The 72,089-nt window shown below is 41.7% G+C and overlaps 1 protein-coding gene across 4 annotated transcripts; it reads left to right on the forward strand.

Annotated features, from left to right (window-relative positions):
* The first annotated feature begins 12,655 nt into the window (after positions 1–12,655).
* On the forward strand, positions 12,656–50,937 carry Znf326 (zinc finger protein 326). Of its 4 annotated transcripts, XM_085836964.1 has the most exons (13): positions 12,656–12,797; positions 14,828–14,872; positions 22,511–22,546; positions 22,641–22,752; positions 24,745–24,905; positions 25,034–25,150; positions 27,440–27,638; positions 31,771–31,882; positions 41,522–41,669; positions 42,659–42,758; positions 45,996–46,126; positions 47,245–47,340; positions 50,427–50,937. In XM_085836964.1, exons 4-13 carry the CDS (start codon positions 22,713–22,715, stop codon positions 50,772–50,774), a joined length of 1,452 nt encoding a protein of 483 aa, XP_085693090.1. In that variant the 5' UTR covers positions 12,656–12,797; positions 14,828–14,872; positions 22,511–22,546; positions 22,641–22,712; the 3' UTR covers positions 50,775–50,937. The 4 variants fall into 4 exon arrangements, with proteins under 4 accessions (XP_085693090.1, XP_029333443.1, XP_021017934.1 ...); XM_029477583.2 differs by lacking the exon at positions 22,641–22,752 and having other exon boundaries at positions 22,511–22,600; XM_021162275.3 differs by having other exon boundaries at positions 24,745–25,150.
* Positions 50,938–72,089: the final 21,152 nt, after the last annotated feature.

Genomic DNA, 72,089 nt, shown 5'->3' on the forward strand with positions numbered 1-72,089 from the left:
GTCGTGATGTCAGAGGCAGCAAGGAGCTGTACACGGGAAGGTTGAAGAGATGAAAAGAAATGGGGGAGATGATGCAATTGTATTTTAATTGCAGAGGCTTATTAAAAACTTCCTGGCATAAGACAGCTGCTCAATAGCGTACAGTAGGCACTTTACTAGTATGCCAGACACACAGGCTTGGGCTCTAGGGCCAGTCTGACAGTCTGACTCTTTATGCTTTGTTAGCTGGGCATCCTGTGCAAGTAGGGTTACCTCATGCACAAACTGAGGGTGATGGAAGGGCATATATCCCTTGTAGGTAACATATGCAAAGTGCTTTGAATACTCACTAGCATTTAGGTCATAACAAAAATTATTATTTTACTATTATTCCTTTCATCTTTTGGAGATGCCTTCATTCTTTTAAAGTCCTGAATTAAAATCAGGGAGAAACTTCAAGTGAGTCTTAGATATAAAGGGCATTCCAGTTTGGCTGGAGAGATGAATCAGCAGTTAAGAGTGCTTACTGCTCTTCCAAAGGACCCAGGTTTCATTCCAAACAGCAACTGTGTTGGGGATGCAATGCCCTCCATTCTTTGTAGGCAGCTAATGCTCCTGGTGAATGTTCCTTCCCCCTCAGCAGTCACAGTGACAGCTAGGCAATTGTCTTAGGGTTTTACTGCTGTGAACAGTCACCATGACCAATGCAAGTCTTATAAAGGACAACATTTAATTTGGGCTGGCTTACAGGTTCAGAGATTCAGTCCATTATCATGAAGGCCAGAGCATGGCAGCATCCAGGCAGACATGGTGCAGGAGGAGCTGAGAGTTCTACATCTTTATCTGAAGGCTGCTAGAAGACAGAATACTGGCTTCCAGGCAGCTATGATGAGGGTCTCAAAGCCCACACCCACAGTGACACACCTACTCCAACAAGGCCACACCTCCTAATAGTGCCACTCCCTGGACCAAGTATATGCAAACCATCAGTCACAGCAATCTAAGAAAAAAAAGTAGGAACAAGGTGTTAGGCAAAACTATAATAAACTCATTCATAAGTGGTGACAAAAATCCTGCCGTGAAACTGCGGATGTGTTTGCATACGATGGGGTTCAGATGAAGACCTGAGATGCTTAGGTGATATTCATAGCAAACTTGAAGAACAGAGACGGAAGAGAGGAAGCACAGAAAAGGCAATGGAAATTGTGGTCGTGTGTGTTTATGGGCGTGGCAGATATCCCATGCTGATGGTGTGGAGGCGGGTGGAGGGTTAGGGGCTGAGGAAGAAAGGACTCTGGGTCCTTAATGAGTTCAGACACCTAACTCTTCTTGGGTTCAAGGTCGTAGCTTCTCTGATGTAACTCCCTTAAGAACAGGTCCTCGGTATAACCTCCCTTTCCTTCTTGTCCCTGTAGCCTGTGCCTGACTTCAATCCTGCATCCTCTGACCTCCGCACATAAAGTGTCCAGCCTCCCGTCGCTCTTTAAACTTTTTTTTTTATTTAATATTTTTATTACATATTTTCCTCAATTACATTTCCAATACTATCCCAAAAGTCCCCCATAGCGCCCCCCACTTCCCTACCCACCCATTCCCATTCTTTTGGCCCTGGCATTCCCCTATATTGGGGCATATAAAGTTTGCAAGTCCAATGGGCCTCTCTTTCCATTGATGGCCGACTAGGCCATCTTTCGATACATATGCAGCTAGAGACAAGAGCTCCAGGGTTCTGGTTAGTACATCATGTTGTTCCAACAATAGGGTTGCAGATCCCTTTAGCTCCTTGGGTACTTTCTCTAGCTTCTCCATTGGGAGCCCTGTGATACATCCAATAGCTGACTGTGAACATTCACTCCTGTGTTTGCTAGGCCCCGGCATCGTCTCACAGGAGACAGCTATATTTGGGTACTTTCAGCAAAATCTTGCTAGTGTATGCAATGGTGTCAGCGTTTAGAAGCTGATTATGGGACGGATCCCTGGATACAGCAGTCTCTAAATGGTCCATCCTTTCATCACAGCTACGAACTTTGTCTCTGTAACTCCTTCCCTGGGTGTTTTGTTCCCAATTCTAAGAAGGTGCACAGTGTCCACACTTTGGTCTTCATTCTTCTTGAGTTTCATGCGTTTATCAAATTGTATCTTATATCTTGGGTATCCTAAGTTTTGGGCTAATATCCACTTATCAATGAATACATATTGTGTGAGTTCTTTTGTGATTGTGTTACTTCACTCAAGATGATGCCCTCCAGGTCCATCCATTTGGCTAGGAATTTCATAAATTCATTCTTTTTAATAGCTGAGTAGTACTCCATTGTGTAAATGTACCATAATTTCTGTATCCATTCCTCTGTTGAGGGACATCTGGGTTCTTTCCAGCTTCTGGCTATTATAAATAGGGCTGCTATGAACATAGTGGAGCATGTGTCCTTTTTACCGGTTGGGACATCTTCTGGATATATGCCCAGGAGAGGTATTGCTGGATCCTCCGGTAGTACTATGTCCAATTTTCTGAGGAACCGCCAGACTGATTTCCAGAGTGGTTGTACAAGCTTGCAATCCCACCAACAATGGAGGAGTGTTCCTCTTTCTCCACATCCTCGCCAGCATCTGCTGTCACCTGAATTTTTGATCTTAGCCATTCTGACTGGTGTGAGGTGGAATCTCAGGGTTGTTTTGATTTGCATTTCCCTGATGATTAAGGATGTTGAACATTTTTTCAGGTGCTTCTCTGCCATTCGGTATTCCTCAGGTGAGAATTCTTTGTTCAGTTCTGAGCCCCATTTTTTAATGGGGTTATTTGACTTTCTGGAGTCCACCTTCTTGAGTTCTTTATATATATTGGATATTAGTCCCTTATCTGATTTAGGATAGGTGAAGATCCTTTCCCAATCTGTTGGTGGTTTTTTTGTCTTATTGATGGTGTCTTTAGCCTTGCAGAAGCTTTGTAGTTTCATGAGGTCCCACTTGTCAATTCTCGATCTTACAGCACAAGCCATTACTGTTCTATTCAGGAATTTTTCCCCTGTGCCCATATCTTCAAGGCTTTTCCCCACTTTCTCCTCTATAAGTTTCAGTGTCTCTGGTTTTATGTGAAGTTCCTTGATCCACTTAGACTTGACCTTAGTACAAGGAGATAGGAATGGATCGATTCGCATTCTTCTACATGTTAACAACCAGTTGTGCCAGCACCATTTGTTGAAAATGCTGTCTTTCTTCCACTGGATGTTTTTAGCTCCCTTGTCGAAGATCAAGTGACCATAGGTGTGTGGGTTCATTTCTGGGTCTTCAATTCTATTCCATTGGTCTATTTGTCTGTCACTATACCAGTACCATGCAGTTTTTATCACAATTGCTCTGTAGTAGAGCTTTAGGTCCGGCATGGTGATTCCACCAGAGGTTCTTTTATCCTTGAGAAGAGTTTTTGCTATCCTAGGTTTTTTGTTATTCCAGATGAATTTGCAGATTGCACTTTCTAATTCGTTGAAGAATTGAGTTGGAATTTTGATGGGGATTGCATTGAATCTGTAGATTGCTTTTGGCAAGATAGCCATTTTTACAATGTTGATCCTGCCAATCCATGAGCATGGGAGATCTTTCCATCTTCTGAGATCTTCTATAATTTCTTTCTTCAGAGACTTGAAGTTTTTATTATACAGATCTTTCACTTCCTTAGTTAGAGTCACGCCAAGATATTTTATATTATTTGTGACTATTGAGAAGGGTGTTGTTTCCCTAATTTCTTTCTCAGCCTGTTTATTCTTTGTGTAGAGAAAGGCCATTGATTTGTTTGAGTTAATTTTATATCCAGCTACTTCACCGAAGCTGTTTATCAGGCTTAGGAGTTCTCTGGTGGAATTTTTAGGGTCACTTATATATACTATCATATCATCTGCAAAAAGTGATATTTTGACTTCATCTTTTCCAATTTGTATCCCTTTGATCTCCTTTTGTTGTCGAATTGCTCTGGCTAGGACTTCAAGTACAATGTTGAATAGGTATGGAGAAAGTGGACAGCCTTGTCTAGTCCCTGATTTTAGAGGGATTGCTTCAAGCTTCTCACCATTTACTTTGATGTTGGCTACTGGTTTGCTGTAGATTGCTTTTATCATGTTTAGGTATGGGCCTTGAATTCCTGATCTTCCAAGACTTTTATCATGAATGGGTGTTGGATCTTGTCAAATGCTTTTTCCGCATCTAACGAGATGACCATGTGGTTTTTGTCTTTGAGTTTGTTTATATACTGGATTACGTTGATGGATTTCCGTATATTGAACCATCCCTGCATCCCTGGGATGAAACCTACTTGGTCAGGATGGATGATTGTTTTGATGTGTTCTTGGATTCGGTTAGCAAGAACTTTATTGAGGATTTTTGCATCAATATTCATAAGGGATATTGGTCTGAAGTTTTCTATCTTTGTTGGGTCTTTTTGTGGTTTAGGTATCAGAGTAATTGTGGCTTCATAGAATGAGTTGGGTAGAGTACCTTCTGTTTCTATTTTGTGGAATAGTTTGTGAAGAACTGGGATTAGATCTTCTTTGAAGGTCTGATAGAACTCTGCACTAAACCCATCTGGTCCTGGGCTTTTTTTAGTTGGGAGACTATTAATGACTGCTTCTATTTCTTTGGGGGATATAGGGCTGTTTAGATCATTAACCTGATCTTGATTCAACTTTGGTACCTGGTATCTGTCTAGGAACTTCTCCATTTCATCCAGGTTCTCCAGTTTTGTTGAGTATAGCCTTTGGTAGAAGGATCTGATGGTGTTTTGGATGTCTTCAGGATCTGTTGTTATGTCTCCTTTTTCATTTCTGATTTTGTTAATTAGGATGCTTTCCCTGTGCCCTCTAGTGAGTCTGGCTAAGGGTTTATCTATCTTGTTGATTTTCTCAAAGAACCAGCTCCTTGATTGGTTGATTCTTTGAATAGTTTTTCTTGTTTCCACTTGGTTGATTTCACCCCTGAGTTTGATTATTTCCTGCCGTCTACTCCTCTTGGGTGAATTTGCTTCCTTTTGTTCTAGTGCTTTTAGGTGTGTTGTCAAGCTGCTAATGTGTGCTCTCTCTAGTTTCCTTTTGGAGGCACTCATAGCTATGAGTTTTCCTCTTAGAAATGCTTTCATTGCGTCCCATAAGTTTGGGTATGTTGTGGCTTCATTTTCATTGAACTCTAAAAAGTCCTTAATTTCTTTCTTTATTCCTTCCTTGACCAAGGTATCATTGAGAAGAGTGTTGTTCAGTTTCCACGTGAAGGTTGGCTTTCTATTATTTATTTTGTTATTGAAGATCAGCCTTAGTCCATGGTGATCTGATAGGATGCATGGGACAATTTCAATATTTTTATATCTGTTGAGGCCTGCTTTGTGACCAATTATGTGGTCAATTTTGGAGAAGGTACCATGAGGTGCTGAGAAGAAGGTATATCCTTTTGTTTTAGGATAGAATGTTCTGTAGATATCTGCCAGATCCATTTGATTCATAATTTCTCTTAGTTTCACTGTGTCCCTGTTTAGTTTCTGTTTCCATGATCTGTCCATTGGTGAAAGTGGTGTGTTGAAGTCTCCCACTATTATTGTATGAGTTGCAATGTGTGCTTTGAGCTTTACTAAAGTTTCTTTAATGAATGTGGCTGCCTTTGTATTTGGAGCATAGATATTCAGGATTGATAGTTCCTCTTGGAGGATTTTACCTTTGATGAGTATGAAGTGTCCCTCCCTGTCTTTTTTAATGACTTTGGGTTGGAAGTCAATCTTATCAGATATTAGAATGGCTACTCCAGCTTGTTTCTTCATGCCATTTGCTTGGAAAATTGTTTTCCAGCCTTTCATTCTGAGGTAGTGTCTATCCTTTTCTCTGAGATGAGTTTCCTGTAAGCAGCAAAATGTTGGGTCTTGTTTGTGTAACCAGTTTGTTAGTCTATGTCTTTTTATCGGGGAGTTGAGTCCATTGATATTAAGAGATATTAAGGAAAAGTAATTGTTGTTTCCTGTTATTTTTGTTGTTAAAGTTGGCATTTTGTTCTTGTGGCTGTCTTCTTTTAGGTTTGTTGAGGGATTACCTTCTTGTTGTTTCTAGGGCGTGGTTCCTGTCCTTGTATTGGTTTTTTTCTGTTATTATCCTTTGAAGGGCTGGATTCGTGGAGAGATAATGTGTGAATTTGGTTTTGTCGTGGAATACTTTGGTTTCTCCATCTATGTTAATTGAGAGTTTGGCTGGGTATAGTAGCCTGGGCTGGAATTTGTGTTCTTTTAGTGTCTGTATAACATCCGTCCAGGATCTTCTGGCTTTCATAGTCTCTGGTGAAAAATCTGGTGTAATTCTGATAGGCTTGCCTTTATATGTTACTTGGCCTTTTTCTCTTACTGCTTTTAGTATTCTATCTTTATTTAGAGCATTTGTTGCTCTGATTATTATGTGTCGGGAGGTATTTCTTTTCTGGTCCAGTCTATTTGGAGTTCTGTAGGCTTCTTGTATGTTCATGGGCATCTCTTTCTTTAGATTTGGGAAGTTTTCTTCTATAATTTTGTTGAAGATGTTTGCTGGTCCTTTGAGTTGAAAATCTTCATTCTCATCCACTCCTATTATCCGTAGGTTTGGTCTTCTCATTGTGTCCTGTATTTCTTGGATGTTTTGAGTTAGGATCTTTTTGCATTTTACATTTTCCTTGATTGTTGTGCCGATGTTCTCTATGGAATCTTCTGCACCTGAGCTTCTCTCTTCCATCTCTTGTATTCTGTTGCTGATGCTCGTATCTATGGTTCCAGATTTCTTTCCTAGGGTTTCTATCTCCAGTGTTGCCTCATTTTGGGTTTTCTTTATTGTGTCTACTTCCCTTTTTAGGTCTAGTATGGTTTTGTTCATTTCCATCATCTGTTTGGATGTGTTTTCCTGTTTTTCTGTAAGGACTTCTACCTGTTTGATTATGTTATCGTGTTTTTCTTTAAGGATTTGTAACTCTTTAGCAGTGTTCTCCTGCAATTCTTTAAGGGATTTTTGTGCTTCCTCTTTATTGTCTTCTGCCTGTTTAGCAGTGTTCTCCTGCATTTCTTTAAGTGTGTTATTAAAGTCCTTCTTGAAGTCCTCTATCATCATCAGGAGATATGCTTTTAAATCCGTGTCTAGCTTTTCCGGTGTGTTGGGGTGCCCTGGACTGGGCGAAGTGGGGGTGCTGGGTTCTGATGATGGTGAGTGGTCTTTGTTTCTGTTAGTAAGATTATTACGTTTACCTTTCGCCATCTGGTAATCTCTGGGGTTAGTTGTTATCGTTGTCACTGTTTAAAGATTGGAGCAGAAGCTGTGTTCCACTCACCAGCAGTCTCTAAATCCTGCGGTGGGGGTCGTGGGTAGCTGACGGTACCCCGGTGCTGGTCCAGCCGGAAGAGGCCTGTGGTCCTACTCAGGCCGTTTTTCTGCTTCCCTAACTAATGTAGTCTCTGGTCCCGCATGAAATTGGATTGGAGCAGAAGCTGTGTTCCACTCTCCAGAAGTCTTAAGATCCTGTGGCGGGTGTTGTGGGTAGCTGGCGAGTGTCAGCAGACCCTGCGCCCCAGCTGCCCCGGTGCTTTTCTGACCGGAAGAGGGTTGTGGCCCTATGTAGGCCGGATTTCTCTCTCCCCAACCAGAGCAGTCTCAGGTCCCGCGTGATTGGACTGGAGCAGAAGCTGTGTTCCACTCACCAGCAGTCCCAAAATCCTGCGGCGGGGGTCGTGGGTAGCTGGCGGGTGTCAGGCAACCCTGCGCTCCCGCTACCCCGGCGCTGATCTGGCTGGATGAGGCCTGTGGCCCTACTCAGGCCGGTTTCTGCTTCCCTAACTAATGCAGTCTCAGGTCCCGCGCAATTGGATTGGAGCAGAAGCTGTGTTCCACTCACCAGCAGTCCCAAAATCCTGCGGCGGGGGTCGTGGGTAGCTGGCGGGTGTCAGGCAACCCTGCGCTCCCGCTACCCCGGCGCTGATCTGGCTGGATGAGGCCTGTGGCCCTACTCAGGCCGGTTTCTGCTTCCCTAACTAATGCAGTCTCAGGTCCCGCGCGCAATTGGATTGGAGCAGAAGCTGTGCTCCACTCACCAGCAGTCCCCAAATCCTGCGGCGGGGTTCGAGGGTAGCTGGCGGGTGTCAGGCAACCCTGCGCTCCCGCTACCCCGGAGCTGATCCGGCCAGATGAGGCCTGTGGTCCTACTCAGGCCGGTTTCTGCTTCCCTAACTAATGCAGTCTCAGGTCCCGCGCAATTGGATTGGAGCAGAAGCTGTGCTCCACTCACCAGAAGTCTTAAGATCCTGTGGCGGGTGTTGTGGGTAGCTGGCGAGTGTCAGCAGACCCTGCGCCCCAGCTGCCCCGGTGCTTTTCTGACCGGAAGAGGGTTGTGGCCCTATGTAGGCCGGATTTCTCTCTCCCCAACCAGAGCAGTCTCAGGTCCCGCGTGATTGGACTGGAGCAGAAGCTGTGTTCCACTCACCAGCAGTCCCAAAATCCTGCGGCGGGGGTCGTGGGTAGCTGGCGGGTGTCAGGCAACCCTGCGCTCCCGCTACCCCGGCGCTGATCCAGCCGGATGAGGCCTGTGGTCCTACTCAGGCCGGTTTCTGCTTCCCTAACTAATGCAGTCTCAGGTCCCGCGCAATTGGATTGGAGCAGAAGCTGTGCTCCACTCACCAGAAGTCTTAAGATCCTGTGGCGGGTGTTGTGGGTAGCTGGCGAGTGTCAGCAGACCCTGCGCCCCAGCTGCCCCCTCTTTAAACTTTTAATAGACTTGTTTGTCTGTGATTCATTAACCCCTTGTCTGCTGTAAGAAATACAGAAGATGAAATAACACATGGCTTTATGTACAGAGGGTTGGGTCCTCGGGGTACCAAGCTGAGCCTGACAAAGATGAACCTAGCTAGAGTCTGAGAGGCCAGTGATAGCACGTCGATGCTTGGTACTCAGAGTGTGTTAAGTAAATTAATGTGGGGCGTGCTGATGACTTATTATGCAGCCCTATAGGCTCATGTTTGAGTGTATGGTTCCCAGTTGGGCTGTTTAGGAAGGATTATGAGATGTGGCCTTGTTAGAGGAGGCGTGGACCTGGGCTTTGAGGTTCCTCAAACTCAGGACAGGTGCAGTCTCTCTGCCTCCTGCTTACAGATCAGATGTTAAGTCCCCAGCTACTCCTCCAGTGTCTTACCTCCCTGCCTGCTGCCAGGCTCCCACCCTGATGGCTGTGGACTTACCTTCTGTGGTCAGCCCTCAATTAAATCCTTTCAAAAATAAGTTGCCATGGTCACGGTGTCTCTTCACGGCAATAGAAAAGTAACTGAGACACAGGGTGGCTCTGTATGCAGACGTCTAAGAATGCTTCCTGTTTGGGAAGAAGGAAGGCAGGGGGAAGAGGTGTGTGTGTGTGTGTGTCTGTGTGTGTGTGTGTGTGTGTGTGTGTGTGTCTGTGTGTTGGCTCTCAGTACATCTTTGAGACTAGGTTTCTTCTGAGTTAGCAGCAACTTGCTTGGCCATTTTTTCTTCCAGGGGAGGGAAGGCAAGGTGGAGGGGGGGATGTAGTCATACACACACACACACACGAGAGAGAGAGAGAGAGAGAGAGAGAGAGAGAGAGAGAGAGAGAGAGAGAGAGAGAGAGAGAATATAGTGGCAAAGAGAGAGGGTGGAGAGAGAGGGAGAGTGAGTGAGAGGGGAGGGGAGAAGGAGAGGGAGAGGGGAGAGGGACAGGGACAGGGAGAGAAAATATAGTGACTCTATAGTTCATTCCCTTTCAGTCATGGTAAGGTCTTAGGACCTCAGGTTACAAAATCATTCCATTGTCAGAAGGTAAATTGGGAGAAAAATGATAACAAGTGAAGCATTAAAACCCACTAGGAAGAGTTTGACTTGGTAAACAAATGCTCTTGACAGCAACGGGGACAAAGAAGACCTTATGATGGCAAAGAGCTTTAAATGAAGAGGTCTCAAAGCCAAGGTTGTGGGTGAGACAGTGCTCCCAGGTCTTGCTCTTTAGGGTGTGGTTTTAGCAGCTGCTGCTGCCCTCAGAGATTCGTAAGGACGGACATTCTTGGCCTCCAACTAGCGAGACTGTCTGTGAACCTGTTTTAAGTCTTTGAATCATGTTCAAAGGTATACATACCTGAGAAGTGCAAGTTTAGAACACGGGAATGTGACCTGAGAATGTTGTTGTTGTTTTTAAATCAAAGTAAATCTGGGTTATGTTTGGAGGGTGCATCAGGTTGCAGATGTTCAGGGGCTAATACAAAAGTCAAGAGTCACATTAAAGCACAGGGCTGTTTGGAGAACTAGGAGTCTGAAGCTGGTAACCCAAAGGGGGAGAGTGGGCTGGAGAAATGGCCCTGTGGTTAATAGTACTTGCTGCCCTTTCAGAGCTCAGGTTCTAACACCCATGTCCATGAAATTACAGTCTCCTGTAATTTCAGCTGCAGAGGATCTGATGCCCTCTTCTGACCTCCACAGGCACCCGCGATTGTGCACATACCCTCACACGGACAATGCATATTCATAATTGAAGTGGGAATGAAAGGGTTCTTCAGAAAGTCCGTTGGATGGTGTTTTGCTGGGGCAAACATGTGAAGGTGTGTTTAGCTGAAGTGGACACAGGTGAAAGGATCTTCTGTCAAAGCACGCTCGTGAAAGGACACCTAGCTGGTGTATCTGTGAGGTGTTCGCGAGTGGGTCGAGCTGCCGTTGCTGACCTGTGAATTGAACTGCCTATTTCCAGACAACACAGGCGAGAGTGGCTCCAAAGAACCTTTCTAAACAGGTCCACTTCCCCCTTATCCTTTCTTTCCCACTACCTCTGGTGGGATAGAAGGGGTGTGTGTGTTAAAGTGTTTAAGAAACATCAGTAAAAATAGGTTTTGAAAAAATTAAAGTTACACATAATTTTTAAAAAGTCTTTATAAGGGCTGGAGTGATGGCTCCGTGGTTAAGAGCACTGACTGCTCTACCTGAGGTTCTGAGTTCTATTCCCAGCAAACCACATAGTGGCTCACAACCATCTGTAAATGGGATCTGATGCTCTCTTCTGGTGTGTCTGAAGTCTGCTACAGTGTACTTACATATAATAAATAAATCTTTTAAAGTCTTTATAAAGAAGAAAGAGAGAGAGAGAGAGAGAGAGAGAGAGAGAGAGAGAGAGAGAAACAGACAGAGAGAGAGACAGACAGACAGAACAGGGTGAGAGGAAGGGGAATACAGGGAGAGGGCAAGGGTCAGGCAGTATCTCTACCTTTTGTTTGTGTTCTATGTTAGGCAGCTCTGGACAGATCTACTCAGAGCCTTCAATGTGGGAATGACATGACCAGTTGGCATCGGACCCCATTACAGATGGCTATGAACCTCTATGTGGTTGCTGGGAATTCAACTCAAGACCTCTGTAGACGAGCAGTCAGTGCTCTTAACCACTGAGGCATCTCTCCAGCCCTGTAAAGCAAGAGTTTTGCAGGGAGACAGTGAGTATCCTAACTCAGGTAGTGGCCACGCAAATGGAAAGGGTGGAGCGGACCTAAGATATCTTAGGTGGGGGCAAGCAGATACAAAAGTGTGTGGATTGGAAGTAGGAGGCTGAAGGAGCGGTGAGTGAGTCTCGAGTGGACCACGTCAGCCTTCTGGCTGGGATTAGTGGGCGGTTTGCTCACCGCCCCGTGAACAGCCAGGAGAATACAGGAGGATAAGCAGGTCTGAGAAGGGAAATTGTGAGTTCAGCTTTCAGCCCAGGTGAACAGAAAACATGTGTGGGAGGGGAGAAGAGAAGGAATGGGGAAAGGGTGGAGAACAGGATGAGTCAGGGAGGGTGGAGGAGGAAGTGATGAGCAGGAGGACACAAGGCCGTGCCCAGATTTGGGGCTACTGTGGTACACCTCCCTGTGCTTCCAGTTTTATTTCCGGCTTCCTCCGAACTGAGTTTAACAAATTGGTTGAACTCCGAAAGAGTGCAAAGAATTGATGTCTGGCTTCCTATCTAGGTAACCAATTTGTTGTTACTGCCATTTGCTCTGTGAGAACAGAGAGAAAATTATTTAAAACTGTGGTTCAAGTCCACAAGAGTCTTCCCTTAGTGTTCCTGCATCTGCTCCAACACAATTTTTAAAGTGGAATAATCTCACTCCCCCCCCCCCCCCCTTGAGCGGAGCTGTGGACTACTTCCTTCCTGCCAAATCTTTTCCATCTGTGAACTTTCACGGTTGCTTTACACCTTCAACCCCAGCAGTGGCTAGCAGCCTGTCTTGGGATAGTCTTATGATCCTGTCCTATTTGGCAATCAGGGTTCCTGTGCACGCCCCCCACACACTTCTGTGTGTCAGAGGAAGGAACTCCATAAGTAGTGAAAATCTCTTCTCCTCACTCCTCCAGCCAACAGTAGCCAAAGGTCGCCATGTCATTTAATGAGTTTCTGCAAGAGAAAGGCACTCCCTCCTGGACCCGGTTGCTCTTGCCAGGCTCCAACATGGCCGGCCAACCGGAGTCCTTCCAGAACATCCCTCTCCAGCCTTCCGCACTCCCGTTTCACCTTCCGTCCCCCGCGCTCCCCAGGGTCAGGACCCAGGAGCCTGACAACTGCCTCGCTTCCCGCCCCCCTCGCGAGACCCGCCCACCACCCCACGTCGGCCAATCGGAGGCGGTGCTGCGACGACTGGCAGGCGCGCCCGCCCCCGCCCCCAGCCTCGCTGTGGCCTGCGGCTTCCCGGCTAGTAGCGCCGCTGTCGGTCGCGCGGGCCGGTCGTGTGGACACTGGCGTGTCGCGGGCTCTTGCCGCGGGCCACAGCGAGCGCAGCGCCGAGACCGTCAGCCCCGCGGCGTCGAGCATGGACTTCGAGGACGGTGAGCGGCGCGCGGGGCGGGCCGCCGTGGCGTGCGGGCGGGCGGGAGGGCGGCGGGCGGCCTGCGCCGGGGGTCTGTTTACCGCCTCAAGATGGCCGTGTGGCTTTGTTCTGTGGGCCGCGCAGCGACCGCGGGCCCGGCCCGGAGCCCTGTGGTCCCGGAGCCGCACACGGGGGTGCGGCCGGCCCGGGGCCCTGCTGTCTAGGGGGTCGGCCTCGCTGCGAGCCTCGGGGCCTCGCCCGCGGCCGCCTGCAACTTCCTGGCCTCGCCGAGCGGTGACCGGGCCCACGGGGCCCACGGGGCCCTCGGGGCAGCGACCTGGTGGCGGGTGGAGCCGGCCCTCACCGCGTCGCCCGGGGCTCTGGAATCTTGCTCGACACAGGCTGCCTCGGGCTCGTGCGATGCTTCTCCGTGTGAGAGGAGTATAAAGGGCGTCTCTAGGCGTTCCATCGAGATGGGCTTCGGTTCTCCCAGAAGCAGAATCTGCAAGTTATTACCACGTAGCCGACCGAGCTGTTTAATATCTCACCCAGGTTACCTGCTAGTGAATAACGCTTCTGAAACAGTTCCGTGACCCAGTGCATTACTGTTATTATTTTTATTTTTTTAGGGGTGGTGGTGGTGGGGCTTGTGTATGAATGCTACCTAAGTTAGAATTCTGGCACAGCAAGCCCCAGATGCCCTTCACGTTCAGCTAGATCGGTGCACAGCAGCCCGTGTTAAATAAACCGAATTGTAACGTTGCTTTTCAGCTTTCCCTGGCCGTGAAGTACAGTTAATTTGGTATCTTCAAACCTTGCTCAACTTTTATAGGAATCAGTGTCAAGATAAAGTGATCAACAGTAGTGACAGTGTTAGGGAGCCGAGGGACAGTTTGTAGGATTAAACTGGGTGTAATCTCGAGGAACTAGGTATTTCAAAATAAAACCGGTTCATTTCTTGTGAAGGAAGTCTCTGCCTCCACCAGAAATGGGCTTTGACATTGAATAAGGTGTGCTTTTTTAGCGTAGGGCGTATTGCCCGAGCTTTTGATTTTTGATTTGCTACAAGAGGTTGAGGCTGTCAAGTGTAAGTATAGGAAAAAGAATCACCCTTTTCGGAGTACTTTTCGGTTGCTTTGAAATATAGTTCAGCTCTTCAGGATAGCATACTGTCCTGCTTGTGCTTCGGGGTTGGACAGTGACTCATTCTGACATAGGTGACTCTAAATTACTACGAAGTGCCCTAGTCAGAATTGACATTGAAGAGAAAAAGTATGTTTTAGACCAAAGTTTGATGACACTACCAACCTATGTGGTGTGCCAGAAGTTAACCTTGTGGTGTGTGCAGAGTGGGAGGAGTCAGTCCGTAAGGAAATCCATTTTCTGTAGAGGATTGAAAAATATCGGTCAGATTTGGAGTATTTGCTTTCATTATAATTATGAGAAAAATAACGAACAATGTTAGAGATAAATGATCTCTTAACAGCCCATCCTTAGCCCCATCCTTAGCCACCAATGCTGCAGTAGGGCTGTAGATTTGAGTGTATCTGACTCTGATCCTGTCATGTGCCAGGGTTCAGTTATATCTAGAAGCTCCGTATTCAATTCCGTTCTTCCAGTCTTTATTTGTAGAGTTAAATAAAGGCTTTAACATTATGCCTGGATGGATACAGCCCACGCTCATACATATATGCATATGTGTTTTTTAGACAGGCGTCTAAAGTATTTAGAGAGAACAGATGAAGTGGTAAAACAAATACTGACCTTGAAACATTTGTATTCCACAGGACCAAGTTTCACATCCATCACCCTTTTTGCAAATTTGTTTTACCTTTGCTTTGTGTAAGTTAAATTAATACTGGGTCTCCTCTTTTGGCAGTTACAAATATGGACATTACATAGTTTTTACATTGCCATTAGGCAGTGAAAGGGTGATGTGCTTCCCCAAGTGGATTTTTTTTTTGGTAATTAATGTAATGCCTGAGTAGATGAGAGTCTGGGCTTCTGCTCTCACCACACTAACTCCTTGTTGCTTATGTGTCTTCGTAGATTACGCGCACTCTACTTGCAGGGGTGCTTACCAGGACTTTAACGGTGAGTGTCCTCTTGCATGTCCTTTTAATTTTGTTGAGGGGATATAGTTTGGCTTTTCTCTTCATATCTATAGAAACACAAGTACTAATGCCCACTTTGTTTCAGATATTCTTTTCACTCTTGATTTATAAATCTCAGTGTTAATATCATACTATATATCGTGGTTGTTTTTATGGTGTGTGTGTGTGTGTGTGTGTGAAAGTGTACATGTAGACTTTCTAGAAATCTCATAAATTCCATCCATTTATTCTGCCACAGTGATATCTCCAGTTCTGTGTATAGTATTTGAACTTGGGGTCAGAACAAGAAGTTAGATTACTTGGACTTCGTATCTGTTTTATTTTACTTAGAATTCTTTTATTTATTTGTTACCACTTTCTCAGTGATTGATTTTCACGAAACTGGCTGAATTACTTTTGTTGACAAGACATTGATGTTCAGTTACATAGATTTAAGTAGATTTTTATCTTGGTTCTATGCAACTTTTGTTGTAAAACCTGTTAGCTTTGTTTTTGAGGCCATTTTTCTCTGACCATCAAAGGAAAACATAAAGAGCCCTGGATACTTGTTAACAAAAGCCTGATGTTGGCTTGTGATTAGCAGTGGTTATAAGAAATATGCAGAATACCATGCATATTGTTTTGATAGTTATTAGTGTTAAGGCCTAAGATGATAACACAAAAAGGAAGCACAGAATAATTTGGAGGTTAAAAAACAAAACATTGCCTGAAAGACATGAGGGAGTGGTAAATATCTTTGACTACCAGACAAGTGCAAAATCTGGCTATTGTATCAAATACATACTCATGAAACCAAAGCAAGTGCACTGCTAAAGTCTGCGCCATAAAAATGTGTGTGTGTGTGCGTGTTTTCTGTGTGTATGCCATGTGTGTGCAGTGCAGTGCTGTTGCACTCCAGAAGAAGGTGCGGGATCCCCTGGCGCTGGGTTACACATGGCTGTGTGGAGCTCGATGTGCTGCTGGGACCCAAGCCTGGGTCCTCTGCAAGAGAGCAGCATCCGCTCTTGCTCCGACCTGCTGAGTGCCTTTCCAGACCCATTCTTATGGAGATAGAGATACTTCAGGTTTGGGAAGGGCTATTGTCATTTAGAAAGTAGTATGCATTTAATGAGTGATGAAGAATCTTTTTTTTTTTTTTTTTTTTTTGGTTTTTCGAGACAGGGTTTCTCTGTATTGTCCTGGAACTCACTTTGTAGACCAGGCTGGCCTCGAACTCAGAAATCCGCCTGCCTCTGCCTCCCAAGTGCTGGGATTAAAGGCGTGTGCCACCACCGCCCGGCTGAAGAATCTTTTAAAGACAGTGATGTAGTATGACTAACAAAGTTTAATTTTGTGTCAACCTTAGGCCAGATTAGAGGATGGAAAATTGGCAAAAGAAAATTTTAATACATTTGTAGATAGGGAAATGATGATGCTCATTTTTAAAAATGTTAAGATGTCTCCTATAAGAAACTAGCAGAATGTAGAGGCTAACAGAATAATGAGTAGAAAACAGTTAAATAAAAATGAGTCCAAGATTTTAAAGTAAGGGAGTTTAGTTAGTGGGTTTCTGAAATGATAGAAAGCTTTGCTGGAGAATTAGAGGTGATTTCTATAGGTAATTCTTGAAATTCAAAATGATATAGGTCAAGTTTATTTCATTACTAACATTAAAAGCTCCCTAATATTGCATCTTATATATTTTTTCTAATGTAGCTCCAGTAGTGATTCACCTCTGAAGATACTGTCATAATCCCTTAGAAGCGTTACCACATGAGTATTGTTCAGGCTATATAGCCTAGACCTCTTGGTGCTTCATTTTAGGCAAAGGGTCCTCTGAATCTTGGCCTCTGGCTAATGTCCCTACTTGGCTATACTTGGAGGTCTTAGTTGTTTGCATTTTATAAGCGAGAAACTTCATTACAGGGGTTTGGTTTGACTTCATTTAACAATGCCTTTTTAGTACTTGCTGTGTATACAGGTAATGTTCTGAGACCTTGGACTTTACCTGTGAACAGAATGGACAGATAATTCTGCCTTTGTGGAACTAATTTCCAGTCTAAAGGAGTTAAACACACAGAATATAGTTTTAAAAATAATGTATGTTAGAAGATAAAAATTTTGAGAGGAAAGTTCAAGAAAAAGATGACATTTGAGCAAAGACTTGGAGGAGGTGGGGATGCAAACTCTGAGGCAGTCTGAACAAAGACTGTAAGAGACTTTAGGAAGTGCTAACTGAAGTTGTGTTGGTTCCAAATGAAGCCAAAAATATATTGGTAGCCTTGGGTTTTCTGTCTTTCTACTGAAATAAAATAGAAGGCTGTGATACAGATTTTTCTCCACAGCAGGTTTTAGAAGGATTTTTATTTCTCATCCTCCATGTTTCCTTATTTCATCCCTTCCTATGTAAATAGCAAATGGAAAAGCGAGAACATTCTTGGTAGAGGGAAATGCAAGAACAAAGGTAGGACTGAACTTCAAAGAGGAAGAAGGCTTATTTGACCAGAACAGACTATTTTTGCTGAGCAGTTTGAAGACAAGTTTAGAGAGGCAAGGTATAGCAAAAAGGCATTGAAAAATCAAAGGCAATCTGCTTATAAATAAGAACCAACAGAAAACAAAGTCCAGAAGAGGTGTGGTAGTGAGCACCACAGATGGAAGGGGGAAGCAGTTTTGGTAGAAGGAGCAGTAAGTGGAAACATGGGTATATATGTGCTGTGCTCCGTCAACAGCAAGGAGCCTTTGTAAGTAGAGTAGAGCAGATGAGGGTGTGAGGTAATCCTTGGGGTTAAGAGATGATAGATAGGGCAGAGCATATATGGTTTCTCAACCTGGGCACTGTTGACATTTTGGATTAGCTGATATTTTATAGGCTAATGTGTGCATCCCCATTTTGTGCAATCACTGCAGAATGTTGGTTCCTATGTGGTCGATGTCAGTAGTACTTATGTGCCTAGATGTGAGAACTAGAAATGTTTATAGACATTGCAGTGTTCCTTGGTAGGTGTGTGAGAAGGAGGGAGGTGGTGTGATGGAGTTGCTTCTGGTTAGCAATGCAAGTGTGAGGACCTGAGTGTGAATCCCCATCACCCAAGTCAGCAGTAGAGACTTGCAGTGTGACTTGCTGTGCTCACTAGATCCAAGGCTCAGCCAGAGGCCATCTCAAGGGAGTGAAGCAAAGACAGAGCAGAACACTTGATGTTGTCCTCTGATGTACACACACGTGAGGGGGGTCGCGGGGAGAGGGAAGGAGAGAGAAAGAGAGGGAAAGAGAGATTTAAGTTGACATAAAGTGGGAAACCATCATTGGACATGACTTACCTTATATTGTAACAGTTGTTCTGGCTTTTATCTTTACAGAAGGGGAGTAAACATGGAAGTAGGAAAAGGAGTTGGAAGACTTTGTAGTAATGTAGGGAAGGTTACAGTAGCAGGCAACGCTGTCAGCACAGGGGCATGAAAGGAGTTCCATTCAAGACCTGATGTCACACAGCTAGTTATTTTCATCATACTTTAGTTTTTGCTGGATATTCACAACTCAGAGTGTTATTTATGTAATAGTGATTCAAGCAGATAAAATACAGTTGATTCAAATGATTAGGGCAGATTTGTTTTCTGAATAAATTACTTTCTCACTTAATGGTAAAGAGATAAAAGTCATAGTTATATTTTAAAAGTTGTTTTAAAATATATTTTGGTAAGTTGGGAGAAAAGTTATTTACAGGATTTCTTTCTCGTTAGCATACTGATTTTGTGTGATAGAGTCCGTCTTAACTAATTACTGCATGTGAGCAGTGAGAGAGCTGCTGTGGTGAGAAGCGCTCTTGGTATTCTGCACAGTGCCTGAGCGGTGAGTGCTCAAAACACCAGTCATCTTGCGACCCTGCAGGGAGATAAAATACAGATTGAAAAGTCAAAGCTAAGATAGCTGCTGCAAACTCAGAACCAGCAGAAGTAACGAACCTCTCTGTTTTCTCTATTGGGCTAAAGTTCACCTTGAGGTTCTTTTTTATGTAGAGGACTTGCAGGAAATTTTATGTTGATAATGTTGTTTTCATCTAAGAATTGTCCTCTGTATGAGAGGTACAGGCATATGACTTTCCAAATTTAGTGTACAATACAAAAATCATATTAATAACATCAACTACTTAAACTACTTAGGAAACCTTTTAAGTGTTGGGTGGCTGTCAGGTTGGCAGTGGTAGATACAAATTTTGCAGTTTTTCAGTTTAAAGTAAGAATTTTGTCATTAGCAGCAAATAGTTTCTCTCTCTCTCTTTTTTTTTAAAGGAAAACTTCTTTTTTTCTTAATTGTAATTATTTATTATATGTAAATACACTGTAGCTGTCTTCAGACACACCAGAAGAGGGCATCAGATCCCATTACAGATGGTTGTGAGCCACCATGTTGTTGCTGGGATTTGAACTCAGGACCTCTGGAAGAGCAGTCAGTGCTCTTAACTGCTGAGCCATTCCTCTAGCCCTAGTTTTTTTTCCCTTTATAGCAACAGTTTTATTGCATTTGTGAGAAAATGTTTACTAAACACCCATGTCTGAAAAACATGGGTTTGCAAAATGTAATTTATTCTTTGACAATGTCTTACCTGATAGAAATGCATTTTTAGTATATTCATCCCCATTATTCTTTCTCATTCCTCTTGAACTCTCTCTGTGTCTCTTCCCAATACCCCCTTTTATGTTTATGTCTCTTTCTGTGACCTGCTGAGTTTGATTAGGGTTGGTTGAATGAGCATTGGTGTGTATTTAAATAAACATGGAACATGGGCAACTTACCAGTGGATACCTTAAAGAAAATGACTCCCTCTCCCTGAGCAGCCATTAACTGCCTGCCAGTGGTTCCTCAGCCTGCTGGTTGTGCTTTGCGCACCCCTCTCCAGGCCAGACAGCATTGCACAACACTCCTCCTGATTCTTTGACTCTTATGTTCTTTCTGCCCCATCCTCACAGTGTTCCCTGAGTGGCAGGGGATGATACCAAAGTGCTCTATGGGGTTATGCCTGCTCAGTACTTGGGCCCATTAGGAATCTCTCCACTAACTACTGCCTACTATAAACAAGCTCCTCTGACCAGGACATATCAGAAGGAGTCTGCACCAACTCCTTTTAACAAGACCACAGTAAGGAATAGGTTCCTAGGGCCTGTTACCCAGCTGTGAGCCTTTGGCCAAGTTTATAGTACCATGAAAACCATAATTTTTTCTTCCATTCTAACTACTGAAAAGCGTTCTTTATAAAAACTACTTAATGCTACAATGGCTGTTTTTGGAAAGAATTGATACTTTGGTATGTAGCACAATTGCTTGATATGCATTTCCTGTTTCATTACATTGAGTAACAAAAAGATGTAGTTAAATCACAATTAACAATTATTCTGTCAAGGGCATTTTTAAGCAAAGGTGATGTTAAACTTGGTTGTTTTTCGTGTGTATGTGTATTTAATGTAATGGCTGCTAGATTAGCCTGGTGCTTCAGACTTCCTTGATTTGTACTGAAACGCCAGTTACCCACAATATTTGTATACTTTTTAATGTAAATGCTATAAAAAGGCAAATATTCTTGCTATTTATGAAAATAGTTTTGCTCTCATGGATTCCTGGAAAGGATCTCAGGAACTCTGATCAGCAAACCATTCTATGATAACTGCTCTTCTAAGATTAAAAACTAGAAAAATTTCAAGTGTGATGGTGTGTGCCTTTAGTCCCAGCACTCCAGAGGCAGAAAGGCAGGCAGATCTACATGAGTTTGAGGCAGTCTGGTCTACAAAGTGAGCTCTAGGACAGCCAGGGCTATAAAGAGATATCCTGTTTTGAAAAAAAAAAAAAAAATGGGCTGGTGGCATGGCTCAGCTTACTTGCTGCCAAGCCTGACCATATGAATTTGTGACTTTTCCGTGTGTGTGTGTGTGTGTGTGTGTGTGTGTGTGTGTATGTGTGTGTGTGCCAGTGCCACACCTACCTACAAATAAAGATTAGAAGTGAAGGATGAGACCACAACAGCAGACTCTTGCGGTACTGTATAAACCTATAGGATTTTGGAAATGGAAGAAAGATGATATTCTTCTGAGACTACTATTCAAAGTTTCCTTAAATAGCTTAGTAGTTGAAATAGATTTTTAAAAAGTTAAAAGGCTACAAGCAGATAGTTGGGTTGGGAGAAAGAAATGTTTGATGTAGTGAAAACCAACATGAAGTTCGATAGAACACCCAAAAGACGCCAAGAGACCCATTTCTTCATCTTGGACATTAGTTTGCAAACCTCAGAAGTGAAAAGATTAAATAATACTTTCATTTATTTGACTAAAGTCACTTTCTGGCTTAAAAGGCAAGATTGTGAGTATTATTTATGTGAAGTCATCATCTTTGTTTAGAGTAGAGACTACTTGTAAGTACAACTCAGCATTTGTACACATATAAATTAAGGTTGTTAACTCGGTATACTGTTGTATTTAATAAAAACACAGGGTAGTAGTAATGAGGCATTTTAAGGGACTTTACAGAAAGCATTTCAATAATAGTTTTTATAGTCATTATCAATTAATTTTGACCTTTAGTTTTTTAGTATGTTTGCTTCCTCCTATACTAGAATTTTTATTGTTTGTGATGCAAAAATTTACACTCATTTCTTTTATTCAAAAAAATTGAGAATTGAAATATTCACTGAGGCCTTGTCTCAGACACAGGGTCAAAAGATTGGTTTTAGTTTGTGATTTTACTTACTAAAATATCTTTATCCGTAACTGTGAATATTTCTAGTTGGAAATATAAATGTTCTTGAGATTTTAGATATTTTGGGAGCAATTAGTACAGAAAAACAAGTGTAGTATATTTACATTATAGTATACTCAGGACAAAAAGAACTTCTGGCATTTACTAAATGCTGACGTTTTGAGACTAGCAGTTATACAATAAGTTTATATATTACCTTTTTTGTAATACTAAGTTCCAAATACAAGACATTAAAATAATAGCCCTGAAGTCCACTAAATATTGATTACACTGAAAGTAATTTTAAGATAGAATTTTGTAGTTGATGGTCTCGTTTTCTTTGAAATATGAAGCTTTGTAAGCAAATAGTTTTTCAATAGATTATCATTTTGCCATTTTTTAAAATCTTTATTGAGTTAAAATGTTAATGCAGATGATTGTTTTAGTTGATTTGTGAGCATATATTGTGGGGTTTTCGTGGGTTTTTTTAAAAAAAAGATTTATGTACTTTATTTCTATGAGTACACTGTTGCTGTGTTCGACATACCAGAAGAGGACATCAGATCCCATTACAGATGGTTAGGCCAGCATGTGGTTGCTGGGAATTGAACTCAGGACCTCTGGAAGAGCAGTCAGTGCTCCTAACCACTGAGCCATCTCTCTAGGCCCTGTTGTTGTTGTTGTTTGTTTCTTTGTTTGTTTTTTGAGACAAGGTTTTTCTATGTAGCCTTGGCTGTCCTGGAATTTGCTTTGTAGACCAGGATGACCTGAAACAGAGATCTGCCTGCCTCTGCCTCCTGAGTTCTGGGATTAAAGGCTTGCAACACCACTGCCTGGTGAATATTTTTTATTTAATGAAACATTTTGTGGAGAAAATGGTGTATTTTATTAATAATCTCTTGTTGACTCTTTCAGGAATGGATCGTGATTATGGCCCTGGATCTTACGGAGGTCTGGCATTCAAGGATATTTATCTAAAAATTCTTCTTTTGAGTGCCAGTAAAGGTGAGCAGCATTTAATTTTTTTCTTTTTAAACTCTTATAGGGCTGGATCGTGACTATGGCCATGGATCATATGGGGGTCAGAGATCCATGGATTCCTACCTAAACCAGTCCTATGGCATGGACAATCACAGTGGTGGTGGTGGGGGTAGCAGGTAATAAATTGCTTAATCACTTGGCCAAATAATTAGACAACTATAAGATTCTGGATGTATTAAGTATTCCTTAGGCTTTTATGATACTTGAATTTTGCTGGTATTGAATACTCACCTTAAATATTTAAAGGTTCTAATTAATGGGCATAAAATTTTTCTCAGTCTCATGGCAGACATTATTTTAGGAGGATAGCATTTATCTCTTATTTCAGCGTAATAGAATAATACATTCTTTAACAGTGGACACTTTAAAAAGAACTTTTAGTTTTAGTTCCTTATCAGTCAAAATGTCCTGATGAAATGATAAAAATATTGTTAGAAATATTTATTTATGAACTATTGTTGAAAAAAAAAATGGGTTTTGTTTTTGTTTCTGATGTGGGCACTGTAACAGTAAAATAGCCTGCCTAGAGTGGCTTTACCTTTAGCCAGTCTAGCAGCTTTCAGTTTCTAAGAAACATTTAATTTTAATTTTTAAGCAAGTTTGAAGAGCGTATTGTAATAATAGAACTATTCTTTAAATCCGAATTGTTACAGGCAGCTTCTGCTTACATTCAAACACTTGTGCTTAAAAATTAGAGTGTTGTATTAAAGCCATGGACACTGCACCTTTAACTACAGTCTAGACCATTTCTGTTTTAGTGTGGATACTCTGTGAGATTTAAGTCAAACGACCACAGGTCTTAGGGTTGCTCATATTTTAGTAACTTTAAAGGGGTCTGGTTTTATTGAGATACAAAACTTGCTTCTAAATATAAACTAGACATTTGAGGTCATCATCCTTCGTAAACTGAAGGATCTGGATTCCTTAGTGATGGGCTTGAGCGGTGCTGGTTTTTCTGTGTGCTTCACGTGTGCCACTGGGGTTTATAGTAAAGTCAAGGAAACAAGCAGTTAAGTACTGTCCTTTAAAATGTCTAGATGGCTACCAGGCTTCAGAATTAAATAGTACCTTCAGTTGAATGACCTGTAAATCATTGACCAGTATAGCTTCATTTAAATGTTCTAGTGTATCGGTTACTGCCCTCTTACATTGTACTGTACATAAAGTATTTCTGTAGCTGTTATCATTCATTTCCTGTGTAATTGTGAGCTTTTTAAAAACCGTTTTAAGATAACAAGCAACTCCTGTAATCCTTGTTTTGGATTGTGATAAGTAAATGATTTGCTTTTTTTCTGTTGAGACAGCGTGCTTACCTTTTAGAGTAGTTTTATGTGATAGTTTTCTGATAGGAAATACTTTTTCAAATAATTGCAGGCATTATAAAATGTATTCTTTCTCATCTGCTTTGAAAATCATTTGTAGAGGGTTTATTATATGTTAGTGGTCTTTTACTTTTACCTTCTATTTTACATGTTCAGTCTTGTAGATTTGTTAGATATACTAGTCTATATCAGAGTGTTTAAGGACTGGCCCTGGCTGAAGTTTGGCAGAATGTCAAACTTTATAATCTGAGATAATTCCTCAGCTTTGGCTATTACAGTCAAAATGAGGCAGTTTTGTGATATAGATTATTGAGGTGCAAAGAATCAGTGTCACAAAGAACCCCCCATTTATGCAGCCTTCAACTTGTGTCCCTACGAAAAGCCAAAATATTGTAAATATTTTGTAATTTTCAGAATTAGGGAAGGAGTAAAGAAAGTTTAATTAGTTTGTAAAGTTTAGCAAATAATCTTTTCTAAGACTAGGGCTGGGCTTTAATTATTAGACAGATGAGTCTTATTAAAATAGAAAAGCCGCTAAAAGGCAGAGTGTAAAACTAAAGTTAACTGAGCTCAATTTATATTTAGAAACTGACTCAGATAGCTTTCTGTCTGGTCTCATGTTGAACTGCCCAGCCCTAATCAAGTGTGAGCAAAAGTAGAACTATGCAAACCACTATGGTATAAATGAATTTTAGTTGATAAATGTCATCTGATAACTTGTCTTTTGAATTGTCTAACATTAGTAAGCTTACTTTTGTTTTTTCCCTCACTGTGCAACTTTTCCAGGTTTGGACCTTATGAGTCTTACGACTCCAGGTCTTCTCTGGGTGGGCGAGATCTGTACAGATCTGGCTATGGTTTTAATGAACCCGAACAAACCCGCTTCGGAGGTAGTTATGGTGGTCGATTTGAGAGCTCCTACCGGAATAGCCTTGACTCTTTCGGAGGTAGAAACCAGGGCGGGTCTAGCTGGGAAGCACCTTACTCCCGTTCAAAATTGAGGCCTGGGTTTATGGAGGACAGAGGAAGAGAGAATTACTCTTCCTACAGCAGTTTTTCTTCACCCCATATGAAGCCTGCACCTGTAGGCTCTCGGGGGAGAGGAACGCCTGCTTATCCTGAAAGTACGTTTGGAAGCAGAAGCTATGATGCTTTTGGAGGACCATCAACAGGCAGAGGCCGAGGCCGAGGAGTAAGTACAACAGAATCTTTCCAGATTCTTTTCAATAGTCACTCTTTTAAACCCTTTCAAGACCATGTTTTCAACGAGAACAAACACTGTTTGTCCCAGTGTATTTTAACTAGAAGCTGAGTTATAACATTTTAGGTTGGCTGCAAAAGTTTTCCAGCACCTTAGAAAATAAGTTGCAGTGTGAGATGATTATTCATGAAGTTATCTCAAATCTCCCTTTATGAAAAAGGTGAGGATTTTAGGTTTGGTCTAAAAGGGGTTAAAAGGAGTTGCACTTTTCCTTGTAAACACTAGCAGTTTTGCTAGTGAGATAGTTGTTGGGTTATTGTAAAAGCTAACAACCCTTTTTGAGCTTCTGAGGAGGTTAAAGGTGCAATGTATAATATGATATTTATCCTTTGTAACTAAACTCTAGCAAGGAGAATCCCTGCAAGGTTCTATGTTTCCTGTTAAACTCACGAGATCAAAAGTCAGCGATAGATGAGGACTAGCCAGGTTTACGTGGTGAAGAAGTTGATGTGTATTCTAGATGGCAGAATGATTTGAGATCAATATTATTTTGGTGACTTGCTCTCTTACTGTATATCCTATTGACTTTTCATTTCCTCTAGCTTTATTGAGAAAGAATCTCTTACTTGAATATATGTTTATGGTTCCTTCCTAGGAAGTAATATTTTGCAAGTTATTGTCTAACTGGATAAATATACTAGCTTATAGGTGTTTAATTTCAGAATATAGTGTAACAGTTATGCTTTGTGGTTTGGGTAACTTGGTGATAAATTTTTACCTATTTAGGTGTATAGATTATGGGATTATGTAGTTTGGGCATATAAATGCTATCGTATATTTATATTTTTATAGTATAAGATGTTTTATTAAAGTCAGTTGTGTTTATTCTTCTTGCAGAAAAAAGTATTTTGTGAAAAACTATACTATAGTAGGGCATGTGGTTTGACTGTTGATTAGCCTTCGATCATCACTGTAGCTTGTCTTCCTGTAGGAAGTTTGCATTTTTAACAGTCACTCTTTACTTCACATAAAATGCATTGCACCTTTAATGTTTGTACTGAAGGTTTTTCTGATGTGACCATATAAATTACATGAAACATTTATGTAAATCTCACAGGTTAGGTAGATCTTTCTAGTCATATATTACTGTATAAGCAGCAGTGTTGGTGCTCCATACTGATGATTTGTAGGTTACTTCAAAGTAGTTGGAGGAGTAGGCTTTGGGTTTTGAAACTGAAAATACATTCTAGTTCAAAAATTTGGAAAAATATTTATTCTCTTCTGTGCTGTATAATCTTAGGCAAAGGATTTTTTTTTTTCCTTAATGAAGACTCAGGCATCTCTTTTGTTTGTTTCCTTGATAGTAGAACTGAGTATTCCTGTACTCTGTATTTACAGTTCTGGTCTGAGTGGACTTCTCTCTCCTTCCTTCTGTTAGCCAAGTAGATTAACTGGTAGGATCTTCGTTCTAGCCTTCACTTGTACAATTCCCATTGGGACCTTCTCTTTAGATTACTCCTCAATCTTTACCTTCTAAAAGTAAGACTAGCAGAATAAGTTTCTACGCACATGACCTCTTGGTATAGTGGATTTTGTTAATGGTAAGAGAAGAGGAAGGGGCAGAGTCATTTGCTGGTGTGACTCTTTCATCTGTAACCTTGTTTCTTGGGCTTCTGGGGTCCGACTTGTCCTGTAGGTAGGAGTGTGAGTGGCACGTCAGATGCAGTCCTTTATCTGAAGTGTCTCGGAAGCGGATGCTTGCTTGTGCTTGACCTCTCCTGCTCCATGCTGATGTTCCAGCTCATCTTCTCACTCCTGTTTTCAACAGAGAGAATCCTAAATGATTCTTTTTTCTCTAAACTACAAATATGGTCATCTTTTAAGCAAGGTTTTAGTGAAATAAAGGTTTCTTCTAAGGTCTTTGATGGGAAAACATCAAGTAGGAACTCTGAAGAGGAGTTGTCAGAGAGTTGTACAAGTGGTGACCTTCTGACAGGCACACGGTGGTGTTTATGATCTCTAACAATTTTGAATTGTAAAATTTTTTAAAAAAGACATACCCACCCATGTAATATTGGAAATTCTAATTTATTGGAATTAAGTTCATGTAATAATTTATAAAATTTGTAAATGTGCTTTCTCAGAGTGGACATGTAAAATTCAGTTACGTTCCACAGAATTTTCAGGTGAAAACTAGTAAATAGGCGACAAACGAATTGTATTAATTCATAGTTAATCTATTGACATTATGCTAATGTTTTTTGATTTCACAAATTACAGCATATGGGTGATTTTGGAAGCTTCCATAGACCTGGAATTATTGTTGACTATCAAAACAAACCTGCCAATGTGACGATTGCTACTGCAAGAGGAATAAAAAGAAAAATGATGCAAATATTTATTAAGCCCGGAGGAGCCTTTATCAAGAAACCTAAGCTAGCAAAACCTATGGATAAGATGAACCTCAGCAAATCACCTAGTAAGTAAGACCGTTGCTCGGGACCATTGCTCTGTCCTTTTAGAGCACTCTGATCTGTGGTGACGCTTAGTGTTCACACAGAAAAGGGCATGCGTTATAACTGAAAATAACTGCGAGCCCCTCATGTGGTTATTAATCAATTGTTACTATCCACATGTATGTTTGATTGTTTTGTATGTATGTATGTACGTACGTGCATACGTACAGTGGCATGTGCTTGCCACAGTGTGCATGTAGAAGGGCAGACTACAACCTGCAGCACTTACTTCTGTTATTCCGCTCTGTGGGTCCCAGGAATTGACTTTAGGTCATCAGGCATGGTGGCAGGTGCCTTTCCTTGCTCATCCATAGTCAGCCCTCAAATGTGCCTTTAAAATTAATGTGCACTGGTCAATTTATTTTTCTCTGAGCCTTAGTTACCTCTCTTTCTTGAGACAAGGTCTCACTGTATAGTTCTGGATGGCCTAGAACTTGATATATAGACCAGGCTGGTCTTGAACTCGCAGAGATTCACTTGTCTCTGCCTTCTGAGTGATAAGATTGAGGGCATGTGATATTACACCCAGCATCATGTATTTTTTCAAAAAGACCTGTAATTAACCAGTAAGTCCATGTAAAGCTCACTAGCAGTCACTTGTCAGATAAGTGCAGACAGTACCATCTATGTCATGTCCTCCAGAGCGAGGAGTATATAAAATGTCTTTAACCAGCCTAGCATGTCTATGGAGAATTATAAAAACAATTGATTCATTGAAAAAAAATTCAATTGATTTAGAGAGGGAGGGAGAGGGTGCACATGTGTCAGAGGACAGTTTGTTGGAGTTGGTTCTTTCCTTCTAGCCTTTTGGGGTTCTAAGGATAATTTGAGGTTGCCAGACTTGCATGACAAACACTATCTGCTGAGCCATTTCACTACCTCCTTCTCCCTCTCTTTTGAAAATGTGATCATGTTCTGTAGTCCTGGCTGGCTCATTATTGGCCTATAGAATCTGAGATGGTTTCCATTTCAAGGTGGTCAAGTTAGCTTTGGCCACAAATAGACCAGCTCAGGGTAATCTTCCTGCATTGGGTCCTGATCATTGGAATTATGGCTATTTGCCAGTGTGCTTGGTAGCTGTGGAGAAATTTCTACACTGCTGTAAAAATATGAACAACGGAGCATGCACTATGAAAAAGAGCCTGGCATCCCTCAGGTGATTATACTGAATTATATGACTCAGCAATCCATTCCTAGAGATATACCCACAAAAACCTACTGGTCCTCACAAAAGCACATATGTACTGTGTAGTGTTTGGCCAAGGATGAATTGTATATACAAAGAGAATACAGAATAAGTTCTTTGCAATACAAATGATGTTATATTTTTCAAACTTGTCTTGAGGAAACTATAAACTTTTTTTTTTTTTTACCAAAACAATTTTAAAATCTGAGCTTATTGAGTAGTTTCTTTTTTTTTTTTTTAAAAAAGCTCTATTTATTTAAAACATTTTTTATTTGATATTTTCTTCATTTACATTTCAAATGCTATCCCAAAAGTCCCCTATACCCTCCCCCAACCCTGCTACCCAACCCACCCACTCCTGCTTCCTGGCCCTGGCATTCCCCTGTACTGGGGCATATAATCTTTGCAAGACCAAGGGATCTCTCTTCCCAATGATGGCCTATTAGGCCATCTTCTGCTATATATGCAGCTAGAGACACGAGCTCTGGGGGTACTGGTTAGTTCATATTGTTCTTCCTCCTATAGGGTTGCAGACCCCTTCAGCTCCTTTCAGTACATTGTAGCTGTCTTCAGACACTCTGGCCCTGCTCACTTGCTGTAGAGGGGGAAGAAGAAGGCATCAGATCTTATTATGGATGGTTGTGAGCCACCATGTGGTTGCTGGGATTTGAACTCACGGCCTTCCAAAGAGCAGTCAGTGCTCTTAACCGCTGAGCCATCTCTCCAGCCCCTTATTGAGTAGTTTCATTGAAGGAATTGCTTTAAACAATAGTGACGATAGTAAGGATTCCTTCTAAAAGGGGTCAATGAGCAATCAAGCCTAGAATAGTTTCTAATTAAGTATATTTTAATTTAAAAGTAGGTGCTTATTGTAATTTTGCAATATCAACAGTGTATTTGTTTTTGAATGTTTTATCTCCATTTAAATTAAGTATTAGTAAGTATATACAATTTGATAAAAGCATGTTTTTAAAGTGTTATTTTTTCTTTTGGGGGGTACTTTCCAGATTGATTTATTTATATTTTCTGTGTATGAATGTTTTGCTTATATGCATATTTGTATACCATATGCATGAATGGTCCTCATAGAGGCCAGAAGAGGGTGTTGTGTCCCCTGGAATTGGAGTTAGGGATAGTTGTGAGCTCTCAGGAGTGTTAGGAATTGAAGCCAAGCCCTTTGGAAGAAGACTCAGTGCTCTTAGCCATCTCTCCAGCCAGCTCCAGATTTTAAGTGTTAGTATTTACTGAATGCTTCCTGTACATGGCACTAGTTAAAGAGTATACACACATTACTTGGTTTATTTTTTTTTTAAAGATTTATTTCTTATATGTAAGTACACTGTAGCTGTCTTCAGACACACCAGAAGAGGGAGTCAGATCTCATTACGGATGGTTGTGAGCCACCATGTGGTTGCTGGGATTTGAACTCTGGACCTTTGGAAGAGCAGTCGGGTGCTCTTACCCACTGAGCCATCTCACCAGCCCACTTGGTTTATTTTTAAGCCAAGCTGATGAGGGGTAGTTATGTGTGCCAAACTTTATAGAGCTGACATAACAGCAAAGACAGATAATTGGTGTCTTGGGTCAACACCCAGGAAGTGGCAGAGCCAGGTTATACTAAGGCATCTTCTGTGCCTAAAAGCTCTGCACCTGGACCTCTTTTCAACTATAACAGAGTTTGCTTCACATTATTTCCCATCATTTATTTAATTATTTTGAATGTAGTTATCCCATGCCTTGAACTTTGTAGTGGAGGAGGAACTTAAAGTCTACATGCTCCTGCCTCTGCTTCCTAGGTGCTTGAAATTATAGGCACGGGGCACTGGGCCTGATTTATTTATATTTTGTGCTATGCATTTATATATGTATTGATGGTGGGGGCTACATGTGTTCATGTATGTGGAGACCAAACATGAACATCAGGCATCTTTCTCAGTTGTTTATTTGTGGCAAGGTTTCCCACTGAACCTGGAACTTAGCAATTTTGATTTGATTGTTTGTCCAGCAAGCTCCAAAGATCCTTGTATGTCTGCCTCTCCAGCCCTGGAATGACAAGTGTCTGCTGTCCTGCCCAGCTTCTTAAGTGGGTGTTAGGGATCCTGTACTCAGGTCTTTATGCTTGTGTAGCAAACATTTCACCCACTGAGCTGTATCTCCGCAGCACCTCCCTCCCGCCCTCCTGCCTCTCTCCCTCTTCATTCATTTATATATTTGCATCTGTGGTACCCATACCTGTGTGTGCATATGCAGAGGGCAGAGGATAATTTTGGGTTTCCTGCTGTATCATTCTTTATGTCCTTGAGACAAACTCCTGAATCAGAAGTTAGACTGGTAGACTGCAAAATCCCTGACTCCTTTCTTCACACCCCACAGTGTTGTTTTAGGCACTGGTGTGACCACAGCCTGCTCTTTACATGAGTGCTAGAGATAGACCCTCCATGCGTGTGCAGTAAGCACTCCTACCCATCTCCTCAGTTTCATTTTTAATTTTAAAGAACTTTTTCTCAGGGCTCAGTGGTTAGAGTTCCTTCTGCAGAGGACCCAGGTTCGGTTCATAGCACCCACATGGCAGCCAACATCTATATGTAACTCCAGTTGCAGGTTTTGGCCTCCATGAACACTGCATATACATTATACATGTGGTACATTTGCATACATACAAACAAAAATATACATAAAATAAAAATAATTAAAAAAACTTTTTCTAATTACAGACATTTTAATCTGTCATTAAAAATAGGAAATATAGTACTAGATGCTTTGTCCAGATTAATTGAATATAAAACTTAAGAATAAGCAAAAATATGCAGATTTAAGCAAAAATACGTAGTAAATAGTTACATAGAAATGAAGCAGACATAGAAAGTCACAATGTATTAAAATGAAGTTTTTTTCCCCCCTAATCTTAGCAAAAACTGATCCTAAAAATGAAGAAGAAGAAAAGCGGCGAATTGAGGCTCGGCGAGAGAAGCAAAGACGTAGACGAGAAAAAAACAGTGAAAAATATGGAGATGGATACAGGTTTGTGGTCACTAAATCAAAGATGAGGCTTATTAAAAGGTAGATTTTTTAAGCTAGGTGCGTTTCCTAAGCATAATATCACATAGACCACATAATGAGACCCTATCTCGAAAAAGTTTACTAAAATTGGCAAATTTATTTTACAGAATATGAAAAAGTTTAAATCAACAGAGATTTGACTAAATTAATAAAGGACTGGCGCTAGGGCTGTTGGTAGAGTGTTTGCCTTCGATACACAAAGCCTTGATAAACTACTCATTACTCAGTACTGCATAAACCAAATATACCAGTATGTAACTATAAGCCCAGCACTTGAGTGGCAGAAGCCAGACTATAGTCTCGAGATTTGACTACAGAGACACTGATGTTCTCGACTAGGAAAGTTTGTGTTTTATAAGTTTGCTAGAGAAAGTTGTGAAGGAATGATGAATGAATAGGCATTGGCAGTTTTGGATAATGATTCATTGAAAGGTTATAATGTGGGCTTGGGAAGTGGGTTAGTGGGTAAGAGTGTATGCTGCACAGCACAAGGAACGGCCCGCATGCGAATCCCCATCACTGCAGAGAGATGGCGAGCATGCTGTCAGCAGTGGGCACAGGAGGGTCTCAGGGAAATTGTTCATGAACCCTCAGGTACACAGATATATCAGGGAGGCACACTGATAAGTGCTTGGTGTGATGCCCAGCACTGAAAACAGGCTGTGATAGGCAGGTGACAGAATTATTAGCCTGTAAGTAGACTGCATTTATATTAGCATGTAGTACATATATAATGATATGCTAAATAAAAAGATTTGATTAAACAACAAACTTTTAGAATCAGTTTAGACCCTCATATCCTGTGTATAGAGATTAGAAATTAAAAAAAATGTAAAAGTAAAAGGATTTTCTTCTCTAACATTTTCCGGGCTTAAAGTCAGTTATTATAGGTATGAAAGAAATGATGAGGTCTGGAAAGATGGCTCAGCAGTAAGAAGAATGTGTTGCTTTTCCAAACCCATGTTTAGTTCCCAGCTTGTTGTGAGTGTGAGGCACAGATTGGCCTGTTATTATCTTCAGGGGATCCAGTGGCCTCTTCTGGCCTCCTTGGATAGCTCCCACCCCTACCTAAATAAAAGTAAAATGGATTTTAGAAAAAGGTGAATAGATTTGACTGGGGACTCAAAATCTTTTTTTTTTAAACAAAAGATTTATTTATATTTCATGAATATGAATCTTTGCGTGCATGTATGTATATCCATCGTATGTGTGCAGCAGCTGCAGAAGTCATAGGGCATAGGATCTTCTACCCTGTGGGTGCTCTTAATCAGTGAGCCTTGTGGGCTTTTGCTCATCCACTTTGGCATGTCCTTGCTCACCTCATGTTTAGGCAGTCATGTTGGTGAGTTTTTATGGTGTAGCTTCTGACATTTCTAGGAGACACAATTTCACAACAAATTCCCCAATCCTTTGGCTCTTACAGTCTTTCCCCTTCTTCTGCAATGTTTCTGAGACTTGGCAGACTTAGGTTTGGCAGTTGTTTGGGGACGAGGTTCCATAACTCTGCATTTTGCTTGATTGTGGTTTTCTGTAGTGGTCTTTGTGTGTTGCAAAGCCAGGTTTCCTTTATGAGAGGTGAAAACTGCACTTACCCATGGCTACAAGGACAAGTGTTTTAGTGTACTTGGGCCTTGTGTTGGTTTGGTAAGTGGTGGTTGTAGGTTCTTCTTCAGATCTAGGACCTCACTAGCCTTCAGTAGTTGGCTAGGTTTCTAGGATTGGCCATGATTCTCTCTAGTTGAGTAGGTCCTAAGTCCAATTAGAGAGCTATTGGTTACTGCCGGGGTGTGGGTGCCTGCTGCATTTAAATATTTGTCTTTCTGGGTCTGGGGTAACTCACTCAGTACTTTTTTAAAAAACAAAAACAAAAAAAACTTTTCATCTATTCACTTGCAAAATTGATGGCTTCATTTTTTCGCAGCTGAGTAGTATTTCATAGTGTATATGCACCATATTTGTTATCCATTTGTTAGCTGAAGGACATTGAGGTTGTTTATATCTCCCAGCTACTATGACTAGAGCAGTGAACACATCTGAGCAATTATCTGTGGAGTAGGATGTTGAGTTCTTGGGGCCAGGAGTGGTGTAGCGGGGTCCTCTGGTAGATTTATTTTTAGCTTTTTGAGAGTTCTTCACACTGATTTCCATAGTAGCTACACTTGTTTGCAGTTCTGTCGACAGGGAATAATGGTTCCTTTTCCCTGCATCCCCTCTTAACATTTGTTGTTGGTTGTTTTTTTTTTTTTTTTTTAATTTTTGCCATTCTGATGGAGGTAAGATGAAATCTCAAAGTTGTTTTGTTTTGCTTTTTTGGGTTATTGCTAGGGATGATGAACATTTTATGAGATTTTTCTTAGCCTTCCTCCCCACCTCCCTTCATTCAAGACCACTCTGTTCAGGTCCCAGGCCCATATTTTGAATGCCCCCCTCCCTTAAAGTCCTATACACCCATACCCTGGATATTAATCCTCTGTCAGATGTGTAGCTGGCCAAGATTCTCTCACATTTTCTGGGTTTCCCCCAGTTTCTTTAGCTGTGAAGAGAATTTTTAATTTTATGAAGTCTCATATGTTAGATGTTAGCTTTAATTCTTGGGCAAATGAAGGTCTTATTCATGAAGTCCTTTCTTATGCTGTATCGTGTAGGATAGATACTGCTTGTGGTTTTTTTTTTTTTTTTAATTAATTTTTTTATTAGGTATTTTCCTCATTTATATTTCCAATGCTATCCAAAAAGTCCCCAATACACTCCCCCCACACTCCCCTACCCACCAACTCCCACATTTTGGCCCCTGCCTGTGTTTTCTTCTAGCATTTTCAGGTGTCACTTGTAGGTGTCTGATCTGATAGCTGAGGGTCTGTTTCCATTCTTCTGTATGTGGACTCCAGTTTTCTCAGCACTGTCTGTTGAAGATGCTTTCTTTTCTCCAGATTGTGTTTTTGGCGTCTTTGTCAAATATAAAGTGGTTGAAGCTATGTGTACTCATGTTTAGGTCTTCAATTTTGTTCTGTTGTCTGCTTGTCTGTTTCTGTGCCAGTAATATTTTTATTACTATGGCTCTGTAGATCTTAAGATCTGGAATGGTTTTGTTTTGTTTTGCTCAGGATTGTTTTGGCTATCAGGGACCTTTTGTGGTTCCATATGAATTTTAGGATAGTTTTTTTCTTTTCTATTTTTGTGAAGAATGAGATGGGGTTTTTGATTGAGATTACATTGAATCTGTAACCAGCTTTTGCTAAAACAGCCATTTTCCTCATGTTAATTCTTCCAATCCCTAAGCACGGGATGTCTTTCCACTTTCTACTGTCTTTTTCTGTCTCTTTCTTCAGAGGCTTAAAGTCTTCATTTTTGAGGTTCTTCACTTCCTTGGTTGAGTTTATTTGGAGATAATTTTCTTGGAGGCTATTGTGAATGGGGATGTGTTCATGATCTTGTCTTTGTATGTTTGTTCTTGGTGCATAGAAAAGCTATTGACTCATGCAAGTTGATTCTGTATCCTGCCACATTGCTTTATTTGTCATTTATAAAAACTTCCTGATATAATATCTGTATAGTTATCATCTCATCTGCAATAGGGATAGTTTGATTTCTTTCCCTATTTGAATCCCTTTAATTTCCTTCTCTTGCCTTATTGCTGTAGCTAGTACTTAAAGCACAACATTGAAAAGGAGTGGGGATAGTAGACATTCCTTGACTTCAGTGGGATTGCTTCAAAGTTTTCCCATTTATGATGCTGGTTGTGGGTGTCTCATACATAGCACTTACTATGTTGTTATGTCTCCTCTAAGCCCCTGGGGGCAAGTTGGATCTTGTCAGTTTTCTGCATCTAATTGTTGTCTTTTATTGACTTGAGTATGTTGAACCATCCATCACTGTACTCAGGGATCAAGTCTACTTGGTTATGTTGGATAATATTTCTAATGTATGCCTGCATTTTGTTTGACAGTATTTTAGTATATTCGAGTCTTACGTTGAGGGATATTGACCATTTTTTCAAAGGGGGTAGGGAGCTGTTTGTACTTGATTTTTAGTATTAGGTGATAACTGGCTTCCTAGGAGTTTGGAGGTGCTCCCTCTGTTTCTATTTTTTGAAATTGTTAGAAAAGAGTTTGATATAGTATTTGAATGTCTGGTAGACTTCTGCTGTGAATTCATCTGGTTCCAGCCTTTTTGTTTTTAACCTGGAAAGCTTTAGGTTGCTGACTTCTTGCTTTAATTTTGGTAGTTTTGCAGAATCTAGAAATCTATCCATTTCTTTTAGGTTTTCCAGCTTCATGGAGTACAAGTTTTTAAAGCATTTCCTTATAATATTCTAAATTTTTTTGGTGTTTGTTGTAATGTTTCCTTGCTTATTTCTGATTGTGTTATTTTGGATCCTCTTTTGCCTTTTCCTTATAATATTCTAAATTTTTTTGGTGTTTGTTGTAATGTTTCCTTGCTTATTTCTGATTGTGTTATTTTGGATCCTCTTTTGCCTGCCTGCCTTCCTTCCTTTCTTGGGGTGGGGGGAGCACTTCTTGAGTTACGGGTCAACAATCTTATTTATCTTCTCAAACAGCTCTTAGATTCAGTGATTCTTTGGACAGTTTTTGTTGTTTCTATTTCATTGATTTCTTTGATTTTTATTATTTCTTGCTGTTGTTTGGGTTTGGGTTTTCTTTTTCTTTTTTTCATGTCTTTGGCTTGTATCACTGTCATTCACACGTGCTCTTTAACTGGTTAATGTAGATACCTGACCTGCAGACTCTCCTTATGGGGCTGCACTCAGTGTGCCATGGGGTTTGCTGTGTCTGCATTTTTATTTAACTCTAGGACATTTTTATTTCTTTCTTGTTTCATTTTCAGCAACACATTCTTCAATCTCCATGAGTTGTGTATTTACTAGAAATGCGTTTGCTGTCAGCTTTAAATTTTATCGCATAGTGGTTAAATAGGATACAAAGACTGATTTTGGTCATTTTAAATTTGGAAAGATTTGTTTTGGTTCTCAGGATATGGTTTATTTTAGCAAAGCTTCAGTGTGCTACTTTGTAGAATGTATATTCTTTGGTGTTTGGGTGGAATATTCTGTAGATATCTGTTACATCCATTTGCTGTATGATGTTAGTTAAGTCTGATGTTTCTCTATTTTTGTTTTAGATGATCTGTTTATTGGGGAAAAGTGAAGAATTGAAATCCCCTATTTTTTGTTTTGTTTTTGGTTTTTGAGACAAGGCTTCTCTGTGTAGCCCTGACTATCCTGGAACTCAATCTGTAGACCAGGCTGGCCTCAAACTCAATGCCTCTGCCTCTTGAGAACTGGGATTAAAAGCTTGTGCCACCATGGCCCTTTTGAAATCTCCTACTATTAATGGATTGATGTTAATCTGTGTTATTAAATCCAGTAGTGTTTTTGTCTTGTTGTTTAAATAAAATAGCATGTTCCAGAATTTGGTGCATATATGTTAAGTATGGTAATGTCTTCTTGGTAACTGTCTCTTTTATTAGAGTGAAGTATCCCTTGTTATCTTTTCTGTTTGGTTTTAGTTTGAAGTCTGTTTTGTTAAGTCTAGGATTGAGAAGCCTGCTTGCTTCCTGGTCTCATTTTATTAGAGTTCTTTGTCTATCTTTCTACTCTAAGGCAGTGCCTATATTTAAAGATATAATGGGTTGCTTCTTGTAGACAACAGATAGATTTTGTTTCTTGCCCATTTAGTAAGCATGTATATTTTGATTAGAGAATTGAGGCCACTGATATTTAAAGTTATTATTGAAATGTATTTGTTAATTACAGTCATCATGTTGTTGATTCTTGGTATTGTGTTCTCAGTGGTACTTTGTGTCTGGATTTTTTTTTTTTTTTTTTTTTTTTTTGAGACAGGGTTTTTCTTTGTAGCCCTGGCTGTCCTGTAGACCAGGCTGGCCTCAAATGCAGAAATCCGCCTATCTCTGCCTCTCAAGTGCTGGGATTAAAGGCTTGTACCACCACTGCCCAGCAGTATTTTGTGTCTTAATTATGGCTTCATATTTCTTTCCGTAGTCTCAGCCCAAATTATTACTTCCTGTGTTTTCCTTAGGTTTGATTTTTGGATATATTTTTTGTGCTGCTTATATCATGGAAAGGTTTTCTTTTTTCGTCAATCATGGTAGATAGTTTTGCTGTGTATATTAGTCTGGGCTGGCTGTCGTAGTCTTTTAGGACTTGGGATGCATTGCTCCAGGCTTTCAAATTTTCCTTTTAGAAACCAGCTATTATTCTGATAGGTTTTGTTTCTGTGTGACGTGTGGTTTTCTCTTGCAGCGTTCACCTCGCTTTCTTTGTATGTCTGAATACTTAGTGTTCTGCTTATGCTAAGCCAGTGGGGAGCGTCCTTTCTTGTCTAGTATGTTTGATGGTCTGCATACTTGTATCTGTATTGGTGTGACTTCCTTAGTTTGGGGAACTTCTTCTGTAATCTTGTTGAACATACCTAGTCTGTGCCATTGACTTGGGATTCTTTTCCTTCCTCTGTGCCTATAATTTGAAGGTTTGAGTAGTTCATGGTGTTTCACTTTTCCTGTATGTTTCTTTCCTATGGTTTTTGTTTTTTTTAATTTTTATATGTCTTATTTCTTTGGTCTAGGTCCTCTCCTCTACTCTGTGTCCTGATTTGTTCTATCTTCTGTTTGATTCTCTCTTATCAGGGTTTCCTGTGGGTTCTAGCTGAGTTACTGGACTCTCCCTCTCCATCTCAGCTTGAGTCCTCCTCAGTGTTTCTGTCTCCTCATGGAGTTCCATCCTCAAGACCGGGCATGTCTTCATCATTTCCTTCAGCCTGGTTTGTGTTCTCTCGGGCACCACTAGGAATTTATTCTCTTTAAGTGCTGTTTCCTTAATTTCATTGATATGTTTCTTTGTGATTTTAAACTTCTTGAATTCTTTGGTGAAGTTTTATGATTTTCATTTTAAATTCTGTGTCCTCAGTTTCACTTAGGTAACTTTTAAATCGTCAAACATAACATTTCTACAGAACTGGTAGGGTTGGAGAGAAGATACTGCCTTGTTTTTTCATATTGTTTGTAATTTTCTGATGAGATCTGGCATGTGGAGTTGTTTTGTTAGCTCTCAACTCGGTCTGATATAAACGGGTTGTGACAGGAGAAAGGATGTTCAGGTGGGTTGGAACTAAAGGATGGGCATGGCTTGTGGAATGAAGTAAGGTGAACTGGGTTGGTGGACAGGATGTGGTCCAAGCCTGGAAGGTGGGCATTGGATCAGGCTTGGTGTGAAGGTTGGGATGTAGCATGGGAGGAGTGGGTAGGTTGACAGATAGGTAGAGAGTATTCTGGCAGAAACCTAGACCAGGGCATTAGGTGTGGGGCCGGGGATATACCTGAAGGACTTGGGGGAAGGGGTGGATGGGTAAAGTCAGAAGACTCACCGAGCTAGACCTAGGAGAAGGAAATGGGAGATCTGCTGGGTGGTAGAGGTAGAGTTTTAACAGGGCCATCCATTTGGCATAAATCATAACTATGTTATACTGTGGTGTAGAAATGAATTAAACAGTTTGTGTTAACTATATAGAAGTGTAAGCACGATTATTTGTTACACTATTAACATTTGTATTTAATTATTCTGAGTACTTTTCCCATTAAAATTTGAAAATAGATTTGAATTTGAATAAGTGTTAGTAGAATAAACTTTGCAGTTAAGAAAAAAAAAAATAGGGCTGGTGAGATGGCTCAGTGGGTAAGAGCACCCGACTGCTCTTCTGAAGGTCCAGAGTTCAAATCCCAGCAACCACATGGTGGCTTACAACCATCCACAACGAGATCTGGCGCCCTCTTCTGGAGTGTCTGAAGACAGCTACAGTGTACTTATATATAATAAATAAATCTTAAAAAAAAAAAAAAGAAAAAAAATAAAAGAACTATATTTTCCATTTTTTTCTTTCATAGCTTTAGCCTAACAATTCAATTGAATTGTCATTTTATAGAATATGTATCTTTAAAAAAATCCTACAGTATTTTAGGCTTTAAAAACAATATTTATGATTAAATCAGAACCTAACATATATTAGAGAAATGCTTCTGATTACACCAGGACCTAACACATACTACAGATATGCACTACTGGTGAGTTACATCTCAGTCTGGTGGACAGTTATTTCATTAACCAGAGCAGTTTTACTTTGTTAGGAAGATTTGAGGTTGATGGTAAATGACTACTTTTGAATAGGTTTCTTAATATTTGAATGTTTTCACTATGATGAAGAAAGAACTGTGTGTACTCCTTAAGGGAACATGGGGTGAGATGCAGCGGTATATGCTGAAAAAGTGCTAGAAGAGAAATATGTAGTCAGTCTTATTAGCAATAATTTTTGGATCACTGGTAGTAAATTCCAGGAGGCTACATGATGGTGTTATTTGAACTGAACCTAAGAATGGTAGAATTTTGAGAGGCAATCCAGGTAGATTGCTTGCCTTAAGGTAAAAGCAAACAAGTAGGCATTTTACTGATAATGCAGAAGTAGAAAACTGGATTGGAAGGAAGTAATGATTTAAAAATGTAACGTAATTAAAATGTTTAGTAAAGACATAGAATGTGCTATGTATTGCTAAGAGACTCTTGGGTATAGATAAAAAGAGGAGAGAATAGCAGTAGAAGGCATTTTGAGGTTGTTTGTTTTTTTAAGATTTATTTATTTTATATATATGAGTGCATTGTTGCTGTCTTCAGAGACACCAGAAGGAGGGCAGCGGATCCCATTGTGAGCCACCATGTGGTTGCTGAGAATTGAGCTTAGGACCCTCTAGAAGAGCTCTCAAACCCTCACTCGCCCCTTTGAGTATTAAGGAGTCAGTGATGCATTTAAGCAGTAACCTGTTGTAGGAAGTAGCACTAATAATTAATTGAATAATGACCGAGGCAGGAGCCTTTTTAAGGGGTTCGTGTGTCACCTCTGTGAAGTCTGAGGCCAGAGAAATAACCTGCCCAAGATCACAAATAGGTATGATATGAACTAAGCAGTTATTTCCTGAGCTTATTAACTCGGGAAATTAATATCAGTGCAAAAAAGATCCCAGTCAGGAGACTGTTGTCATAATTTAAGGAAAAAGAAATAACAGCATACAGTGAAAGGAAAGTTGTGGAAAAATTCGTTCTGGGTGGATTTTTGTCTTCTAAGTAATGTATATTTGTGCATTCTAGGCATGTTAGTTCCCTGACATAACTGTAGGGGACTTTACATCTCAGAGTTTGGTGGAGTAGAGTGGTTGGTGCTTTGTGTCTATCTGGCTTTAGAAGTGGGTTTAGATGGTTTAAAAACTTGCAGGTGGGCCAGAGTGTGAAGTTTGTTTTGGAGGTTTGGGAACTCAGTGTTTCTTTATATTTATTGTAGCTTTTGGATGGCTCAGGCTTGAGGTTATCACCCTTTTTGGTCCTTATATTTTTTGTACTAGACGCTAAAATGCAAAGTACTTCACTGACTGTACTGTCTGAATAGGAACTGAAATACTATTTTCCCTCCACCTTAATTTCAGAGTTCTAAAATAGAAAGAGAATAATTTCAGCTAATAAAACTATTTTTAGAAGCTCTAAATGAATAAAGTAATATTTAAAAAAAATTCTCTTCTTTATAGAATGGCATTCACATGCTCATTTTGTAAATTTCGAACCTTTGAAGAAAAAGATATTGAACTGCATCTGGAAAGTTCTTCTCACCAGGAAACATTAGATCATATTCAGAAACAAACCAAATTTGATAAAGTAGTTATGGAGTTTTTACATGTAAGTAAATTTTTTTGAAATGGGAAGCATTTTAATTTATCTGCATTTATTTGATCACTTTTTACAATTTGTCTCTCATTTGTTTATGTCACTAAAAAAACTGATAATTACTCTAATTTAAGGAAACTTGTTAAAATTAGTTAGATATGAATTTCATATTAGAATTTGGATTTTTAACTTGAGAACTTCTTATAGTTATTTCTGAAAAAGTTGTCAGGAAAAAGAATTCCTTTAGCTACATTGTTCATTGATTCAGCTTCATGCGTCATTCCTGCAGAATCCACTGTGTCCCTGGAAATATGCTTGGTACATTAATCCTTCATTTCAGATGAACTCATGCCCATAGAAACTAAATGACCTGGTCACTAGACAGCAGAGTCACAATTTCAGTGCCAGTCTTGGTATTTTTCGTGTGGTTGTCAATTTAAGAGATTACTTTGAAGACCATTAGCATTACTTTTAATGAGCCAACTATAATTGGAAATAAAACATGGTCCATGGTGCACAGATGGTTTTATTCAGGTGGAAATGCCAAGACTGCAGAAATACTGTGGGGACATGAAATAGCAAACAGTACTTTCGGTCAGAAATGCTAAAAGAGGAGGCTTGAACGGGATTGCTAATTGCACAAAACTAATTTGGGCTGATAGAAATTTAAAATACAGTGTTCATTCAGACCTCTAAATCTAGCAGAATTGTGTCCTCTGATTGGGTTAAGATTTTTCCTGTAATTTTCCCATCCTGGGTTTCTGTCTGCCGGCTATGATTCACCCACTTACCTGAGAAGGTTACTATCCAGCCTCGGATTCTTGCTCCAGATGCCCAGAAGACATCGTGAAAAGTGAAGCAGTTTTCTAGGGTTTCATGATAGTTTCTTCAAGTAAATTGTGGGTTTCTTGTTCGTACAGCAGTGATGGTGTTTCCCATAGGATGGGAATACAGTAGGTGCTCTTTGGAAAGAGACTGTATTCTTTCTTTTTATTTTCTAGGAATGTATGGTGAATAAATTTAAAAAAGCATCTATTCGTAAGCAACAGACACTTAATCACCCAGAAGCTTACAAAATAATCGAAAAAGATATTATGGAAGGTGAGTATTTAAGCAAGTTGTTTTTATAAATTTATATTTATATTTTATGTATCATAACCTGAAAACCTCAAGACTTATACCATTTACAGTCATACTTGCTATAGCATATCAGACGTAGACTTCTGAACTTCTTGTTTCCATGCTTACATGTTTATTATCGCTTATAGCTACTTCTTTCTCTTAAAGTTATAGTGTAGAGGTTCTCAACCTGTGGGTCTTGACTTTGGCGTCTCCAAAAATATTTATATTAACAGTAGCAAAGCCGGGCGTAGTGGCGCATGCCTTTAATCCCAGCACTTGGGAGGCAGAGGCAGGCGGATTTCTGAGTTCAAGGCCAGCCTGGTCTACAGAGTGAGTTCCAGGACAGCCAGGGCTACACAGAGAAACCCTGTCTCAAAAAACAAAACCAAAACCAAAAACCAAAAACAAACAAACAAACAAACCAAAAAACAGTAGCAAAATTATAGTTATGAATTAACATGAAATAATTTTATGGTTGGAAGTCACCACAACATGAGGAACTGTATTACAGAGTTACAGTATTAGGAAGGTGGAGAACCAGTTGGTTGCTACTTCATAACTGTAGTTTTGCTATTGTTATCAATTGTAAATATCTGACATGCAGGGTATCTGATGTGCAACCCCCAAAGGAGTCGCAACCCACAGGTTGAGAACCACTGCTTAGAGGAAAGATTTGTCTTTAGTTTTTCTGCTGTTTTTCTTAACTTTCTTTAATTTTTTTTTAGAGTTAAACAATTTTTAAAAAAATTATATGGGTGGGAGGAGTACTGTTCATGACTGCAGTGCCCAAGAAGGCTAGAAGAGGCTTTTTGTACCCTAGACCTGGAGTCGCCCCACCCCCGATGTGGGTTTTGAAAATCAAACTCAGGTCCCCTGCAAGAGCAGTTCTGATTCTTAATCTCTGAGCCTTCTCCCCAGTTCTGTTATTTCTCTCTGAAGTTGAGATCATTAACTCTTTTTTTCAGTCTTTTCTTCCTTTTTGATTCTATCACTGAAGCCCATATAAGCCTGTTCTTATTTTAAAAAGAAAAAAGAACAAAAGCATAATTGTATCATAACTTGACTTTTTATCTGTAAACAACCGTTCTGCAGGCCACAGCTCCCTCCACTGCTGAGCACTGTATATTCCTAACCCAGCAGCCTTGCTTTTCAACCCTCATCCACCTGACGCCTCATCCTTCAGTGCAGTCACACTTAATAAACTCTACTCCTACTCTCATTAGCCTGCTGAGACTGCTCGGACAGGAAGTGAGCCCTTATTCATTTTGAGATATGGTTTTATTACATAGCCTCTGGCCTTGAACTTGAAGCAATTCTGCCTCCTGAGTGCTAGGATTATAGGTGTGAGTCCAACCCAAAACAATTGTTACTGTTTAAATCATCTTCAGTAACATTCCCCCACTCGTGCCTGTGCCTCTGTCTCCCTCCCCTGTACTGCCCCAGCACACTCTCTTATCCCTTCCGTCTGCTTTCACCAGTCCTGGTTCTCATTATTCTCTTCCTTGATGTTTGTTTCAGGTGAACTCATTTACATACAGAGTTTAAATTAACATGTTAATGGAATTATATCTATAAGTCTAGCACAGATCTGTTTTCTGAAATCTTGTTTCATTCATTCCCTTGCCTGCTGCTGTCTTTTCAGTAGTCATATAAAATGACCGTTGGGGCTGGGGTGATGATCAAGGTTAAGAGCATATGCAGTGTTGGTTCCCAGCACCTGGATCCAGCAGCTTACTACTGCCTGTAGCTCCAGCTCCAGCCGGGTCTGACATTCTGGCCTCCTTGGATACCAGCACTACTCACACAAACACAGAAATTGCAAAGAATTAAAAGATAATAAAAATGAATCAAACTAAAACAGCCTATCTCCAAAACCTGTCATTTCCTTTGGCAGTCTTTAAATAAGGAAACAGAAACTCAAACTATTTTTCTTGAAAACATAGCTCTACCATCCACCAAAGTAGAAGTAAGGAGTTATCCATGGTGCTTCCATTCATGTGCAGCACGGTTTCCTGTAGTTGCATTTTTTACATGTTGAACAAATCTTTTTATTTACCCTGCCTTTAAATGTTGCATTTGGGGGCTGGAGTGACAACTCTGCGGGTGAGAAGACATGTCTTGCCAAGGACCCAGGTTTGACTACCAGGACCAACATGGCCACTCGTAACATTCATAGCTCCCATTCTGGGGAATCCAGCATCCTCTGAGGACCCCAGCAGCACCAAGCGCCTATGTGCTACATAGACATCTGTGTGAAATAAATCTAAAAACATACTGCATGTGTTGAAATCCTCACATGTTCTCTGAATAGTTCATAGTTTTTTTTTTTTTTTTTTTTTGGTCTGTCTCATTTCAGTTATTCCTTTTCCTCTCTCCCTCCCTCCCTTTGTGAATTCTACTATGTAATTACATAATTTCAGGAAATTACTTAATGGCCCTTCATCTTGTACAGTGCAAGGCTAACATTCCTTGGCATTGTTCATAGAAAGCATGGCAGTGAGAGGGAGGCATGGTGTCAGGGACAGGAGGTTGAGGGCTCACATCTTGTGCCACAACCCGAGCAGGAGACAGACTAAAAGCAGGGCGAGGCTCTAAGCACTCCAAACCCTCACTGATGTACTTCTTTTAACAAGGCGAATCCTCCCCAGACGTCACCACCTCGTGAGTACCAGTTGTTAAATCCCAGAACCCATGTGGTACATTGTCACCCAAACCACTACACTTTGTAATAAGAGCTAGGCAAGTGCTCTACCAGTGAGCTACATAGTCAGCTCAAGATTCCTTTAGAATGGTCATTCGAAGATTGAGAATGGATGTTTTTGTTCCTTATAGCACCTTTTTTGCTTTTCCTGCCCACTCATGTACATACTAAAGGAACTCTTATTTTACTAAAATAACATCCATTTAACTGTGTTTTTTGAGGAGGTGGACTAAAAGCTCTAAGCATGAGTGACTCATACGATGCGTGGGCCTGGAGAGGTGGCTCAGTAGTTAAGAAAATGTACATCAACAACCGTACAACCAGCCACCTTCAACTCCACTTCTAGGAGAATCTGACAAAACCCAACCCCTACATATGTAGACATGAGGTGTGCAGAACTTGACACATGCCTACACGCTCCGATCCTTTGTTGTAAAGAGTGAGAATGATAATGGAAACTAGTGAGAGAAGTAAGGATGCGTGGCCATTTCTTCCCTAAATAAACTTGTTTGTAGGTGTTACTGCAGATGATCACATGATGAAAGTGGAGACTGTTCACTGTAGTGCTTGTAGCGTGTACATCCCTGCTTTACACAGCTCAGTTCAGCTCCACCTAAAGTCTCCCGACCACAGCAAAGGGAAGCAGGTGAGTCTGGAAACTTTATACAGTTCTTGAACTTTCTAACAGTTTTTCAATTTTCCTTTGTCCATTGTTTAATCAGACATTCTGTCCTATATCTTCAATGTGAACAGCTAGTTATGTGTCAGCTTAGAGACAGAGTCATATCCTAGTTAAGATCATAGACTTGGAGCAAGGCTTTCTGGGATAGAACCCGAGTCTTAAAGAAGTTCCTTATCTAACTTTCCTTACCTGTTGTATGAGACTGGAATCATCCTGTTGTGCTTGTTTAAGGGTCAGTTAACTAACATGTAATACCTAATAAAGTGGTACCTGTAATAGTGAGCCTGCAGGAAATTGACACCTGAAAAGCACGTTTTCTTTTTACTTTTGTTATAGTAAGTTGCTACAAAATCATTTTGTGTGTGTTAGAACAAAAAGGAAAGGAAAACTTTATTATGACCGGCCTGTTTTTCTGTTTGGGAAAGCACATTTAAAACTAGTATTAGCATTTACTATCTCTTGTGGCTTCTGAACAGGATAGCCTTCAACAGCATACAGGCTGCTTGTTCATTAGGGCATGCGGTCTCTTCTTTATACTGGGCTTTATCTAGTTGGCTTGACTTCAGAAAGACATGAATACATATATTGTGAAAAATGAGTTCCTTTGTAAAATGGATATGAAGATTTAAAAATTAATGACTAAATAGAGGAGACTTGAGTCTCTGTTTTATAATGATGTGAATTTCACTTCATCCTCCTTTGCACAGGTTGAACTATGATGTCTGGGTGTTAGACTCTTCATATTATTACCTTGTCTCCTCTGTGTAGTACTTGTGATAAGAAGCCTTGAAGAAGACTGATTATGTTGGGTCCTTTGATAAAGTGTAGAGTAAAAGACTTTGACTTGGGAGTGCTGTATTGTATTGTATAGTTTAGTATTTTGTATTTGCTTATGAAAGAAAGTTCATGGTCTCAATCCACGAATCATTTAAATTACAAGTAAAATGGCTATAGTTATTCATAGCTTAATTTGTTGTAAAAGTCATCTAAATAAAGGAATTTGAGTGTAAAATATCACTTTAAGTCTCTAAGCTTTCTATGCCATGGCTTTCTATAACCACACTGTGTTCTGTTTTCCACAGGCTTATAAGGAACAGATAAAGAGGGAAAGTGTGCTGACTGCCACAAGCATCTTAAACAACCCAATCGTGAAGGCACGGTATGAGCGCTTTGTTAAGGTGAGCTTTTTAGGATGTGTTGTATAATTATATGTAAGGACACTAAAACAGGCAGAGGCACACAGATTCTGTTCACTGTTGTTGGATTAGAGGATGGGGGCAGTCATTTCCTGTCTCCTCCCCTTCTGACTCTAAGTCAGTGTGTGAGAGGATCAGGATGTTAGTCTTAGTCACACGTGCTAAGTTTAAGTTTGTAAGTGCTTCCCGTGGTGGGTGGTGTGTGCATGTACAGTCTGCACAGAAGCATGGTGTATGTCACCTCAGGGTCACCTCAGGCAGGAGCTTTGCTCCTTGCTTTTGAAACAGGGTCTGTGATTGGCCTGGCCTTGCATGTTTAGTGAAGCTGCTGGGCACCCAGCTGTCTCTGCCTCCCCAACCCTGGGATAACCAACCTGTGCCACCAGGCCTGAGGCTCACACTGTGCTCTCTCTGTTGATGTGGCAAGTGCCTTGTGACTGAGGTATTTCCTCAGCCATTAATTTTGTTGGTTGACTTATGTCTTTCATAGTTATTGCTTCAGATCATCCCCTCTTGCTCTCCCCACGTGCGTGTTCTTTGCACTAGGAAGATGGGGAGTTTCTCCTTAGATTTATGTGCATTTCTTACCTTGGTCACTGTTTCCTCCTCATCCATGTTCTGTTTCCTCATTCTCACGTCCTTATTGGGATCCAGTACCCTGCCCCTTATCAGTGTCCTCTCTAGACAGACAGTGCTCACCATTTCCCTAAACGAGTGACCTGATTGTTCCTGGACTCTGGATCTCGCCTTTTTTACAGCCTTTTCTTACCATACTTTGGAAGATAGCTTCTTCTTCAACTCCTGTTATTTGCTGTAACTGAAGACTTCTCACCTGGAAGAATAGAATCAGGATCTTTTTAAAGGTGTGAAATAGGCAACTATCCAGGCCTTAAGAAGACCCTCTGGATTAATTTCCCAAACTTTTCAGATTAGTATTCTGAAGTGTTTTCTTTCTTCCCTTTTCTTCCCTCCCTCCTTCTCTCCCTCTCCCCCTCTCCCTCTATCCCTTCTCTCTCTCTCTCTCTTTCTCCTTCCCCTTTCTCTCTCTCTCTCCCTTCTTTCCTCCCTCTCTTCCTCCCTTCCAAATTAGGGTTTCTCTGTGTAGCCCTGGCTGTCCTGGAACTTGCTCTGTAGACCAGGCTGCCGTCAAACTCACAGAGGTCCACCTGCCTCTGCCTCCTGAGTGCTGGGATTAAAGGCGAGCGCCACCACTGCCAGCTCCCGAAGTGATTCTTAGGAAGCTTCTTTCTGGAGATTTTGATTCAGAAGTTCTGAGGTTGATTAGAAATTAGTACTTTAAGAAAGGGCTTCAGGACTTGACAGCTTTCACTTGTGTGGGGCCAAGCATGTGCTTTCTGGGAACTTAGAGGAAGTTGTGGAGACATGCTCTTGGACAGCCACTACTGCTCTAACTCCCACTTACATCATTAAACTGTTGTTAAGATTATCAGTGATCCAATGGTCACATTGAGTGCTTTAAAAATGAACATCCTGGCACCTGAGAGTTAGCTCATTTGATAAATAAATGTCTTGCTGTGCAAGTGTAAGGACCTGCGTGTGACCCTCAGAACCCACCTCAGAGAAACTAGGACCGTGGTGCATGATTGTTGTCAGTGCTGGGGGTAGAGATAGGAGCGTCCCCGAGGCTCTCTGCAGAGCTCTTGAGGAATGACATCAGGAGTTGTCTTCTGACTTCCACATACACTTGAACATATATGTACTCACATGCAAACACACAAAAATTAAGATACTTTTACTTAAAATATGTAAAACTAATCCTCAGCCTTCCTGGTTCATCTTTAATAGTGATGGACTTGAATAACTTCTCAGTCCTCTTTTTACTTGTGTCTGTTCTGTTGTTGGACACTGGTCTTCCACTTTTGGCAATACTGTTTGCTCTGAGCATTCCTTCTCTCTCTCCTGCCCATGTGCAGACTGCTTCTAGGCTTTATCCCAGCCCTGACTTACTCCTGACGCCCACCTGAGGCTGCCCCATGTGGGACTGACTCTGTGTCCATTGTCAGCTCAGTGCTGACATTCATGCAAATCCATTCATGTAAATATGTTATTCTGGCCACTCTCTCTATGGGCTGAAGATTAATAGACGCACACTAAACATTTGTATATCTCACTTTGTAGTTGTGTGCAGCATGCCCCACACTTCCCTCTCCCCATGGTAATGTACATTCTCATGTCCCACATTTTCAGAATCTTCTTATCAGTGATTCTTATTAGAATCCTCTTCATTGAGGTCTACCCCACTTTTCTTCCCTATGGAGACTGAACACTGGGCCTTCTAAGCCCATACTGAATCATTAACTGCTCTACCCAGGCATTTATGATTACACTTCATCCTACAGGTTTCTGTCTGATCCATTTTAAAATGTAGCATCAGCCTTAATAGATTCTTAGTCAGCTTCACACGTTAATACAGTCTTCCAGTGTGTCCATTGTAAAAGACTTAATCCAGAGAGATAATGACTAAGGTGAGATATCAGGCTGCTGACGTGGCTCAGCCAGATAAGGGCACTTGCCACTTACCCCAGTGACCAGAATCCAGTCCTGGGGTTCTGGAAGGAGAAATGGTTATCTGACCTCCACGTGTAAGCATGTGCAGGTGCATGTATGCACCCACAGGGATAAAAGAAATAAATACAAAGGACCTTTGAGTGTCTGCCAACAATGTTTATGCAAGTGTGAAGTATAAGGCCTGGTATCCAGTGGAGCACTTATGAAGCCAGTGAGCACTTGCCTTATTAAGTAGATCATCTGCATCAGCTCTTTTGCTTGTATCAAAAACATATTTTTACTTGTTTTTTTATATAGGATTTTAGAAATTCAGCTAAAATCTTTGGTTTTTTTTTAAAAGGTGCTCTAATTTAAAGAATATAAAATAACTAATAAATTATATACTCAATTGGAATGAAGTAGATACTTAAAATATTTTATAGATTTGTCATAAGTAAAATGAACTTCAAATACTGCTTTTTTTTCGTCCCTAAGATACAGCAAGTGTCAGTCATAGAAAAACAAATGTGTTGAGTGTAAAAGCCATTTGTCTTGTTTAGGGAGAGAATCCTTTTGAAATTCAAGATCAACCTCAGGATCAGCAGACAGAAGGAGATGAAGAGGACGAAGAGAAGATTGATGAACCCATCGAGGAAGAGGAAGAGGAGGAGGAGGAAGAAGAAGAAGGAGAAGAAGGGGAGGAAGCTGGATCTGTGGAGGAAGAAGGGGATGTGGAGGGAGAGGAGGGCACAGCAGAATCTGCAGCAGTAGGGGAAGCTGATGCAGTGGGAGAAGCAGAGGGAGCAGGGGAGGCAGAGGAGGCAGAGGAGGAGGAGGAAGAGGAGGGAACCCAGGAGTTTGCTGCCCAGACCTGTGCTACTGAGCAGTGTGAGCACAGGCAGATGTAGGCGCCACACTTCACAGGGGCCTTACCGGGGCTACCGTAGAGAATGGAAGATGCTGAGTAGCTTATGAGTTGATACCATGTTGCATGCATTCCACATATTAAAGTTTGTTTTATATCATTTCTAAATGTTTGGCACTTGTTTAATAAAAATGAAGTTAAGATGATTTCAGTTTAGTTTTTATAGATACCAAACTTAGATATGATAAATTGTTTGTATGATTTTTAAGCTTAGTTTTTATTACCTTATTGGTGTTCAGGATTCTAGGTGTGTGTTGCTCCTCTGCCCGTTGTAATCATTTGAACTTAAAATGCTGCTCTTGGGAGTGAACCTTTAAGTGTGCATTCAGTTTTTGAGTACTTACTCTAGATTGATTGGACAAGTATTTTGTCCTGATTTTAGTATTTCTTTTTTTTACATTGAATAGCAGTTAGCATTAAGATGGCTTAAAGGATTTTGTGTACAGTTCCCTTTGTAGCAATAAAATGTTTTTTTTTTTTTTTAAAAAGAACTTTTTCCTTTGATTGCAATTTAAACATTTCATCAATTAAATGAGTATTTAAAAATCAATATCTGCCTTAATGTATAAGTTTAGCTCACAAGTATTTCAAGTGATTGAGAAGACTTGAATTAAAACATTTTTCCTCAGTCATATTTTTAAAAAGTGTGACTACTGTATATTTTCTAACACATTTCAGAGGTCAGTCTGTAACTGATCTTGTTTATACAAGCTTTAGTTTGTTCTTTTCTCTGTGCCTATGTCAAACCTTGGAATCTTCCTGAAAATACAATTTAATACAAATAATTTGTGTTCTTTTGTCATGTCTGTTTTACCTGAAGAACGAAGAATCAAGCCTTCTGTTTTTAAAAAAATAATTGTTTCTCCTTCACTCTTTCAAAGATTTTCCTTTAAAAAACAAAACAAAACTGCCTACATATTAACCAAGAGGACATGAGACTGGCCTATTTTAAGTTATTATAAGATAGTCTGTGCAACTGAGAAGCAGTGCTGTATAAACCACCAGCCTCTTAGTGATCACCAGGAGTTGTACTCCTTAAATCGTCAGGATGCCAACATTTTCTGTTTAATGAAACAGACCTCAGAACTTGGAGGCATTGGATGGACAGCTTACATAATAAAGCACTAAGGCAGTGCATGGGCATTTGCAGAGGTGTGTATGTGAGTATTATGTGTGTGTGCACACGTATGGGCACTGTATATTGTGGTACATATGTCTGAGGAGGATGCCAGGTGTCCTGCTCTATTGTGCTTTATCTTATTCCCTTGAGAGGGTCTCTTACTGAAGCTGGGGCTAGGCTGGTAGCCTGCAAGCCCCAGAGATCTGTCCCCATGCTCTGTAAAAGTAACTTCATTTGTCTGAAGTCAATGTGGTTTTGAAGGCCTACTGCTGAATCAGCTCAACCTTCCTAGGTCTTCCTGAACTCCAGCTGGCTGGTTAAAGTAAACTCTGCTGGCTCAGACTCCTCTCCAAGGTCACGGATTCAAACTCGCTTCTCTCAGCTTCTGACTGAATTGCTCGGCTTGGCCTCAAATGAACTCTGGCAATCAGTTTTATTCTCCTGGCTCCTTTTGTCTTCACCACCTGCCTCTGTAAAACTCCAGGTAAAAACTGCCTCTGAACTCCCTGAACTGAGTTGCCACCAACTCGGCTCCCCTGCATTGCCTTTCAGCTCCCCTGTACTGAACTCAGTGACTCTCTAACTGTGCTGTTCTTATAAGAGTTGGGCATATCCTATCTCTGACTCATTCTGTCAAATCTCTCTCTGATTCATAACTTTGCCCCTCAATTAGATATCACTTTCAGACATCCCTTCTTCTACCAATTAATCTCATCATATTTGGGATTAAAGGTGTGTACTAAGGGCTTGTCTGTTTCAGTCAGAGGGATTAAAGGTATATAAGGCTGAGCCATACCACAAGTAGAAACAGGTTTTTCCAGTAGACACAATCTTGGGGTTCACAGTGTGATCAGATACCTGCAGCAGCAGGTTTTCTCCTCCTACCATGTGGGTCTTGGGACTCTAACTCAGGTTGTTGAGTTTGGGAGCAGCTGCTTTTACCAACTGAGCCAACTTGCTGTCCCTAAGTTGAAAGTTTTTCAATAGAACATCTCTGGACATCTGAGATTTGAAGGAAGAGTCATGTATACAAACACCCATCCCATACAGCCATACATACCACCTCTGCAACAATTTTTAAGATATTTTAGAATGCGATAGCAAAGAGCATCAATGTAGAAATGTGTATATAGATGAGCTTGTTTGCAAGATGGTATTGAAGGTATATTTTTAGACATTCAAATGAATTTTCCATTTGATAACTTGTAGGTTTGCAGTACAGTTTACATGCAAGTTAATTTTTGCAATCCTTACTGTTTTTGACTTCCTTACCATAACAAGGGCAGTTGAGCATTTGTTTTGCAAGTTGTCCTCATCACCAGCACTTGTCTAAGCAGCTGTGCAGGGGTTGCCCCTTTCTCCTTCAGTGCCTTAGAGTCTGAGCTGGTTACATCATCGTTGGTACCATGCCATGCTATAGCCAAACCCCAAAGAGTTGCCTTCTGATTAAGGCAGTTACTTGTCATCTGTAGTTACTTGTCATCTGTAGTTACTTGTCATCTGTATATGGCTGTCAGTTGACTTCCCTAAGTACACCAATACCTGACTCCTTGTTTTTTTTTTTTTAATTAAAAATGTTCTTAATTGCAAACATCTCATAACATCCTTATTTTCTTGTGAAACTAAATATATCTGTGACTCTTTAGTCTGAGTGTTTCTTCTGTAATTGAATTAGAACTTTAGAAAATTGCTTGAATCTGTATGCCATGTTGATCTGGAACTCTCCTGACAGACTCATCTGATAGCTAAGCTGTGTGCAGTTTCCTTCTGCATCCCATACTGTTTTTACATCTATTATCATCACAGAGGTCTCTCAGCATCAGCAACACTTCTCCCAATATATTTGACTATTTAGTAGTTACACTGTACATAGTTGGGGTCCTATTGGAACGCAAACAAAACATGCAAAGCTAGGGGCAGTGGCAAATGCAGTTGGCCCTACCAACCCTGAAGAGTTCTTGGAAGCATCCATATTCACCTCTTCCCCCTTTCCCTTCCTTTATTTTTCAATTCTATAGTTTTTATCTTTAATGGCAAATTAGAATTTTTTTTCATTGAATTCAACATAACCTTTTTAGCTCAGCCTTAACAGTGCCTTAACTTAACAGGCACTAAGTGGGAAATAGACTCAGGATGGCTTTGGTAGATGCCAGGAAATCCCTCCTTAAATAAAACGTGTTTTAAGTTACTGTTGGGCTAAGAGCAGGCAGAAACAACCCAGGGTTTGGAGGGGGAGAAGATTTTTTTATTGTATGTGCATGGGTGTTTTGTCTGTATACCATGTGCATGCAGTACCACTGGAGGCCAGCAGAGGGCATCGGATTCCCTGGAACTTGAGTTACAACAGGGGGTTGCTGGGACTTGAACCCAGGACCTCTCTTCACCCCATGGAAGCCTTTTTACTATGGCAAACGAGTTCTACCAGAAACCTTCAGCAAACATTCAGGCTCAAGTGACAGTCCAGGCAGTGCTGCTAGGACTCGACTAACTGAGAAATGTCAGGAAAACACCGTAGACATTTCAGGCAGGGTGATAATGGAGGCAACATCCCGAAGTATCAATTGAAGAGTTATTACTGATAGGTAATTTTGAGTAGTTCCCCCATGGAAACCTGTAACTTTCTACTAGTGTTGGCCAGTGGGAAATTTAAAATAACCCACAACAGAAATATGAACTATATGCTACAGAAATGAGCTGGAAGTAAGGAATAGCCACATAAAAGAAATGACATATTTTAATGAAGAATATGAAATACTTGAGTAAACAAAACAACCTATATTTCTGTCTATTAAAAATTGATGGTCTATATGTCAGTTTGTTTCAAGTGGATTATTCAATGTACATTTTAATTGTTTTAATATTGACTATGGGTTAAAAGTTGAAAATAACAGCTTATGGAAAGTTGAAGTGTCTCAGGGATTAAGAGCTCTTGCTGCTTTTGAAGAGGACCTGCAGTCTGTTGCCAGCACCCACAGTGTGGCTCACAGCTGCTTGGAACTCCTGTTTCAAGGGATCCATGCATCACCCGGCCTCTGCGGAACCCAGCACACAAGCCACAGACACACATGCAGGCAAATTCACACACAGAACTCAGTCTTGAAGGAAGTCCTGAGTAGGTGATGTGTGGCAGATGGGCACATCAATGTGTCAAGAGACGGAGCCTGCTCTTGGGTTGTTGTGCATCTTAAAAACCTGACTGGTGTCATCCAGTAAAGAGAGAGCAAAGGAGTAAAGCTACTCATCTCTGCCTTAGCAGCAGTCCTCGGGAACTGTTCTCTATCCTGTTTAAAGGGGCCATATGAACTTCCTGGTAGCTACCAGGAGGAGTAAGGCTTCAGATGGAAGGTCAGGGGTTCTGTCAGTCTGGGGAGATGAATGAACACCACATAGGGCACCAAAGACATCATATGGTTTCACCCAAGTCTAGTGAACCAGTGAGTTTTGGGGGGGTGACTCACCAGAGCATAACTCAAAGGCAGCTGCATCACTAGAAAGCCTACCCCAGCATGGGGACCATCCCAGGAGCTTCCTGCACAGCCTGCTGGCAGTGTGATCCAGCAAGAGTGTCCTTCCCAGCAACTGTTTATTGTTGAGAACCCTGGGGCCTTGTGAATGTTGTGGGATTCTGAGCCTCCTGAATTCCCACTCTGGAGAAGGGATGCTTCTTGCTACCCAAGAAATTCTATAGAAAGGGTAGACATCAGTGCCATTTAGATTAATGCAGCTGCATCTGGTTCAGGAAGTTGTGTCCAAAGACGGTTTACAAAACAGTGAGGACAAGGTAGCTTGCATTCCATATTAGGAAACAGTACAGTAAGAACTTAGATATACATCATTTGTGGACGATAACCTAGGAAGGAGCTAGAGATACTGGGGAAAAGACAGATACCAATATCACCCAATGCACATAAATTTCAAGTACATTGAGGGGCAGACAACAGTATTAAGGTTTAGAAAAGTCTTTGGAATAAAGACTCATATGATACACATCCCAGAAGTCTTAAGCAAATAGTGACATATTTGGTACATAAAATAAGTAAAACAAACAAACAAACACCCTGAGCAATGTGGTCTACAGCTGTAACCTAGCATTTTGGGATGCTGAGGCAGGAGGAATATGAGTGTAAGCCTAGTCTCTGAGTGTGAGTTTAGCCGAAGGGTGGTGGGGCTTGGGGACACTGGAGGGTGGTATAAGAAGCCATAGCAAAATGGAAGCATGACAGATGGAATGTCCATAAATGCATGCCCATGGCAAAGGTGCAGTAAGCCAATAACTCAAGTTATCCCAAAGATTTGCCATGGCTTTTCTTGGTGAAGAAATGTCCTTTCTAAGACATTTGGATGTTCACAGCAAAACCTAACCAACCAGTAGTTGTGTCTTTTAAGAGCCACACATTTGCTGAATGGTAATGTCCGAAGTACTAGTGAAGGAGAGGCAATCGCTTCTTCTAAAATGTACTGCGGCTGTCTGGAAGCTAATGCTGCTTTTGTTCTTACAGGAAGATGTCTCAAAGATGTTCATAAAACAACTTTACCTCATAATCAATGTCAGGATGCTTCCCGGCATCAGAAATGACTGTTTGTGGCGGGGAACTGCTTTGGTCTGTGAGGCTGGCCTTCATGGCATTCCTGGTAGTGACAAAAAATTTGGAAAAACCCATGTACTCATCAGTAAGTGTAATGGTTAAATGATGGGACAGGTACCATAAGTGCATGCTCTGTAGCCATCATAAAGAGCCTGCATATGCTGACTTGGGAAAGAAAAAGCAAATTACATATTAGACTCCTATTTGGCAAAGTCTCTATATGTATTAAATACACAAAGTCCACGCTATTTGTATAATGGCCTGTAAGGATAGTTTATTCCCAGGAAAGATGTCTGAAAGGAAAGACAAATAGTGTGCACTTCTAAGGAGGGACTGTACATTTGGATGGGGGAATTTTTTTCTCCAAATCTGTTATTTTTGGTTTTATTTTGAAAGGATATGGACTGGCTGGCTTTATGTGTCAGCGAGTCATCAGAGAGGAAGGAGCCTCAGTTGAGGAAATGCTCCTATGAGATTTAGCTGTAATGCGTTTTCTCAATTAGTGTTCAAGGCGGGAGGGCCCAGCCTCTGGGCTGGTGGTCCTGAGTTCTGTAAGAAAGCAGGCTGAGCAAGCCAGGGGAAGCAAGCCAGGAAGCAGCATCCTCCATGGCCTCTGCATCAGCTCCTGCCTCCAGGCTTCTGCCCTGTGTGAGCTCCTGCCCTGACTTCCTTCAGTGGTGAACAGCAATGTAGAAGTGTAAGTCAGATAAACCCTTTCCTCCCCAACTTACTTTTGTTCACAATGTTTCTTCACAGCAATAGAAACCCTAAGACCGGATATAATACTGTGTTACTGTGTAAATGTTTAAAAGTATTGAAAACAGAATTCCATGTGTAAAATAGAATTTCATGACTTAGATATGACATTTCTAACGGTTTTTTTTGTATATTTCCTCATATGATCCCTTATATATTTGTTGATTATTTCTAGACAGAAGATAGATGTTTGATACAGCTCCTTGAGGTAAGAAAAACAGAACTGAAGGGTTAGGAGGAAGATGCTAAATTGGCTTGGAAGCATGTAAAGTAGGTTTTGCCCCTGGGATGTTGTGCTGTTGAGTGGTTGGATATGTGTTCCTGGCTTGAAGAGTGCATGGTCAGCAGTAGCCATCCTTCTCTTTGAAGTGGTAATGAGATTTCTCTTGATGGTGCCGAGTAACAGTTTATTGGCCTGGGGATTCGCAGATCTTCCATTCCTGCCATGCCTGGCTTTGCCAGTGTATGGTTTTCTCTCAGCTCAGGAAAGGCCTTTAAGCAAACACCTTAATTTCTCATCTGTGAGGTGAAGGTAACATTGGCTTCCCTCACGGGATTACTCCACGGGATAAGTGGCCGCGAGGAAGTGCTCTCGATTGAGGCGCTGGCTGCTTTGATTTTCCTGCTGTTACCTGAAGTCAGACTTACTTGTTTGTTTATCAGTGACAGAAGCAAATCAAATGTTACTGTAGACATTTAGGTTTAAATATTCCTTACTTTGAATTACCTTTTAAACATGGTTTTATGGCATACATTAATTATACATAAGGATTGGTTTCATTATGGTATTCTATACATGCAATATTTAATGTATTTTAATTCTATGCATCCAGTTACCCTCCCATTTCCCCACCATTAAGTCTCTTCCTCTTCCCAGACAGTCACCCTTCAACCCTTGTCCTTTCGAGTCTCTCTGTGTGGCCCTTACGGTTTCATTAGGTTCTTTACAGGGGCATGGGTATCTTACTTGTAGCTGTACTACTGAAAAGAAATCGGCTTAGTCTTGAGTTTTCATAACCTACTTTTATAATTATCTTGTATGTACTCTCTTCCCAAGGTTTGTGTAGGCTTTTGGTCCAAACTAACGAAATCAAGGCACCGTTTAACCCCAGTTATTAATGCTCTTTCTTCTTTGGCTTCAAAGATCTTCATCTAACAGGCATATCAATAACTGTTTATGGCAGCGTGGCTGCCCACAAAGGGTTAAACCATTCTTCTCAGCTGGGACTTGAATTGCTTGTCAGTCTGAGGTCATTGTCACTATTAAATGACAGATGTTTTCCTGAAAATCCCAGTATCCCTTCTGGTGGCATAAAGTTCAGTGTTTGCAGCAACGGGGTGGTGTTCTTTAATAACTGTTAAATTTATTCTTTAGAGATTTGCAGAGGTGCCCTATTGCTTCTGGAGGACCCCCTCGACACCTCCGTCTGCATTTTCTTTTTGCATAATGCCTACAATTTAGAGTCACCAGGCTCCCTGCTGCGTAGCTCCTGCATCCTTGCTTCAGTATAACCCAAGCGCTCATAAATCTCCCCCTTTTCCAGTAGCTTTCCGCAGCAGCTGGGGTACGGCAGTGATGTCCCTGTCCCATAATTCCAGACAGCCCTGGGGTGAGCAGACATACCAATCCAAAGCCACTACGTCAGATAAAGCGGTGCTGTTTGCACAACTCAGCATCCTCAAGAGGAAATCATGTAATACTCCCGATTTGTATTCTGCATAAAACTCCTCTTACAAGTTATAAAATTCCTATAGGGAACACGTGTATCCCGCCGAAGGCCACAGAACATATGATTGGTGTCATTGTAAACTCAGAAGGATGGGATAAACCTTTTCCTTGTTACGAGCTGAAAGCTTAAAAAAAAAAAAAAAACAACTCACAGTTTAGAGTTAAATATGATGTTTTTCGGTTTGGAATGGTAACTGGATAATGCTTTCCCGAGACCCTGGACTTACTATGTAATATTAAGGAATGTGGCTGATTAATGTATTTGAGGTTTATGTGTAAAACTTCACTTGTGGTCATTACAAGTTGTATTTGTATTTCATTGATCTTTAGTTGAAGAACATAATTGAATGGTTACTCTGTTCCTATTAATTGCATTGGAGAGACCTTGAGTAAACAGTGTGTTTGTGTTTCTGACTTTAAAAATATGTGTGTGTGCTAGAGTGTGTGCCTGAGATGAAGCTATCCACGAGGGCCAGAAGAGGGCATTGGATCTCCTGAAGATGGAGTTCTGGGGGTTGTGAGCTGCCACCTGAAGCCCTGGGAATTGAACTCAGGACCTCTGGAAGAGCAGTCAGTGCTCTTAACTGCTGAGCCATCTCTCCAGCCCCAGGATGAATCCTCAACCATTGAGCCTTCTCTCTCTGGTTCTTCATTCTGGTGCAGGGAGTCTTAGTCTTAGCGCTATGGACATTTTAAACTGGATAATTCTTTGTTGTGAGGGCCTGTCCTATGCAGTGTAGGCTCGTTAGCAGTAATCTTGGACTCTATCTTACCAAGTCCTGGAGTAGAGAGTCAGTTACAACAATTGGAAGTAGATTCAGACATTGCCAAATGCCCTTAGGAGGCAGAATCACTCCTAGTTGAGAACCACTGGTCTAGATAAAAAAAACAATATGAAATTTGAACTTTGTCTGTATAAAGGTGTTATGACTGCCTAGTACAGAATCGAAATGAAGAAACGTCTCTGACTCAGATTGTCCAGAGTGAGCATCTTGGGGTTCCCTAACTTCTTCCTCTTGCAAGAACTCCTGAGGCCCCAGTGCCTGGTTAGCTTGTCAGAGCATGCACAAAGATGCAGCAGAGCAGGCACAGCCGTACGGCACACGTTTCTTCATGCACCGACTCTTGCTTCCCCAAAAGGTCTGTATCTCACCTCCTTTCTGCCTCCAGCTTCTAGCACTGGGAATGCCACCTATGCATTCCCCCAAATGAGCCTGATGTTACAGATCCTTTTCTTAGATGTATCTATCTGTTGTTGCATTGAGTTTATTCTGAATGCTCACTCTGTGTACAAGGTGTTAAGGAGATCAGAAGCCAGGGACAAAGCAGACAATCCTTGGCTTGGGAATCGTAAAGGCAAGAGGCAGCCATGACTCAGGAGCTACCCAGGTGTGCCTGGCATTCCACATTAGGGCAAAACAAAGCAAAGCCATGTTCCGTGGGCTCCTTGGGTTTCCCTTTCCCTTCAGAGACCCCAGTTTCTTCCAGTCTTATCCTTAGTGTTACTGGGTTGTCCTTAGGAACTATTGAGAGAACATGTCTCCTACAGCTGGTCTCTCTAACCACATAGTTTCAGAAGAACCAAAGGACTCACATTGCAGGAAACTGGATTTGAGGAAGAAAACCCAGTATATGATAATCCTGTCCCCTCAGATACAAATGTATCCCTGTTCCATCAGAAATCAACCAAAGACAGGCAGGCAGAATTCTCCTCTCTGGTGGTCCGTTCACTGACTCAAGCTAGGTTTTCTTCTGAGAAGTTCCCACCCTCCCATCTTTCTGCGTAGGATGGACGTGGCACCTGTATTTGGCTCGTGAGCACTTGCTCATACTGAATGCATCTGGATGGACACAGGCCTCCTGTTTGCCTTTCTTTGGTACCACACTTGTTGGTAGTTTAGGTGTGTGCCCTTTTGACCTTGCCCTCTGCCATGCTTTCCCTTGGTCATGGGGTCACAGCTGTGCAGCCCACCTTGTGCCTCTTTGCCTCATGCCTACTTGATACACAGCGCTGGCATGACGGCACTCCTGCATCTGCTGTCACTTGCCACTATCTAGAATAATTTGATATTGTTTAATCACCTGTTTCTTTCACCAGGAATGTCAGCTCATGAGAGAAGGGGCTCTACCTTCACTCGGCACAGGCTTCTCAGCAGCTTATAATCCATGGACAGACTCCTGTGTGCTGCAAACCATCTCTAGATTGTTCAGAACACCCAATTTGAGGAATCTATTAGACTCTTGTTCAGGGAATAATAAAAAAAAAAACACCTGCCTGTTCAGTACAGAGTCAATCTTTTTTCAAAGGGTTTCACTACGGCAGGCTGGGTTCATGATGCAGGACTCACAGTATGAACCATACAAGTTGGAACATGATAGGTATCAGACTGGTATTCAAGAATAGGGATTATGTGTTGTTCGTTGTCCTGCTGTGCCCAGACTTAGTACATCTGTCGACACATTAGAACCTCAATAGATTTGCTCATTTGAGTCAGAGTGGTTAAGGAGAAAACATGCCAACTGAGTTAGGGAAGGTTATGTGGGAAGGTGGTGCGTGTGTGCGTGTGTGTGTGTGTGTGTGTGTACGCATGCGCGTGGGGGTAGGTGCAAGCATGTGTGCCTGTGCATACACCTGTGCATGTGTGCATGTGAGTGTGTGTTTGTGGTATATTGGGAGATGTAGTGATTTTGTCTATCCTATGCAGTATTTTATAGTGGTCACCAGGGGGCAGCAGACCCCCACTTTTCAAAGGTGATGCCGTGAGCCCTCTCCCACCCATCCCCCCTCCCCCCATATTCTATCGTTGAGGAAATACCTCCTTTTTTAAAGTTGGAGAGAATAATTTTGTATTCAAGTTTCTGTCTTGGGGCATGTGGATCTGAAACTTTACTTGGGAGAACATGTCTCTGACCTGGTTATGATGACTTCAACTAAGAAAAAAATTAAGATTCTGCCTACCGATCTGAAGCAATTGAGGTAGAGTTAGGACTCCAGTAGGAAACTTGTAGCCCCAACTAACTCCACCCTAAAGATTGGTGTTGTATAAAGAAAAGAGATAGGTGGGTAAAGGAATACATGGATCCACCCAGAACATTTGCCTCAGATGCTTGCAGCCCCGGCCTCCATCCCCAGGACTAAAGTCCACCACAGGTCCCCTGGAAGAGGCTGTCTGAGCACAGTTCACAGTCCCCGCTGCTGCCATTCCTGAGTATCTTCAGTCTCAATGGACTGCAGGAAAGCTGAGACGTGAAATGGCTTTCACAGCTCATAGTAACTTTGATTTCTTGGGGTTTATACAGAACCCACCATCCCAAGACCTCCGGTTCTTTCCAGTCTTTCCTGAATGATGCCAGAGGAGACAAGAGACCTCACGTGTGTGTGTGTGTGTGTGTGTGTGTAGGGGGGCTGAGAGGTATGACTCTGAAGGACCCATAGCATTGTCGGCCCCAGAAGAAGGAAATGGGCCAAAATAAGACTTCCGAGAAGTTTTCATTCCTTCACCGTGGTCTCTCTGTTCTGGACAGGGCCATAAGCTTGGCCAGGAGGAGAGGGAAGGCAGGCTGAGGGCGGCTTTGATAGTGATGATCCGGCAGAGGAGACCACACTGCCCATGTCATGACCCTCCCCAGAGGTGACTCAAGCTGAGAACTGTTAAAATAAATTTCTCCTGTCTACTAGACTTTTCAATATCTGATTCAAGACAATTTTTTATGCCCTCAAATGACCTGAACACACATCTTTTCCCACTTGGTGCCGTGTTAACTCTTACTGTGTTTGACCATCTGATAGTCCTACTGATAGGGACTCTTATCATCCTGTTCGCATGTAAAACAGCTAATGTTCAAAGCTTAACGTTTTCTGGGTTTCTACGACGGTTAGAAGTAGCATAATTTGAACATGTGGTTTTATTCTTGTCTTCAGTAGGTACCCTTTCCTTTTCCTACTGGATATTTCCTATTCCTACTGAATAGGCCTTGCCAGGGTTCGCGCTTCTGTGACAGCTCAGGCCTGGCAGTTCACACAGTCCAACTCAAGTGCGTGGTTCAGCTTTCATTCTTGTTTTTCAACTGTGTGCATGTATGTGAGTGCGTGCAGGGTGTGTGCATATGTAAGTGTGCATGTGTAGATGTGTGCATTAGTGTGAGTTATGTGAGTGCACATGACTGTATGACCGTATGTTATGTGTGTATGTGCAGGGTATGTGTGGTTGTGTGCATGAATGAATGTATGTGTGCAGGGTGTGTGTGTGTACATGCAAGTGTACACGTGTATATGTGAAAGGACATGTATATGCATGTGTGTGTGTGAGTGAATGTGTATGTGAGTCATGTGTGTATGTGTGTGTGAGCGTGACTATGTGTGACTGTGTGTGTATGTGTACAGGTTTACTTTGCTGTCTTGGTTTCAGAAGGTTCAGTTCATCACGGCAGGGACAACATTGACTTGCATCGTGGTGGCTGAGGAGCACAGTGGGGTGACAGAAAAGGACATGCCACATGCACTCTATGGCTTTACCCACTAGACCTCCCTGAGGTTTTCAGCATCTTCCACAACATTGCTACCACCTGGGTGTTAGCCCCTAACAATGAGCCTTTGGGGGGGGGGGGCTCCTTGTAACCAAACCCAAACACGCACTTTGCCTGTTTAGTCTGCCAGAACATGTTTGTGTTTCTCTTGGCAAACTCATCTGGCAAGTGTTGATGGAGCAGAGACCTTTTCCTGTCAGTGTGTTCCTGCTATCCTTTCCCTTGGGAGCAGAGTCAAGATGGTGGTGCAGCTTGGATCGGACAGTTGTCAGGGAGGAAGGGAGCTTCCAGGCCTACTGTGCTGGGCCGTCTCAGAGGAGTGAAGCAAGTTACTAAAGAAGGCCCTCCAGCGCCCGCCCGGAGTGAAAGCTCAGGATTGGATTCTTGTTTAGGGTTCTAGCTGTCATTCGGACCTCGGTAGCCTTTACATGTGTGATGACTGAGACCTTCCCGGGTATATTCATGGTCATCTGAATCTCACAACAGCGCCAGGAGGGTGGAGCTCAACGTGGATAGTTGCTCTAGAACGAAGGCAGCACCGACTGGCGGCAAAAAGAAAAGAAAAACCTGCTGGACTCTGTGGGGAGCTTAAGCAGGTAAAGTACCGAAATCAAACGGTGCGGTCAGATCTCAAAACTAGGAATTTTGGGCGGGGCGGTGGTGGCGCACACCTTTAATCCCACACTTGGGAGGCAGAGGCAGGTGGATTTCTGAGTTCGAGGCCAACCTGGTCTACAGAGTGAGTTCCAAGACAGCCAGGGCTATACAGAGAAACCCTGTCTCGAAAAACAAACAAACAAACAAACAAACAAACAAACAACTAGGAATTCTGATAGGAGATGCTGTGCACACATGGTTCTCGATTTTCTCATCTACATCTCTTGGACACTTGAGAATCGACTCCATAGCTCCTTTGAATACCGAGACTATTGTCTTAGCTATAGTGCTTAATCCTGAACTGCTTCGGAGGGAAGCCACACTCCGCACCACAGGCGTGTGTCTGAACATGCCCGCCTGTTCCCTCTCAGAAGATTATATTTTATAACCAAGCGGAAGCATTCCCGAAGTGCCCCAAGCCTGCTTGCACTCAACATGGAAGCTGTGAGAGATTCCTGAAGAAGGTTCCTGTGAGCTGGAGGGTTAGCTGAGTGGTGGAGCGCCTGCTTAGAATGCACTGTGTGTCCTCTGGGCTGTGGGGCAAGGAGGAAGAATACTGAGTCTAAGGAAAGGCTAGAAAGATTGTGGCAAATCCCAGAGAAAGGGCTGTTGATGAGCCCCTGAGGGGAAGCAGTGGTGGCCAGAGCAAGAGAGGTCTGTGTACAGTTCACGGAGCAGCGGACAGACCTTATTAATTCTGCAACTGTCCTTTTGCACCTCACTGCCCTGAGCAGCAATTGACTGGTACTGTCTGCCATCAAAGAATGGTTGTAGCAGAGTGCTAATTGGTGGGACCAGGGAAGTGACCTCAGGTTGTGCCTGAGACAGGGTTGGAGTGACCTCAGATTGTACCTGAGACAGGGGAGTGATCTCAGGTTGTACCTGAGACAGGGGAGTGACCTCAGGTTGTACCTAAGACAGGGGGAGTGACCTCAGATTGTACTTAGGTACCCAGGAAGTGACTGTAGGTTGTACATGAGACAGGGGAGTGACCTCAGATTGTACTTAGGGACCCAGGAAGTGACAGTAGGTTGTACCTGAGACAGCTGGGGAGGAGGCATGAGCAGATAAGCACCAGATGTCTTCATGCCACCCCACACCACAATAGCTTCTGATACTAAAGGGTGAGGTCTGTACTGAGGCGACCTTACCTGATGCACGAAACGCCACTGGGAAGTGGTCAGCTCTGGACTGTAATGCTAAGCACTGTCCACTAGGTGGCAGCTTCCCCACTTAAGGTCCCTAAACTAAGGGGAAGAAATGTTTCTTTCTCCATGGAACAGAGCATTCTCCAGGGGCAGATTTCCTATGGGAAGAAAACACTAGAGAACAGAAAGATGACTCTTCCATAAAGTCAACAGTGTACACCAGAGGGAGCGGAATGATACAAGGAAGAGACAAGTGCACACCCGAAGGGCCCTGGAGGTGGATGGAGTGTGTTGGAGCCACAAGCGGTGCAGAAAAGCTAAGGAGAACTTGCTGCAAACACAGAAAATTAAAACTGTAAAATTAAGAATTTAATAACTGAGTACCAGACTGAGATAATCAGTGGAATTTAAGTCTAGAGAAGAAACTCTTGTGTGGCGTGAGAGGTGCCTCAGCAGTTTATAGTGCACTGTTACTGCAGAGGACCCAAGTTTGAATCCCAGCACCAACACCTGGAAGCTCACAGCCCTATGTAACACCAGCTTCAGGAGACCTAACGCCTCTAGCTTTGCTGGGCACCTGCACTTAAGTGTACACAAAGAAACACATATACACAATTGAGGCTGGAGAGGATGATTCTGGCTAAGAGCATGTACTGCTCTTATAGGAGACCCAGTTTGGTCCCAGTGCCCACATGGCAGCTCACAACTGCATGTAACTCTGGTTCTAAGGGATCTGGCATCCTCCTCTAGACTCCAGGGGCACCAGCATTTTCAGGTACACACACACACACAGATATGAATAATTAAAAATAAACCTTTAAACAGAAGATAGAATGAAGAAAATAGATATTATGTTAAAAATAGCAATGAAGCTGGGTGGTGGTGGCACATACCTTTAATCCCAGCACTCGGGAGGCAGAGGCAGGTGGATTTCTGAGTTTGAGGCCAGCCTGGTCTATAGAGTGAGTTCCAGGACAGCCAGGGCTATACAGAGAAACCCTGTCTCGAAAAACCAAACCAAACCAAACCAAACCAAAAAAATAGCAATGAGGGCCAGGCATGGTGGTGTATGCCTTAAATCCCAGCACTGAAGCGGCAGACACAGGAAGGTCTCTGAATTTGAAGCCAGCCTAGCCTACATAGCATGTTTCAGTCAGTGAGCGCTAGTTAGTGAGACCCTGCCTCAAAAAAAAAAAAAAAAAAAAAAAAGAAAAAAAAAAAAAAAGAAAAACAACCCAGCAAAAACAACAACAACAAAAACCAAATCAAACCAAAAAAGTAATGAGATAGTAATATATATCTTCTGAGAACTAAGCAAAGCAAATAGATCAATGAAAGCAACAGTCTCAAACTAACACATATGTGTGAATATGCCACCAGTGTACCTGGATCCTCAGCAGAGAGTACAAACCTCTTTAGTGAGGACAGATATCACAAGCTTCATGAGAGTCTGGGCGTAAAAGTATCTTTTATTCACCTTATATAATTATTGTCTTAAAGAGTTACTGCTGAATATGCTCACCCTTTCTAGTTCTTTCTAAACTCTGGCAGGGCTGGTTCAACTCAACTGTTCTGGCTCAAACTCCTCTCCAAGCTGACTGATTCAAGCAGGTTTCTCTCAGCTTCTCACTGAGTTGCTCTGCTTGGCCTCAAATAACTCTGGCAATTTGTTCTAATTTTCTGGTTCCTTCTCATTCTCTGACTTCAGCTGCCCCTGCTGCCCTGCATGGAACTGCATGAACTCATGACTGAACTCAGCTCCACTGCACTGCACTCACTGCACCACACTGCACTCACTGCATGCATGAACTCACTGTGCTGCATGCACTCACTGCACTGACTGCACTCACCACACTGCACTCAATGCACCAACTGTACTGCCTGCACTGCATGCACTGACTGCACCACATGCAATCACTGCACCGCATGCATTCACTGCACTGCATGCACTCACTGCACTACCTCCACTGCCTCTACTGTACTCACTGCACTGTACCCACTGCTCTCACTGCACTGCACCCACTGCATGCATGAACTCACTGCACTGACTGCACTCACTATATGCACTGCACTTGCTGCACTGCACTGCATCCACTGCATGTGTGAACTCACTGCACTGTACTCACTGCATGCATGAACTCACTGCACTGACTGCACTCACTATATGCACTGCACTTGCTGCACTGCACTGCATCCACTGCATGTGTGAACTCACTGCACTGTACTCGCTGCACGCACTGCACTGCACCCACTGCATGCATGAACTCACTGCACTGATTGCACTCGCTATATGCACTGCACTTGCTGCATTGCACTGAACCCACTGCATGTGTGAACTCACTGCACTGTACTTACTCCATGCACTGCACCCACTGCATTCATAAACTCACTGCACTGATTGCGCTCACTATATACACTGCACTTGCTGCACTGCACTGCACCCACTGCAAATGTGAACTCACTGCACTGTACTCACTGCACTCACTGCACTGACTGCACTTACTGCACTGACTGCACTCCCTATACTGACTGCACTCACTACAATCACTACACTGACTGCACTGACTGCACTCACCACACTGCACTGACTGTACTGCATGCACTGACTGTACTGCATGCACTGACTACACTGCACGCATTCACTGCACTGCATGCATTCACTGCCCTCACTGCACTGTGCTGCCTCCACTGCACTCACTGACTGCACTCACTGACTGACTGTACTGTACTCACTACACTGACTCCCAATTCCCTGACTCTCCCTGAGCTGCTCTTAAGCCTCCCTTTCCTGTCTCTCCTCGAGAGAGTCAGGTGCATCCTACCTCTGACTCATTCTGTCAAATCTTTCTCTGATTCATCACTTTGTCTGCTATTCAATTAGACATCACTTTCAAACATGGTGGCTTCCTTCTACAAACTAATTTTACCTTCATTGTTTGGGATTAAAGATGTATACTAAGGGTGCATCTGTGCCCCCAGCAGAGGGATGAAGGGTGTGTGGCACATCTGCATTCCAGCTGGATCATGAAGACCTAAATCTTTGGATGTGTCCTTTGCCAGAGAAGCCATGTTGTCAGATTAAAATTTATCTACCTCTGGGGGTGAAGCATGGCAGAGCATTTGCCTAGCATGTGCAGGGCCTCATGTTTAATGTCACACCAAACACCAAGACTTAGTAAAGGTCAAACAACACCATGTAGGCTATGTTCTCTGACTACGACTACACTGTAATAAAAACACAAAATCGTTTTTTACCTGAAAACCACCAGAAAGGTAGATCAGAGTAGAACTTGTAAATGACATGGCAGAGGAAGACCCTGGTGGTGTTTCCATGGTGAAAATGAAACTGGGAGAGAAATTTGTAACTACAGAACATAGATAAGGTCTAATAAGCTAATAGCTCAACTCATATTTGGAAAGGATGACTTGAGTATGCTAAGAAAAAATAACCACAGGAAAGGAAATTAAAAATAAACTCAGGGGCAAAATTAATAAACGATGTAATTCCTCCTAATAAGCCAATGTAAAGGTCCTTGGAAACTTTTAGTACCACGAGCAGCAACAACCAGTGCTTGTATCATGTTTCTATGGTTACACTTGTATTATGCTTGTATATTGTTTTAAACTCCTTCCATCCATTAGTATTTTATCCCTATGATAATTCAATAAAGTGTACAGTGGTCTCAGCACTGTACCAAGAAGACAGAACAAAAGAGGTTAACATTTTCAAAGGACAGAAGACAGAGCTCAGAAACAACTCATTTTAGATGAGTACCATAAACAAATGTTTATCAAAATGTTGAAAAAGGAAAAGGCTAAGTTTCCAGAAGAGTATAAAATGTCAGATTTATTTCAAGAAGACATAGAAAACTTGGGCCAGGCAAGGTAGCACACACTTTTAATTCCAGCTTTTGGGAGCTAGAGCTCTGTGAGTTTGAGGCCAGTCTGGTCTGCATAGCGAGTTGCAGGACAGCCAGGGCTACATAACAGAGAGGCCCTGTCTAAAAACAAACAAATGGAAAATGAAAAAAAAAAAACCTGAGAAGATATAGAAAACGTGACCAATAAGTACTATGATATAATGACAACCACTTAAGAATTTAGGCCCCACACTGAGGCAGATTTACAGGTGACTCTCATTAGGTTTTCAGAGTCAAGAACAACTTCATCTTAAACTGTTCAAAACTAAAAGTAAAATCAACGAGAACTGGCCATGAGCCTAGGAAGTGAGGAGCAATTCACATAAGACGAGATTGCTTTGAGACTAACAGCATTGATACAGAATCTGAACCCAGGCAGTACGGCAGAGCATGAGTTACAGATCTGCTTTGCTTATGAATGCAACTAAACACAACGAAGAGAGAACTAAATGAAATAGAAGCAAAAGTCCCCTGACACTACATATAGGATGACACATTATAGCCAAGTAAACTGCATCTGTGCAAGGCGGTGGGGTGACATCAGCGTCTGAAAGTGGAGATAGTCTGTTGCATTGAGAGACTAAAGGGTCTTCTATCTGGGTTGCCTTGTCTGGCCTCAGTGGGAGAGGATGTGCCCAGTTCTACAGAGGCTTGATGTGCCTCGGGAGGGGGCTGGGGAGTACCAAAGGGGGCCTCCACCCTCTCAGAGGAGAAGGAAATGGGGGGTGGGGGAAGGGTTGTGGTAGGGGAGCAGGAGCAGTGAGTGGGATGTAAAGTTAATAAATTTCCAAAAAGGGGGGTGGGAAGAGATAAAGGAGAAAAAATTTACTCATTATTTCCATGTGGAAATCACGATGCATCGTATCATATTTATCCCAAGAAACATCTCTGAAAACTGATGATGTAAGGGACACCAGACAAGGAAATTTTATTTTACTCAGTCTTTTTTTTTTTTTTTTTTTTTTTTTGAGACAGGGTTTCTCTGTGTAGCCCTGGCTGTCCTGGCACTCACTTTGTATACCAGGCTGGCCTCGAACTCAGAAATCCGCCTGCCTCTGCCTCCCGAGTGCTGGGATTAAAGGCATGTGCCACCACGCCCGGCTTATTTTACTCAGTCTTAAACACAGACAATATTCCTTAAAAAAAACAAACAAACCAGAAATCCATAAGGTTGATTATTTTAATAGTGATCCAACATTGTCCTGTATTTCTAGTCAGTATTACTCCGAGAAAAACAAAGAGAAATGATGTGTAAAGGGTGTGTGTATGTGGGAGGGAGACAGAGTAGTTGTTGTCTACAGATGGAGTAATTGTTAATAAAGAATTCCTAGCAGTGATCGGCAGTCTATTAGAGCTCACACAAGTTCCACAATATGAAACACAAGAACCACCCACAGGCCAATAGCATCCAGCTAAGAAAGGGTTACAATTATGTTACTCAGAGTAGCAAGGAGATGTAATGATGTAACAGATCTGAGAATTAAGCAATGTGGGAGACAACAAGATCAGAATAAATCAAGGGATAGCATGATGGATGGACTTGCACACATCAGAACACCCAAATCCCCTCTATTTGGAGATCCATGGTGCAGTTTGAGTTAAAATACAAATCCTTACTGGATGGTCTCAACAGCTCAAGAAACTGTTAAGAAAGCGTGTGTGGAGCAAATATTCCGGAAGGGCTGTATTTTTTGAGGTAATGTAAATGACAAGAAGGGACAAAGCTGCATCTTAATAAATCATGTGATGTGCTTCCCAGAGCAAATGGAAAAGAGAAAGAGACCAAAAAGCGGCAGGCGTCGATCTGTGGGTATAAGCAGCGCGCATAGATCTGTGGCTAGGTGGTGGCACTACGAGTGTGTGCGCGAGGCTGGGTAGAAAAGAATTGTTTTCCCTAATTTCTGGAGCGTTAATAACTGGCCCTCATATGGTTGGATTTGCAGTTTGGATCATATACTAAATTGAAAGGAAGATGCATTAGAGATCAAATGTGGCCAAGAGAGAATTTATTGTAAATACGGAGCAGGAAGCCATGGAATAACATTTACTGTACCTGTGGATTTTATTAATATCAATTTCAGGTATTTTCACTCTGCGTTAGGTTATGGCACTCACAACTTTGACTTTCTGGTAGTTATTAGATGCAGTAGATGCCTTCTCACTTGACCCTAACAGAACAGTTCATCGCTACATCACACATAGAAAAAGCTCAACAATGTCTCAATTATTCCCCTGTAATCCCACATCTTCTACGTGCTTAAGGATAATATTTTGAGCAGTGTAGGCTTTGTCAGACTGCAAGAGAGTTCCACAGCTCAGTAAGGTTTAGAAATTCTGAGAAGGGAGGGATGGCTTGGGGCCAGACTCTGCAGAGAGAGAAGTGGGGGGTGGGCACTGCCAAGGAGGCCTGGGGGTCAGGCCAGCATTGCAACGATTTGCGAGAGTGCTTGTGCTAAGTAAGGTAAGTCTGGAAGACGATGCTGGGTCATAGAGAACTGGCTAGAGGACCCAACTGTGGATGTGAGAATGAGGCGCCCAGCAGACATGGTAGAGCACCCGCAGTCCCGCTACTCCAGAAACTGTGGGAAAGAAAGCGTTCATGAGCTGGAGATCGGCCCATGTTGCAGCATGGAAAGACTCTGTCTTAAAAGGTAAAGAGAAGTAGACTGACTCCTCAGTGGTAAATGAGAAGGAAAGCTAGTTAAGAACACCAGGAAGAAAGCATGGCTGACCTGGACACACAGCTGAGTGAAAAGCCGTGGGGAGGGGCCACTAAGCCTGCAGTTGATGCCATTTCTGACTAGAAGTTAAGAAAGGCTATATCAGGGTCCTGTCAGCAAAATCTTGCTGGCATA

Source organism: Mus caroli, unplaced genomic scaffold, assembly GCF_978045245.1.
Source record: "Mus caroli unplaced genomic scaffold, Mus_caroli_1 scaffold_4, whole genome shotgun sequence".
Classification (NCBI taxonomy): Eukaryota; Metazoa; Chordata; class Mammalia; order Rodentia; family Muridae; genus Mus; species Mus caroli.

Coding starts and splice junctions, on each gene's coding strand:
- Znf326 (XM_021162275.3), top strand. Junction 22,753..24,744: donor GGTGGTGGTGGGGGTAGCAG/GTAATAAATTGC, acceptor CAACTTTTCCAG/GTTTGGACCTTATGAGTCTT. Junction 31,883..41,521: donor AAATATGGAGATGGATACAG/GTTTGTGGTCAC, acceptor TCTTCTTTATAG/AATGGCATTCACATGCTCAT.